Source organism: Borostomias antarcticus (genome assembly GCF_949987555.1).
Source record: "Borostomias antarcticus genome assembly, chromosome: 14".
NCBI classification, from domain to species: domain Eukaryota; kingdom Metazoa; phylum Chordata; class Actinopteri; order Stomiiformes; family Stomiidae; genus Borostomias; species Borostomias antarcticus.
In genome coordinates, this window is record NC_140247.1 from 22243415 (window position 1) to 22310914 (window position 67500).

The window sequence follows — 67500 nt, forward strand, 5'->3', positions numbered from 1 at the left end:
ACCCATTCTCCCCGGACCTCGACCACGGATTGGATTACGTTTTCTGGACATTGTTTGTTGATAGATTGACCCCTACCTGAACTTGACTACCCTTTGCCTTGCCCTCTGTACCTCCGCTTTGTATTAAACCGCCCTCTGGGCTTGGAACTGTCCGTCTGTGTCCGTGCGTTTGGGTCAGCTAGCCAACCAGCCCCCTTACAGATACATCTTAAATGCAGTCAAGACAAATTATTTTGCCTCTTAACTTTTGTCAAACCCCCTGGTTCCAGTCAATTGGATTATATAGGCTACTTTCGTTTACAATGACGTAACCTTATGAACACATAGCTTAACCTATAGGCCTACATAAACACAATAGCCTAAAACCATGTTTATGAAGTAAACTGAACCACCCAACAGAGGGAGGAGCTGCTTACTGGGTTCCTTAGCGAATTACGCTGCCACCACCTTTTTTTAACCGGTGAGGTCCGGCGTCAGGGGTCAGAACACACACCACACAGGCTTTAGAAAAAGGACATGCTTTATTAATTTATTTGCTCCAAAACGCCAACATCAGCATGCCTCGAGACGCTCCCCAACTCCCCTATAGCTGCCCCACCCCCAGGAGCTCCGGGCTTAAATTATGACACTGCACTCTCACTGCAAAATAATATAAACTGTAGCCTACTGCAAAAGAATATAACTGCACTCTCACTGCAAATGAAACAACGTGTCAAACCAAAACTCCAAAACAACCGGCCTGCCACACCGGCCGAACACAACCATATAAGGGACTCTGCCCGGTAACCACGGCTCACACTGCCCACACAGGTGACTAGGACCCCTCGCCCCTGGTAAGCGGCTCCAGACTATAAGGTGGCAGGTTGCGCTGTGCGCCCCTGCTGACGTTTTTATTAAAACCCCTATAACCCTTTCCCCTAACACAAGACAAGACACAACATTAAACAGACTGTGGTTGCATTAAAATAACTTAACTCGCCAGGCGACGAGACCCCCCCCTGGGGTCTGAGCAGAAGCACCGTGCCGACCTGGCCCGTGTAGCGGAGAGCCTGTGGGGGATGTCGACCCGGTGTGCGAACTAGGGGCGCCCCTTGGCTATAGGAGCGCTCCCAACCAGTGGAGAGCGGCCAAATTGCACCTGCTAAAACCCGGCCCTATTGCTGTCTGGCCCTATCAGCCCAATTCTCCCCCTCTCTCGCTGTCTTCACCGCCGGCGGCTCTAAATCACCGCGAACGGCTCCCACCCCCCGATACCGGTGAGGACAATGCGGTTACAATTATCTGGTTCTATACATGTAGCCTATCTGTCCCGTCAGACCGCTAGCCGCTCTCCCAGAGGCCCGCTCAGCTCCCGGCTCTGTCTATTTATGCGTTACCAGAGTCTCGGACAGAGTCCATGCGCGGGCACAGGTGCGGTTCATCAGTCTAATTCGGGGAGCCTGAGCCTCAACCCAACTCCTCCCCGTTTAGGTTTACCACACTTATTTAGGCCTACAATGTATTTTCTTTCATTGACAGCATGCCAAGAGTTAGGGTGAGGAAAACGACGCGCGGTCTCTTTAGCCCTGAGACCATCAGGCAGACAGCTCAGGAGGTCGTTGAAGGCTATATATTATTATGATATGTCTAATAATAGGCCTACATTCGTTTTGTGTTTGTCCCCACGCAGAGCAAATTATTTTGTTTACAACTATTTTGTTACCAAGGTGATTTGCTACCTAAATGATTGGTTTGAAGTGGTTCTCACGCGACTTCCTCGCGACCTAGCGAAACAATCATGATTTTATGACAAATCTGCAATAAACTAAAATGGGCAGGAAGAAATGCACAGCGAAACTAGAGAGAGAGAGAGAGAGAAACGTTCTTATGGAATGAATGAATTTATTTTTTAATGAAAGGATGAAAGAGCCGCAAGCCAACTTTTTTTTTATCAATGAATGGAGGAGCCGCACATTGACGGGCGTGGAGCCGCGGGTTGGCCACCCCTGCTCTACGGGATGCGACTTCCGCCACGGTCTCCTGTCATTTCTCCCTGGCTTGCAGGCACGACTTGCTCGCACGAAACATGAAAGCTATGTTATCATGTAGCCAGTAGATATGCTAAGAAAATTGCATATGTTTGCAAACTAAAACAAGTGAACACAATTTTACAATCAAAAAATGCTTATGAGACCATGATTTTATGGGGCAAAAGTGGTTTTCCATCGATATCTCTGTCAAATATGCTGCGATCGCGCCCAAAATTTGAAGGGAGCTCCTACACGGTAATATGTGCAGGCAAGTATAACCACATATTTGCAGGTCCAGTCATTCTGGAGAAAATGGGAACGCGACTTTTGTCCTGCGCGACTTTTGACCCGGCTCTCCCCCATCTAAACAAAAAAACAAATTGATTTGGCATACGATCTACCCACAAAGCATGGTCTTGTCATCTAACCACGCAGATATTAATATTTTTAGTGCTATATTTACCATAGTCGTCTTCATTCTCTGAAGCGATGTATCGAAGTCCTTCATTAAGCGAGTCGAAACAGACACACACACACACACACACACACAGACATACATACACACACACACACACACACACACACACACACACACACATACATACACACATACACGCTGTTCTCTAAACAGCGGCAGAGCATTCGGTGACGTCACGCGGAAGTGCGGTGGCTGCCGCGCTTGTATGCGCAAGCGGTTTCACATACAGCTGCGCTGGTTGGAACGAACGTGTATGTGTGTGTGTGTGTATGTATGTAGGCTATGTTCGATCTCATACATACACACACACACACACACATACACACATACACGCGCCACTGAGCTCACAACTCACAACGCAAACAGTCATTCGGTCACGTGAGCTCCCCCATTCATTTAAAGCGCGAGCGAACTACCGCGCATGTGCGCATGTTTTGCAGTGAGCTCTGCTTGTTCACACGAACGTGTGTGTATGTCTGTATGTGTGTGTGTATGTATATACATACACACATACACACACACATACATACACGTTGTAAGTAAGCTTGAACACGCAACCAAAGGGCACTTTTCACACCCCATACACTGTCAGCGAGTGATGAGACTGAGGACGCCTGTGTGAGTGTGTCCACGTGTGTGTGTGTGTGTGTGTGTGTCTCCCAGCCGAGGGCAGCAAGGGGGAAAACTACTCTGAATGCCTGAGGAGCCCAACCTGTCATTACAGTAATCAGGGCTGTGGAGCAGCCATGTCATTACCCAGCCTCTGGTCTGCCGCGCACCTAGAAATACCGGGGACCCGACACGCCAAAACAAAGACCAGCGGCGTCTACGAAGCTCATAGGAGGGGAAGGCAGGGCCACATTCATACTTAAACACCACAGCGCCTGGCTAAACAGCAACAACAACAACAACAACGTTAACAACAACAGAGTTCACGGAGGGTGGCCACAGTTTGACCTCACGGACTAGCCAATCAGAGCTGGCCGCAGGTTGTAGGATGAAATTGAGGAGGAGGGGGCTTGTCTTCTACCTGCTGTCCGTAGCAATTCATTTTGCAACTTTGTCAGTTTTTCTGAGGTAGACTTAACCTTCTCATTCTGTGCTGCCTGCTCTCTGTAGCCTACTGGGTCCATTGGGCAGAATCGATTAATACAATTTTTAAAAAGTTAAATTTGTGTTAAAGCAATACATAGCGTTTTCTCCTGGTTTCTCAGAACTGCGCCCCCACAGGCTCTGCGAGTAAGTGCACTGTCGTACTGTCGTAACATTATCAGATTGTCTTTTTCTTTTTCTGGCTTCCTCCGTGATGTTTCGCTTCGGTTTTCTCACCTCCGCCATGATATCATGATATCCATAGACGCCGGAATAGTTAGCTACTACTGTGTTGTTTAACAGGCCCTCCAGAAAAACGCGGGCAAAAAACCTTGATTATGCGTTGAAAATCCAGGGATTTTCTGAAGTTGCGGGAACTTGCGAATATTGCGAGAACATGCGAGAACCTGTCCTGTATTTTTGTGCAAACCCCACTCTAATGCATATAGCCTACACTACTACCTCTTCACATGCTTGGAATGATATGAGAAATAACAAAACCATAGCCTATGCGAGCGTGCCTAGACCAGGTACGGTAATAGACAGGCGTCATGATTGAAGGCAGCCTTAAAACTTACAGTGATGATGAAACTTATAAACAACCATTATGCCAATGTCATGTCTCTGCAGTCATCCAGGTCATTTGCTATTTACAAGTTTATCAGACCAAACATTTTGCCCATGTCTATGATCTGATGTTAATTGATTTGATCTTAATATAATCGATGCAGCTGTGCTTTAGCCTACTCTTATTGGTTATTTATTTCCTTCATTCATGATGAGAATAGCAGAGGACTTTGAACTTAATGCAATAAACATAAATTGGTGCAATTCACTAGAATGCAGGAAATGAGATGTCTGACACTCATACTCTCATGGGGGAGGACCCCCAGACCCCTGCTTGATTTGTGTTCCGTGGGACTGCTGGCAAGGTGTCCATTATTTTCCCCATTGAAGGTGGCAACCCTACAAACGTCATCACTTAAAGCAGAAAAATGCTGGAAGTATGAAATCAAGCGAGCCCTGCATATTCCACGTTTTTTGCGCGGAGTTCAGTGATTATCGCGGTGAAAATGCGCTCTTTCTAAAATGATGTGACCCTTGCATAATCTGCACCTTTTGCCTGATTATGCAATGAATTATGCGATCGCATAATCAAGTTTTTCTGGAGGGACTGGTTTAAGCACAACATTGCGCATGCGCACTTCGACTGAATGCTGCGTCCCGGGGGCGCGAGTTTTAAAAGGTAATAAATGTCAATGTACTATCTTTCTGAGTAGACTGTTTGGACGATTCCGCTTACTTTTAGTAAATCTAATTGGAGAATTATCACCAGACATGTTTGTAAAGTTCCAAATATCGCGATGTATTGCTTTAATTAAAGGTATAATATATTATATGTGGATTAAAATAAACATTTTTTCAAAAATAATACATCCATAGGGCTTTGCGAAGGCTGCAGAGTAATAGTATTGCTTTTCCATAAAAAATTATATTTTATCTGAAATTATTACATTATGAAATTTTGACGCCCCGACAATGACACTCTGTTGATATCATATCAGCCAATAGTATTACAGCGTTGGTACTGCACGCTGAGTTGCCACGTACTATTCTAGCTTCACCACTGTGAGATTAGCAGTAACCAGCTAACATTCTACTTCCATGAATTCAGTCTGACGTAATTGGGGGTGCGGATGCAGAAGTGCCCGTTGACTTCAATGTTAAAAGTTCACTGTAAAAACACCACTTCAAGAACCAAAATAGTCAAAATAACAGGCTGAATACACTATCGGGGTTACAAACTCATCATTACCAGACTCTGATTGTTTTTCACTGCTGTTGTTTTCGCGTTTGGAAATACATGGAGGTGAATGAGCCATAGTTAGCCATCAGCTGCATTCACTCCCATGTATTTCCAAACGCGAAAACAACGGCAGTGAAAAACAATCAGAGTCTGGTAATGATGAGTTTGTAACTCTGATAGTGTATTCAGGCTATTCTTAATCCTTATCTTTCTTGGAATCTGCATAGCCAGACCTAACGTTATCTCCACACTACAGCATCTAACGTAACTTATTACATGGCACTCTGAAATACTTGATTGTGATTACTGATTAGTGTAACGTTGTAACGTGTAACGAACAAAGATCTTATCACAGTCAGTGCATTCTCTGGCATTTTGGCAACCAATACGTTGTGTTGTTGCAGTTCTTATCTTTAGACACTAGATGGGGGAAATAATCCACATACAACATATTATACCTTTAAATTAACATGTTATTTTCTGCATAGCTAATTGATCTAATTAGCACGTTAAATTGATAGGCCTACAAAAAACCTATGCTTGGGGTCTCAGCAAAAGTATAGTCTGTTCTACTCGGTAAGCCATACTTAATAAATCCACAGAGTTCAGAGCTGGAGGTGTTAAGTAGCTCTTCTGGTGCTTGACCCTGTAGAATGCATTGAGCGTAATTCACTATGGCGGCAGGGACCCTACATGGAGAGGGCGCGGCCGGAAAAGACTGTGTTTCAAGAGCGTACTCATGAAAGGAAACAAACTGGACTGCAGATACACTTTAAATGAACAGTAGATTATCTTTCCATCTCACTGCATGGCCGTTCTTTCCTTGGGCCTATATGCCGGCTCTATAGATAAATCTAAGAAAAGCCCGGTCCACTTCCACATGCTGACCACATGCGTCAAGGGTGGGGGAGCACAGGTTCACTGGGCTCTGGTTTCTAGGAGCAAGGGAGAGAGAGAGGAGATGGAGGAGAGAGAGAGGGGGGGGGGGTGGAGGAGAGAGAGAGAGAGGGGAGAGAAAGGGGAGAAGAGAAATGGAGGAGAGAGAAAGAGAGAGAGGGGAGAGATGGAGAGGAGAAATGGCGGGAGAGAGGAAGGCTTGTAGTGTCATTTTAAGTTCTGACAAGAGAAGAAAAGACAGAAGAAAGGAGATGGATCCACCCTGTTGGTAAGCTCTCTGAATCACTATCTATCTATCTCTCTCTCTCTCTCTCTCTCTCTCTCTCTCTCTCTCTCTCTCTCACACACACACACACACACACACACACACACACACACACACTCAGTATTTCCATCATGTCCTGCTCTCTAGCTCAGTCTCCTCTCACGCTCATTAGGCTGAGAGAAGAGTAGGAGCTGTCATCCCCTCTCTCTCTCTCTCCCACTCTCTATCTCTCTCTCCCACTCTCTATCCCTCCCTCTCTCTACCTCTCCCTCCCTCTCTCTCTCCCTCTATCTGTCGCTCACCCTCTCTCTCTCTTCTCTCTCTATCACAGACTCAGGCACGCAGAGCCATGGAGAGGATAGCTGGAGCTGTCATGTGGCGGCCAGGCGTCTCAGGAGCCTGTGACCCGGCTACACCGCCACACGCAGGCCCCTCCCTGCCCTGGCAACCGCTCCCCGCCCCGGCAACCGTTAACACAGATCGCATCAAGATAAGAAGGGGGGAGGGGGGGGGGGATAGACAGAGACATAGCGAGAGAGGAGAGAGAACAGTAGGGAGACGGACAGAGAGGGAGGAGGAAGGGGGAGAGAGAGAGAGATAGAGGGAGAGAGAGAGAGATAGAGGGAGAGAGAGAGAGATATAGAGGGAGAGAGAGAGAGATAGAGGGTGGGAGAGAAAGAGAGAGCGAGAGAGATATAGAGGGAGAGAGAGAGATAGAGGGAGGGAGAGAAAGAGAGCGAGAGAGATATAGAGGGAGAAATAGAGAGAGAGAGAGAGAGAGAGAGAGCGAGAGAAAGATAGTCTGCCTCAGTGCTGTCATGGACAGTACCAGAGACAGCTCACTTGACAGAGACACACCAAGTAGGTGAGCCTAGTGTGTGTGTGTGTGTGTGTGTGTGTGTGTGTACCAGACAATGGCATGCCATCTCGGCCTTGCAACCATCCCTGTCTGACCCAGCCCCATTAAAAAACACACACGCACGCAGGAACACGCGCACGCACGCACACACACACAACCAGCCTGCAGCTTCATTATAGCTCCTCTGATAAATAGTGAAGGCCTTCCCCTGGAGACCTGCTCCCTATTCCATAACCCACAATACACACCATAGTTAACCCCAATGCATGTGTGTGTGTGTGTGTGTGTTTTAGTGAGAGAGAGAGACTAGTATGTGTGTGTGCGTGTGTGTTTTAGAGAGAAAGAGAGAGAGAGAGTATGTGTGTGAGCATCTTATAAAGAAAGAGAGAGAGAGAGAGAGAGAGTGTTTGTGTGTGTGTGTGTGTGTGTGTGTATGTGTGTGTGTGTGTGTGTGTGTATGATGGATGACCAGCTCCTCATCACCCACCTGGCCTCTATCATAGCCGCGTGTCCCGTGTTATTTAATGTCCCGGTGTCTCTCGTGTCTCCTGGTGTGTAATCCCCCGGCTAGACTATCATGCTACTAGTGTAACCCAATGAAACTCACTCCCCGAGGAGCGCTGACAGTTCCTCCAAGAGGGACGTCCCTATTGGCGCAACTGTCAGTGCGTCCGCCTCACAAGCGGACAAACTTTATTTGTATAGCGCATTTCATACACAGAGGCAACACAATACGCTTTACAGAGAGCAATGGGGGGTCATAAGTCCTACCCTTACCTCCAGAGGGAAGCAAAAAAACAGTTTCACCCAGGGGACAGAAAAGAGAGCTGTAAAAATTCTTCCCTGACCTCTCTCAACGAGATGACCGAGCAAGCTCCTGGAAAATGTTCGTATTACACTAGCAGTCACACAGCCAAGCGGTCAGACAGCCATGCCACTAGCAGTCCTAAGCCTGTGGTACCAGCCTTTACACATGTCCAGCACGCACGGACCAGAACCGTCCGGCAGCAGCGGGACCAGGCCTTCCGGCCCGGCTGACCTCATCATCCCGGCTCCCACGACAGGACGGCCACAGCTGAGCCCACCTCTCCGCCCCGACCACAGCTGGGCCCACCTCTCCGCCCCGCCCACAGCTGAGCCCACCTCTCCGTCCCGCCCACAGCTGAGCCCACCTCTCCGCCCCGCCCACAGCGTGGCCCATCTCTCCGCCCCGCCCACAGCTGGGCCCACCTCTCCGCCCCGCCCACAGCTGGGCCCACCTCTCCGCCCCGCCCACAGCTGAGCCCACCTCTCTGCCCCGCCCACAGCGTGGCCCACATCTCCGCCCTGCCCACAGGTGACCGGCTAACTAGTTCCACATGTGGGCCATAGCCACCTGGCCACCCAGAAGTGGCACACACACACACACATGCGCATACACACACACACACACACACACACACACATACATACATACATACACACACACACACACACACACACATATACATACACACGCACGCATGCACACACACACACACACACACACACACACAGCTGCATGGTGCGTAAAGGCCAGCGCCCAGGCAGACGACACCTGAGCACATCAACCTATAAAGCCCTGCTGCTCCACAGGCATAACTCACCAGCCCCCCCCCCCCCCCCCCCTGTAATAAAGGCTGACAGCTGCAGTCAGGATACACACACACACACACGCACGCACGCGTTTTAACAGGAGGCGCCTCACACACACACACGCACGCACGCGTTTTAACAGGAGGCGCCTCACACACATACATACACATGCACGCACGCGCACACACACGCGTTTTATCAGGAGGCACCTCTCACACACTCACACACACACACACACACACACACACACACACACACACACACACACACACACACACACACACACACACCAAGGTTATAATAGTTTTGCTTTTTTCATTAGTTTTTCTTTTTAAATCGTTTTAACTTTTTGTTTTCAATTTCAGTTTAGTTTTGATTAGTTTTAAAGCAGGTTTGCTAGTATAGTTAAAAAAAATTTTTTTTAAATGCTTAGTTTTAGTTTATTTTTTATTAGTTTCAGTATTAGTTTTAGTTTTTCTTCTGCGCTACCCTCGTGAGACCATCCTGATCTCACAAGCTCGTTGTTTCACTCCGTGTGAAACAAGCCATCTGGTGCACGTCAGGTTACTTCTGCGCAGGGGCACAGCTAAGAACAAATGGAGGATAGATTTCATATCCACCCAAAATACTAGGCTTATGTATGAAATGAAAAAGACTAAAACTAAGGACATTTTCTCAATAATTGTATTTTATTTTATTTAGTTTTGTAAACACACAGTTTTAGTTAGTTATCGTTTTTTTGTAAAGTCTAGTTTTTATTTTTATTTCAGTTAACTAAAATGTTTTTTCACACCTAGTTTTCGTTTTTTAGTTAGTTTTCGTTAACTATAATAACCTTCCCACGCACACAATTCACATGTGGTTTACAGGCCAAAAAAATATCAGGTGTCATTCCTCCCACATGCCCTGCTGACCACATGGCAGTGTTGTTAAAACCCACAAAGCTCATTTTTGTTTTTAGTCATTTGTGTCAAAACGGTGTGAAACGGATCTCCGTTTCACAATAGTGACAAATCCCACCATGTAATCTACCACTGATCATTTTTCCCAGATGCTGAGATTTGGATTTCTTAACTCTTTGGCCAGTTGTGTGTCTGGCTGTCAGTCGCGCATAATCACGACTGTTGTTCATGTGCCCTGCTGTTCTACAGCAGAACCTCTGAACTACGCTCCGTTAGTAGGAACTGGCTCTGCATCAGACAAACAGGCGGTTGGCCAGGCCACGCACACGCACACACACACACTCACAATAATACAGGGCATGTTTACAGCTGATCCTTCAGTGAATGGTCATTTACTAAGAATTCCTTTATAAAAAGAGGAGGAAGACGAGTAGGGGCAGGGAGCATGTGTAGGAGGGAGGGAGAGAGAGAGAGAGAGAGAGAGAGAGAGAGAGAGAGGGAGGGAGGGAGGGAGAGAGAGGGAGAGAGAGAGAGAAGACAGGGTCTACATCTGCTAGTGCTTTACAGGCCTCTGAACTCTTGCTGCCACGTCTACACAACACTGATGGACCGACAACTCTGGGTGAACACACACACACACACACACACACACACTCATAAAAGCACATACATTCACATTTACATGCATACACATGCACCCCTACCCACAAATAAACACATATGCGCGCACACACACACACCCACATGCACACACACACACATCCGCTCCAACAACAAATTCCACATTATCTGAAAAACAGGTTCACGACCGAGAGAGAGCGAACAGCTTCTTGGTCTTTGATATGAACTCCTCCAAATGGAATCTGGCCAGGAAGACAGAGACGTCCAAGCTGTCCCTGGGTGTTAATGATGGCTCCTCACATGACTGACTGTTTATAACTGACAGCCCATTTAAACAGGATATCAAGTGAATCTCAGTGATAGTAGTGGATAGGGTTAGCGTCTAGAACTCATCCTGATCTCGCGAGCTCACATTCTCTCGCAAAGCAGTCTGGACACTCTCCATAGAGGTTTGCTTGTGCAAGGTCAGAAAACTATCTCGCCAATCAGCGTTGGTTCTGAGGAATTTAAAATACAAACAGCAACGCTGGGCGGGTTCGGGTGTGACGATGGCAAGGAGCGGTTGAAGTTACCGCGTGATAGACAAATGACAAATGGCTCATCCAATCACCTGCCAAGTATTTTTAAAAGTACCTGCCCTTTTCCAAACAGTTTCCAACAGAGAGTTCCCAGATGGTTATGCATGGCAAATCAGGTTAGGACAGGGTATATACACAGTGACACAGTCACCTCCCTGGTAACGCAGTCGCCTCCCTGCTCAGCTGCCAACCCTGTTAGAACAAGAGACCAATTAACACCTGCAAGGCCTCCTACAGTCTCTAGATTAAACCCTTCTCTCCCTTCCTCTTTAACGTTCCCTGATCCCCACGTGATGGGATTGGTCGCAGCTATACGGCGACACCCAGGTTTGCACCTGTCCTCGTCTTGTCAGATCAGAGTACCGCAGGGAGGTGAAGGAGGAGGGATACTTTTGGGTTGCGTTGCGTTGTGTTATTTATACATACTGCTTCTAAAAGTCTTCATGCCGTTTTAACACGCAGCCGTGGTGTTAGGTACCCTTCTGGTTCTCTGCTTAGACGTGGTGCATCTCACAACTTCTGTTACGAGTGTTGGGGAGAGGGAGAGAGAGAGAGAGGGAGAGAGCAAGATGAAGTGTGTGTGTGAGCTAGCCAATCTCTTAGGCCTCTTCAACCACAGCTCCACCTGTGAGCTCACTGCCACGTGGTCCTCTGAGCTCAGGCAAGCCTTTAGGCTCTGACCACGTCTCTGAGACTCACCAACAGCTTAATGGTACAACTACCCCCGGCCCACACCGACCAATGTTACAATTACCCCTGACTCACCCTTACTAATGTTAGACCTACCCCGCCCACCCTAATGTTACAACTACCCCCAGCACACCCCGATCAATGTTACAACTACCCCTGGTCCACATGTTACAACTGCACCCGACTCACCCTAACTAATGGTACAACTACCCCCGACTTATCCTAACGTTACAACTACACCAGACTCACGTTATAACTACAGTGCCCCCAACTTCCCCAATCTCACCTCAACATGGGAATGTCAGTAGTGGTCAAAACAGGCCTTCCCCCTGGCAGCAGCATGAAATACGGTGTGAAATATCACCCAAACAGGTCTGGGGTGACTACCTCGTTTGTGTAAAGGTGGACCCCATGTTCTGTGTCCATCTGAATCCTACAGCATTGAGCCCATCAGGACGCATTGGAATCTGAGGATGGAATCAATTGCTGTGTTGAAATAAATGTGCTTTGGGTGATCCTATACCACCCTCTTGTGGCTAGAAATAGTATTGCAAGTGTGTCTTGGGAGGGGTTTCAGCTGGCCCTGCTAGAGGCTCTGGACGCAGGCAGGAGTCAGTCCACTCATGGGTTGTTGCGTTATTTGATTGTGACATATTTGGGACGCCTTAGTGGGTACTGGCCGAGAGGTTAGTGGGTGGGTGCTGGGTGAGATCCTAGGGCTAGCTTGGCGTGTCCATGGAGGAGCTGTTGCAATATGGAGTTGGCGATAACGAGCTGGCCTCCCCAGAGAACCCCCCCCCCCCCCCCCCCCAGAGAACACTGGTGTCAGAAGTGGGATGGTGCAGAGCAGCCCGAGGGTAATGGGCCACGCGTGGAACCAAAACAGAACCATAGAGGAACGACTGTGACAAACTAGACAGTGAATACACTGTAGACGAAAACTGAAACAGATATAGAATTTATTTTCAACCGTTAAGTAGGAAAATACACAGGTATAGGTGAAAGGAACAGAGCAGAACAATATGTAACTGTATATCAACAGAAAACAAGAGAACCAAAGAGAACCCAAGAAGAACAGAGCCGAAGGAGAGAAAACAGGAAATATAACATTGTTTACCATTCAGTTTCCTTTAACAGTGTGATATTGATTTGAAAACAGCTGCCTTGATTTCTCACTTCCATGATCAAACGACGTCATTTAACATTCTAGAACATTGTGCAAGTGTTATCTTTTTTTGTTGTTGTTGCTGGTATTCCATGAATGGTAAACAACAGTTGGTCCAGTGTAAATACACAGTGACACAGAGATATTGAGATATAATATATATTATATGTAACTCAGCTGGCTACTGACAATCCTGGTTGTTGAACAACCATCAGCAGAGAGGTGGGCGATTTGTAAATATACAAAGATGGCGGGATGAGGAGGAAAGGTGTAGTAGAAACAGGATGCTCGGTGAGGTGGAGGGAAAGCAGTGAGATTAAAATGGCAACACTGATGGCCTGATAGAACCTGTTCGAAAATTGTTAAAGTTTTAGGGTTATTATTGCCAAGTGTCTGGAGAGTGAACTTTTAAGGTGATATGTCACTCGATATAACATTCTGCTAGGTTGAGGGAGGTGCGAGTACCTCCGAACTAAACTACTAGCTGCTTCGCAGAGCATCATCGCACAGAACACAGCTGGGGGTAAAGGCCTGTGAAAGCCCACTGAGGGACAACACAACGCCAATTAATGTGCTAAAAGTACAGCGAGCACATATGTGTTCTCTCACTGAAGCTTAGGACTTCTGAAGCTCTTGATTCACCCATTTGTGTCCAATCTTGTTGGCAGCTTTGTGTGTGTGTGTGTGTGGGGGGGGGGCGAAAGGAGACCACTAGCAATCACAGCTGTAACCACTGTAGAAACACAGGAACACATTGGGACATGTGACGTGAGATGGACTTCAATAAAAGTACTGTACTCAATATCACCACAGGACCCGCCTAGCTACCAGCAGCTTACATCGTTAGCTTAGCTTGACATATATTTTACACCAGTCAAGAACAGTGCTCTAGTCTCTACGTCCACAAATGAAACAAGACGACACGATTAGCCTAGCCTATGACACCAGATAGCACGCCTCTGCTAACCAAAGCCATGTCCAAAAGCTAAGCAGCAGAAGAGGTTGAATATCCCTCGCTTGGAAAACCAAAAGCTACGTAAGGGAAACGTTCCTTCACCAGGTTCGGTCTTTCAACTTTGAACCAACTTTCTGAAACTTTGAAGGACGAGATCTCACCATCAACGCTGGGCAGAAGTATGTGACATGGTTTGAGGGGTGGGACAGAACAGAAACGATGAGCAAAAGTAAAACAGAAACAAAATACAGGTGAAGCGATCATAATGTTATCAAAAGAATTCATGATTTACACGTCAATTAACACAATCCCACCGTTTAGAAAGAAACATGATACCTCTTTTATTCACACTTTACAAAAAGCTAATATTTAAATCTACTACAACACTATTTAATCAATTCAGTATAGCCAAACTGGACACATTGGTATAGGTTGAAAACAAAAATAAAATAACAAGTATAAGGGGCAAACATGGGACAGGAAAAAACAAATGACTTCAAGGTTGTTCATATCTCCTATTTAATCGTTCCCTTCTTTCTTTGTAAAAATTTCATAAAACGACTTTCTGCCCACAGGCATAAGTAGCCTTAGTTTAAAAAGTGTTCAGATATATTGTCTAATTATAATAATGAGAGAAACGTTGGTAGTGTTTGAGTGGCGGGCTGCAACTGCATTAAGTGCTCGTCATTTCATTTTAAAACATTGACAGTTGCAACAGTCTCAGCAGTGTCATAATATACACTTCATATGTTGGTCTGGGTGGCGGCCAATCAGAGACAGAGGGACAGCGACACATCTAGGTGGTGGGGTTGCTAGGCAGACCCAAGTCTCTGACCCCCAGTTCAGAGGGCCGTGACCTTCCACCTGATGTGACCTTGGGGTAGGGAGCCTCCTGTGGCACTGGCGCTGCAGTAGAGGTAATCGGACCCCTGCGGAGAGGTTTTGCTCTGGGGGATAAAAGACGCCAGTGAGGTTTTCGAGGTGGAAGAGGGGTAGGGAGGCAGGACCAGTGTAGGTACTGAAGGGTGATCATATATTCGGAAGGGGGGTTGCAGACTGACGGGGCAGGTGGGAGATTTAGGGCGGGGGGCATGAAGACTTTGGAGATGTTCTCAAGTACAAGGGGGGTGTGGAACTTTCCAGTAGAGAGGGTTTAGGAACAGAGGACCTAGACATGCCCGAATGGGAACCTTTGAAAAAGGAAGCGTAAGAACGATACCATACCTGATTAATGACTGCTCTAACAGTAGGGGATATACATATCATCAGAACATTGTCACAGCTCATACAAAACAAATACGGAAATCAACAATAGCCCCCCAAAAAAACAAAAAAAAGAACATAAAATCTTCACAAATGTTTTGAACAACAGTATTTAAAAATAAAAGGAGCAGAAGAGACTGTCCAGGCGTTCGCATGTTGTAAATAGTGCAAGACAACAAATGTTACAGTGAGGCACAATGTTTACCTTGTGTTGCCATGACTACAGTCAAATGCGGGATGCTAGAGAGGTGTGTGTGTGTGTGTATATGTGTCTTGCTGTTAAACCAAACCATGGATAGGGAAAGGGGTGGAGGGGGGATCACCCAAACGTTAAGGGCGACCCCTCAACCTTATTGTGCCACACACAGACCAAGCCAAGTCCACAACCAAGGATGTGCTTCCACGGAGAATCTCCATCGGCACGTTTGGTGAGTGCAGGAGAGAGGCTTGGAGTGTGAGCTGTGACCGGACGCGCGGCTGGCTGGCTGGCTGGTGGCCTGGCAGCGGCGGAGGTCCATGGCGTGCTAATGTCAGGCAGCGGACAGTCCCCAACTATTTACAATCCCAGCAATAAGCTCTCGAATCAAAAAGAAGCCGAAAAGTGAAACTGAGTCACCCGTTAAAACATGTTCAGCCTAGTGGGAGTGCAAAATAATGACGGCGAACACCTGGAACACCCTCCTATCCTCTTTTGTACAAGCTGGTTATCAATTCATCTTAACATTTAACTGGATAAAAATTTAGCCATAGTTTACAATACAATCTTTCTAGTTTTTTTTTCTTTTCTTTTTTTACTTCAAATCTGATCATAATTTTCTCTTTAGTACAAAAAACGCCAGGAAACTGGACTTTTTTGTGGTTCATATACAATCATGTAAAGACTGAATCTAGAGTTTCTCTATATTCTGTACAAACACTTGTGAAAAACACACTGTTGCTGAGTATGGAATATATGGCTGGGGGAAGCCACTACTGGCCAGAGACAGTGCTACAGATCTGCCTGTGTGTGTGTGTGTGTGTGTGTGTGTGTGTGTGTGTGTGTGTGTGTGTGAAAGAGACAGAGAGAAGAATGCTGGTTCTGTGTGTACTCCTTTTGAGTGACAGCCGCGACCCGACCTCTGCCGAAAAAGTTAACCGACAATCAAAGAAACGACAAATAAAAGCCGCCCGCCCAGTCCAGAAGGTGGTCGTTATATACACATGGTCCACATTCACTGCTCCCGACTAGGCTCGAGCTACTGCTACTCTGACGTGCCTGCATGCATGGGAGGAGGATGGAGTGGGAGGCAGCTGTCGGATAGTTACGGGGTCGGTCGTCCGATTTGGCTCAATCCAGAGAACACCTCCCGTTTCTCTAGCACTAGTTCTATAATCCCGCATGCAAGGCAAGCAGTGTCTACTACCAACAGCTGGTGGACGTGGATATTTGGTGATTTAATGTCTTCCTTTGCTAGAGGAAGAACAGGGTGAACCACACGTGAGAGAGAAAGCTCAGCAGAGGCTGTGTTCTCTGCGTGTCGCCGGGTCGCTGTTGCGGCTATTGCACCAGTCCGAAGGAGGCAGCACCAGGGTTCAGAATGACCTCAGCACCAGTGACCTTCTGACCTCTACCCTGCGACCTCTAGAAAAAAAGGGGGGGAGGGGGGCTACAGAACCAGAAGATCTAACAGGCGGGTTCTGCGGACGCTACTGCGTTTACTCCCTTCCTTCGACGACTACTACCACCACCAGCTGACTGAGTCTAGCACACAGTCACACCCTGCGTCACAAGGTGTGTGGAGGATGGAGGGAGGGGGTGGGGGTGGGGGGGGTGGAGCCACGCCCCAGGGCTAGGCTGGTACACCTCAGACAAGACAGGGTCTGCTGTTGATGCTGGTTTGAGGTTTGTACAGGACAGACAGACCGTGTCGCTGGGGGAGGGGGGGGGGGGGGGCGTCTGGGGAGTGGTCACTCAAGATGGCCTCCCGATGACCGGAGACCTAATGTCTGCAGGTGGCATATCTGTTAAAAGGTATACAAAACCCTTGTGGGAGAGGGAGGGGAGATACAACCTACACAATGAACAGGATTGACTTTAGCATTACAAAACAAAGAAAATACGGAAAAAAGAAAAATATATATATATCTATAATCACATAGGAAATCCCTGTTAGTCTGGCCTCATTGTATGGTTTCTATATTACAGGTTGTTGTGTGGTCGTTGTGTGTCTTCTCTCTTCAGTGTGAGGAGAGGACGAGCTGGAGGGGGAAGGAGGACGCAGCTCCCCCTGGTGGTGCGGATGAGGAAGGGTCACTACCTGCGTGCCGGCAAATGCAGGCCATTGACCGGCGGGGTCAGGACCAGCTCCAGCTGGGCGTAGAGGGAGAAGTGGTCGGAGGGGATGTGGGGGTGGGGGCAGCCGCTGACATTGTTCTCTAGGAGCCAGTGGGGGTCCAGGGGTCCCAGGATGCCCAAAACGTTCAGCTGCGGCCGGGAGTAGAAGATGTAGTCGATCACGCCCTGGGGAAGGAGGAGAAGAGAGAGAGAGAAAGAGGTGAGTGAATGAGGCAGGCTAGAACTAGTGGGAGTAAAACATGTTGTAAAACAGTGAAGCCTATATATGCCATTTAATGTCTATTTCTCATCTGATATGATTAGATGTGTGCTTTATCGGCTTCCATGATTCTCACACGCTCTAGATATCCAGGGCTGCCGGCGCACCACACTGGGCAGCCTTTCACTTTATTTAGTCACCTTTGCTACTAACTGAACTACGGCTGTAGGCCACTTTAAGATGTTCATTTCAATTAAATGAATCGGATTTGAGGATGTAATTGGTCATTTTAAGTAGGCCTAGTTTATATTTTGATGCATATTTGAACAGACTGCATCGATCAATGCACAGACTCCACATTACGCAAGTCTGTTCACGACAGTAATGTGAGATTTCTATTTTCTCATTCCAGTTTACCCTTTTCATCAATAAAACAATGTCATTTTTATAACCAAGTGTCATTGATTGAGAAGGCATTTAGTTTAGCTGTCTGTCAAAGCATAGTCTACTTATTCAGACTCAGAGTATGAGGTGGACATAACTGTTTATTGAGAAACAATTGATAGGCAGGCTGGACTATATAAAGACCAAAATGCATGTAGTCTAGATTTAGATCATTTTGGCTATACCCGTTATAGTAGCCTGCCCTCTCGCTTGCTTTGGTGGGCTGCTAGGCAGGCTATGTTACGGCTGTTTTGTTCATCGCATAGTTTAGACTTAAACCCACACATAAAAAATAAATGAATAAATATAAAAGTAATTAGAATGTGGAAATTCAATTTTATAATATTTAGATTATATTCGTTGCTCCCTCAGGCCCGATAATATCCTGTAGTGTGTGATGAGCCCTTATTTTTAAATCTTGCAGCGTTTGAGATTCACAAGAAGAACATCTGTTAAGATTCTCCATATGTGCGTGATGCAATACAACTTGAAATTGGTTGGGATTTTAAATGTCCTGTAGTGTGAGTATCGGCATTAATAGGCTAATGGAACATTGCTCACGAGCTGCTAAACGACATTCAATGGTGATCATATTCATTTAGCTGTAGGTAAATTCTAATCTGTTAAATTTTATGACGCATAGATTGTGACTCAAAAATGTGTTTATCTAATTTACATTGTTTAATTAAGCAGAAATAAGGTATTATCAAGCAACTCGGGTTTAAGGCACATGCCATCTGCCTCTCGCTCCAGTTTGCTGTTCTACTTCTTCACCAGGAACACAATATGGGAAATAAATGACAGGGACTAATTCATTGCACAAATATGATACCCAACTGTTCATTTTGACAGCCTAAGTGCCCTGCATTTATAATTTTAACGCGATGTCACAATGTTTTCTCAACCATCGTATTTGGATAGCAATTGTCGGCGATGGACAATGACATCGTTCATCGGCCCAACCCTAGTGTGTGTGAGACATCGGCCTGACCCTAGTGTGTGTGTGAGACATCGGCCTGACCCTAGTGTGTGTGAGACATCGGCCTGACCCTAGTGTGTGTGAGACATCGGCCTGACCCTAGTGTGTGTGTGAGACATCGGCCTGACCCTAGTGTGTGTGTGTGACATCGGCCTGACCCTAGTGTGTGTGTGTGACATCGGCCTGACCCTAGTGTGTGTGTGACATCGGCCTGACCCTAGTGTGTGTGTGTGTGACATCGGCCTGACCCTAGTGTGTGTCTGAGACATCGGCCCGACCCTAGTGTGTGTGTGTGACATCAGCCTGACCCTAGTGTGTGTGTGTGTGACATCGGCCTGACCCTAGTGTGTGTGTGTGTGACATCGGCCTGACCCTAGTGTGTGTGTGAGACATCGGCCTGACCCTAGTGTGTGTGAGACATCGGCCTGACCCTAGTGTGTGTGTGTGTGACATCGGCCTGACCCTAGTGTGTGTCTGAGACATCGCCCGACCCTAGTGTGTGTGTGAGACATCAGCCTGACCCTAGTGTGTGTCTGAGACATCGGCCTGACCCTAGTGTGTGTGTGTGACATCAGCCTGACCCTAGTGTGTGTGTGTGACATCGGCCCGACCCTAGTGTGTGTGTGTGACATCAGCCTGACCCTAGTGTGTGTGTGTGTGACATCGGCCTGACCCTAGTGTGTGTGTGTGTGACATCGGCCTGACCCTAGTGTGTGTGTGAGACATCGGCCTGACCCTAGTGTGTGTGAGACATCGGCCTGACCCTAGTGTGTGTGTGTGTGACATCGGCCTGACCCTAGTGTGTGTCTGAGACATCGCCCGACCCTAGTGTGTGTGTGAGACATCAGCCTGACCCTAGTGTGTGTCTGAGACATCGGCCTGACCCTAGTGTGTGTGTGTGACATCAGCCTGACCCTAGTGTGTGTGTGTGACATCGGCCTGACCCTAGTGTGTGTGTGTGACATCGGCCTGACCCTAGTGTGTGTGTGTGTGACATCGGCCTGACCCTAGTGTGTGTCAGACATCGGCCCGACCCTAGTGTGTGTGTGTGACATCAGCCTGACCCTAGTGTGTGTGTGTGTGTGACATCGGCCTGACCCTAGTGTGTGTGAGACATCGGCCTGACCCTAGTGTGTGTGTGAGACATCGGCCTGACCCTAGTGTGTGTGTGAGACATCGGCCTGACCCTAGTGTGTGTGTGTGAGACATCGGCCTGACCCTAGTGTGTGTGTGACATCAGCCTGACCCTAGTGTGTGTGTGTGTGACATCGGCCTGACCCTAGTGTGTGTGTGACATCGGCCTGACCCTAGTGTGTGTGTGTGTGACATCGGCCCGACCCTAGTGTGTGTGTGACATCGGCCTGACCCTAGTGTGTGTCTGAGACATCGCCCGACCCTAGTGTGTGTGTGAGACATCAGCCTGACCCTAGTGTGTGTGTGTGACATCGGCCTGACCCTAGTGTGTGTGTGTGACATCAGCCTGACCCTAGTGTGTGTGACATCGGCCTGACCCTAGTGTGTGTGTGACATCGGCCTGACCCTAGTGTGTGTGAGACATCGGCCTGACCCTAGTGTGTGTGTGAGACATCGGCCTGACCCTAGTGTGTGTGTGAGACATCGGCCTGACCCTAGTGTGTGTGTGAGACATCGGCCTGACCCTAGTGTGTGTGTGAGACATCGGCCTGACCCTAGTGTGTGTGTGAGACATCGGCCTGACCCTAGTGTGTGTGTGAGACATCGGCCTGACCCTAGTGTGTGTGTGTGACATCGGCCTGACCCTAGTGTGTGTGTGAGACATCGGCCCAACCCTAGTGTGTGTGTGACTCGTCTGACCTTGAAGTCGAAGGTGTAGTTGGTGTACGGCATCATGCCGTTCTCGTAGGCGCTCTTCAGCTTGAAGCCGTGGGTGATCCGGCTGCTGGACGTGCCGTTCTTGCCGTTGCAGTTGAAGTTGGTCAGGCTGTCGATGTAGCGCAGGTCCTTGAAGTCCTTGTGGGTGCCGTCCACCCCGCCCGTGCTCAGGTACTCCACCACGCCTGGGGAGGGACAGAGAAAGAACCGTCAACCCAGTCTTCACCATACCGGTCTACTGAGGCCTTCACTCACCAGTGGCGTTCAGCCCACACAGGTGACCTCAGGACAGTGATGCTGGTAGGCCAGAGGCACCTGGGGCATTCACCTGCCTGGTCCCCCTCAGAGCCAGGCCAAGCCCCCTGGCTGCCGGCCACTCTCTCTGACACACACATTCACACAGAGGCTTGCAAAATTCCAGGCATTTTCAAACAAGGGCCATCGCCCATTACCTCTCGCCCCTCAATGCCAAAGACCCCGGATGACCCCCTCCCTGAGTCCGTTCTCCCTACCTCCCTATCAGGGTCACATACCTGGTTACCCCCGGGGCAAACAAGGTGCAACCCAAGAAATAGGCCAAATCCAAGAAACATTTAAATTATTGGTAAATAGAGTTAAGACTGCATGACTAAGTACAGGGTTCCTACAGGTTTCTTCAAGTTAAATGCAAGTCTTTTAAAGACCTTTTAAAGACCACTTATATCAAAATGTAATACCCATTTCACAGCCTATTTAACAGCCCTACTGGCTAAGAAATATGAAATCCCAGAATTTTAGAATGTTTATTTATTCAAAGAGACACTATAGCAGTCCACAGAACTCTTGTGTGTGTCTCTCTGTGTGTGTAGAGTGTGAGGGGGTGTCACCACCTTGCAGCGTAGGCCTGGGGAGACTGGCAGGCCTGGGCCCTGTACTATGAAACAGGATTACGGGGTTAGAGCGATAACTTCAGGTTCAAGCCTGGTTTATCCGTACTACAAAGGTGGTTCACTTTTCACCGTGCTATATCGCCATGGTAACTTATGCTGCCGAGCTAACCTGCTACGGGGCCGGTTAAGTTCCAGATTATGGATCAAAACGTATGAAGCACTGCCTGCTGACCGATCAATTCACTTGGAAAAAGGCATATGGACGTTAAGATTCTATATGGAACTTCAGTGTGCGAATTAAAAAAAATAATTCTATACTTCACCACATCGTTCAGATCGGCAGTGCTGCATGCATTTTACAACATCATTGTTAGCTTTATTAACATAACCATAGCCTACATTTATCTCTCTAACGTTAGGCTATCCATATTACACCAGTCGGCCATTCGATATCAAGCTAGAAGCGGTCAATGCCAACGTTGACTGAAAACACCCAAATGTAAAATGCTGATCTGAACGATTGATTCATTGTTACCATGGATCGGTATTGGGATTGATCAAGGGCGAATGTGAAATAGCAGCCACGAACTCAGCGGGTTATCCGAGATGCGGTAGCAGCGGCCAAAGCTCCTGATGGCGGGGAGTGAAGCTTTTCAACTCGCCTGTCACTGGCTCCCTGGAGGAATTTAGCCTGGCTGCAATAACGTTATCGCGAACGGAATGAATACCATCTACTAGCAAACAAAACATGTTCAGTTATATTTAACCTGTTAAAACTAAGATGCCTGGATAAAAAAAGAATGTCTCCAATGGATATATTTGACAAAAACAGGTTAATATGCAAGCCGGTTTTCATTGCTAACTCAAAGCGGGGAGAGCCATGGTTCCAACTCAATGACGTGTTCTGAGAATCTTTCACCGGGGCTGCGTTGCGTTGGCGATTATTGGTTCTGGTTGATTTATTTGGTCAAATCATCGAGGTTGACAGGTTAAACTCGTTACGAGAAATGCGATACGGAGAACAAGTTACCTACAGCGCAACTTTTTAAGACCCATCAAATCAAAATTCAAGACTTTTTCAAGTCTTTTTAAGGTATTATATCCATAAATTCAAGACTTTTAAGGCACCATGGGAACCCTGCTGTAATTAAGACAAACCTTAACCTCATCAAAATTAACCCCAATATGTTTTTTTATTATTTATTTTATTTGGTGTCTTGATGGTGGAGAGTGCTGTCAAACAGTGCCGATCTAGAAAAATTACGCAATATATTCCTTAGAATTTGAAGAAAATGCATAGGCCTACCTATTTAGGAAAAGGACATGCAAACAAACATGGTATTATTAATTTATCATTTCACCATTTTCGATTTCGACAGCATTGACAGAGATCCAGGGTGATCGTGCACTTGGCACGTTAAGTCAAGGGCATAAGACTGCTGACTTCAGTGAGTCAATATTGGGAGTTGAAAAACCAATTTTACACCATAAAACATCTCCCCTTTCAAACGGTAGCAATAGCCTGCTATTTATACAGGGCACTGCTTAGTCCCATGCTAATTTACAAGGCCTACAATGCGATACATAGCCAACGTCATGAAACAACAATTCAGAAGCGACACAACATCTCTCTGTAGGCCTACACATGAATTTCATTAAGGTGCCTACTGACAGCTACCGCTGTATCTTTCCCAAAGCAACATTAACATTTCATATCATTATTGGACTCGTAATCATAATTTGCGCTCTTCAGCGTTTGCAACCAATATTCCTTCTTATGGTTGCAAAATTCCGGGAATATTCAAAGATGGAAACTTTCCATGGGAATTAACAGGAATTAATGGGAATTAACAGGGTTATTTATACCAATTTACCTTGTCATAAACATACATAAATATAAATATTTTTGTTTTGGCATAAGTAGACAACCAAGATCATGCTCCAAGATCTAGAATTGCATTTTATGTTTTTTTCCCAACTAGGCTACATTTAAGTTACCCGTTATAGGGGTCTGCGGAGGTGTAGTGGTCTAATGCATCGTTTTCCGGTGCAGCTGCCCACCGGGAACCGGTGGTCTCCAGATCCGAGTATGGCCAGATTCCAGAGGGAGCGGCCTATTGAGCCACCGCTCCCTGAGGGTGGTTAGTTTAATCTCGGCTTGAGAGTTTGTTACACAACAGCAACCCTATCTAGTGTTGGAATTATGGTTGTGAGCTGAGAGAGTGAAGGAGTTGTCTCTCCCTCTCACATTGCCGACCAGCTGGGCTGTGTGACGAATCCTCAACAGTTAGTAGGGGGTAATTGGACACTAGGTCAGGGTCAGGTTTCTTATTGTTATTGAGGTGGTTACATACTGTCTGCCTCAATTCTTCCAAGCTAAAAACTTTTAACAGGCTGCACCTGCCCAACGCAATTAGAGGCTTCATGTGACCAACCCTGGAGCTGCTGCCTCCGCGACCCGACCCCGGATAAGCAGATGACGATGGATGGATGGACGTGACCAACCCGATTTGATTGGCTAAAAATGTTTATTTCCAAACTGCACCCCCAATGATTGGATAAAACAAAAAACTTTAACAAAAAAAACGTCCATGGTGAGGGCGACAGATAGAAAGACAGTTCAGTGATCCCCTCAGAGATCAGAGACAAAGGCGAGACAAAAAGGAAAATATCCCATGGGAATGTTATGGTAATTGTGTGGAAATGTATAATTAGATTATGTTCCATACAAGTAAACTCAGGCGTGTCAAACCTTATCAAAATTATTATATTGAGCTTTATTTGTAAAATTATTTGAACAAAACCCCAAAACACCTGAATAACATAACAGCAAATTAAATTATACATTGATATATGCAATTAGCTGGAGGTATGGATTAAATTAGGCTTTTTACAATAATGAAAAAGTTTTAATTCTATTTAACAGAATCAACCGATTGGCCTATATCATGTTTTCTCTGTTGTAATTGCAAGTGTTGTGAGCTAACTAGCAGAGCAAATTATAAATGTGCACTACGTTTAGCTACAATATCAGCAGCAAGCATAGGCAATTTGATCAAATTATGAATTATGTAATGTATGTAGTAACATTTTGATTATCATTACTGTAATGGAAAATTTAGTGTTATCAGATATTATTTGAATTCATTTGACATACTAGACCTTGGTTAGATCTCTAACAGTGTCTGTTGTTTAGGCCACAGAACTGGCCTCTCATACCTTGGCTAGAGAAAGAATGCTATGTACTTTGTAATCTTGTGTTTTTGTAGAAGTAACTGTCTGCTCGCGCCCCAGCCTTGCCAGTGTCTCTGTGGACAAAACAGGATTCCAGCTGGACTGGGGGGTGGGAAGCGAGGGCTAGGAATCGGCCCAGATACCAAGGTTGTTTTTGACTGTATAAATATTGACTAACAGCAGATCTGGGCCGCCATTTCTCACATTGCAGACTGCTGTGTGCATAAAGCAACTGAGATTTGACGGTCCCCTTCTCGAGACGGGTTATTGGGGGTGTTTGTATGTTATTGGGCTGTTTGTATGTATTGTATGAGGCTACTGTGCTGGTTAGTTGCTTGCATGTAATAAACTTTGTTAAACTTAGAATTTTGCCATTGAATCTCTCCTGAACAATAACCTGTGACAGAAATGTCCACAACAAGTTTTATACCATTATTAATAATGTATCTAATATCACGATGGGATTGAAGCAGTAAGGATGCTCTGTCTCAAAGTCCTGCTATCGTGAACACACAACGCTGCCTCACCAAATAGTACCATAGTACTCATGCAATGGTATTAAAATCATACTAAAATAACTTTGGTATTTAAATCATACTAAAATAACTTTGTATTGTATTTAAATCATACTAAAATAACTTTGGTATTTCAATCATACTAAAATAACTTTGTATTGTATTTAAATCCTAGTAAAATAACTATGGTATTTAAATCATACTAAAATAACTTTGTATGGTATTTAAATCATACTAAAATAACTTTGTATGGTATTTAACGTTGTAATAAAATCAGTGTGAGGTCAGCAGATGGGCCATATCTTCACAATAAAAAAAACTGTAAAAAAATAGACGATTAAATAGTAATCCCTATATGAAAAAGTAAAATGGTGTAAATACTCGTTGTCTTACGTTAGAATAACTAGCCATTACAATACGATCATTACAGCACAGAAACTAGCCATTAGCCAGCCTTTGCGAGGAGCTAGTTAGACTAAACTGAAGCTCAAGTTACTAGACTAGAGTTTTTGAACTGTTCGCTGTGACAATCTAGCTTGTGTTATATTAGACTACCTGATAGGAGTAATCACAGCTAATGTTACCTTCTCTTGTCAGTGTTTAGCCGTCTTCAGGTGTGTAACGTAGCTAGCCTAGGTTAGCTAGCTTGTGGTGGGTCATTTTCCATAGACTTTCCACTTCTTTGCAACCCTACATGCTCAAACACTCTCTCAAGCACACCCCTGGCTGTCTCACCTGAGTCCGGGAGGGAGTTGAGGTCAGCACAGAGCACCAGGGGGACTGCGTTGGTTTCCCCGGACACTGAGGACAGCTTGAGGGAGCGTGTGGCCTTGTCCACGATGTTCTTCACCTCCGACATGAACATCATGGTCTGGACCAGCTTGACGTCGGAGTACTCGGGGTCCCAGTGCATGTGGGCGTTGGCCACCAGGAGCAGCTGTTTCTCCATGCCGTGGAGAGACTTACCAGCTGTGGGTGAACAAAGGCGGATAAAGAAAGAAACAGATGAGCAAAGGAGGGAGACAGGCTGAGAGTGAGAAGACCGAGAGTCTGATAGATTTAAGCATTACTTAAGTGTTAAGGTAGGGCAGCCTGATAACCTGATGCTAACAGACCAACAGGTCTTGTCACGTTTACGTTATCGTGTCACCAGTATGTGCACGCCTACTGCGATGATCTTGTAGCTAGCTAGCTAGTCATAAAAAAAATACTCCGGTCTACTGTCGTTAACATGGTTTCATTGTTACATTGTTCTGTCCTAAGCTCTTTGTGAAACAAGTGACCCAAGCAGAGCATGGGGGAAACGGACCATGGTAGGTAGCCTGGTAAACCAGACTCATCGAGTAAAGAAAAAAAAAAAAGGTTTCACGGTAAGTCTGGACTTACAGCCACCCTGAACGATTTGAGTGGGCGGGAGTACTTGCTAGTTAAAATGCAGTCTCCTGATTGGTGCCCCATTTTGCGGGAAATCTTGAATCGTTCTGGTCGGCTGGAAGTCCAGACTTATTGTGAAAATGTCAATTTTCTTTCGCGATGAGTCTGGTTTAACAGGCTACATGGAAGGGGGCTAGGAAATAGTTGTGTCAGTCATAAGAGGGTCGTGTATGCTAACTGAATTTGGTCAAAACATCGCTGAATAGAAGACATTGGAGCAAGATTACTGGGTGAAAGTATTTCCTTGATTTTGTAGGTACCAGTGTTATACTCTCAGGAACGCTTCACCACCACCACCTCCTACTAGGGGCTAGTTTTAAGGGAAGGAGCTGGGCAGAAAAATGGGACATGGCCTGCGCCATATCAGGAGAGCTCCATCATCTGACAGATGATAGGGGATAGAAAGAGAAATGGGACAGCACTCACAGGAAAGCTCCTCATCTCCTAGGAGCTAGGACTAGGTTCTAAGTTAAGGAGGCTGGGCGGAGAAATGGGACGGGGACTAAGTCGCACTTGTTAAGAGAGTTCCATCACCTCCTAGGCGAGAAACAGGGCTTGAGCTTGAGGACCTCACGTTTTCCCGGGGTCGAGAAAAAGAGGATGGGGAGGAGGTAAATTAATTTAGGGACGAATTTGACTCGAGTTGGTGGGGAGGGGGACTGCTAATTTTATTATGAACGTGGTTGAAAATGTACGTTTTGCGGAGCACAGTTCTTATTAAACCTCCTTGACAGGATACACACATGCACCAATCAAAACAGTTACTAACAGTGCATTCAGACCTAGCTTGTTGTTCCGATACCGGGAGCATTTCCCCTGTAGATCGGGTCGTTTGGGCATATGTAAACACAGCAATCGCTCGCGGTTCCTCTAGGTGGTCTCAGCCCGCTTGCAATCGCCCCGTGGGACGATTTGTTTGCAGTGAGAACGCACGTTACCCACAAACCGATACAACTCATTGTTGTACCCTGCACTGTTTACAAACTGTTTAACAAGCACATGGAGGAATTTGCTTTCAATGTTCTGTTGAGCAGTGCGTCTTCTCCTGATCACATGCAAGCACATTGTTCTCTAGCCGCAGTCGTGATGCCTACTCAAACTGGATATGTTGTCCATATACTGTACCAAACATATGAATCAGAGAAGAAGAATCAACGCAATTATACACGCACGCCGCTGGTGCTCCATTTTCGATTACAGGTGGATCACTGGTGTCAGCGAAGAAAGGATTTCCAGAAATCCAAACGTCCTGCAAAATTTGGACCAATCACTAAACTGTTTACAAGGGTGTGGTGTTGATGGCATATCTAGAACCAGAGCAGACCCGGAGATCGTTTGCTCTGTCCATATTGCCGTGTGAACACGAGTCGAGCTAAAGTCCAAGTGCAACATTGTAACATATTATTCTCTGAATCTGAACAAATTCAGGTATGAAAGTGGCCTAAATAATATTTTCCCACGATAACATATACCCACGAACTGCTAGTTAAACCCACAAACTGTTCGGCAGGCTAACGTTAGTTAGACCCGCAAATTGCTCACGTGCAGCAGGCACGGTGGGGCAGTACTTAGCACTGTCGCCTCATAGGAAGAAGGTCTCCAGGCCTTTCTGTGCAGAGTTTGCTTGTTCTCCCTGTGTTTGCAATGGATTCCTCCCAATAACCCAATACAAAGAACAGATGCTCTTCAGTCCTGTCCCTGACCAGGACCTAGACTGAGCACTTTGACTTGGTCCCTGGGCGCCATGAACGATGGCTGCCCACTGCTCCAGTCTGCCCCTGGAGGAGGTCAGCTTGGACGGTAGAAATGCAGAGGATAAATTCCACCGGCGACCACTGTTAATGTATGTGTTTGTGTGTAACTGTATGGCTAGTAAAGATGACCCTCCAAGGTCCAGTGATATCATATACTGCAATTACGCAACAATTTTCGTAACATCAAGAAAACGCACAGCAGAGCCTGGCTGTCGTTAATTATGAGTCAAAATCTGCACCAGCTTGGGGCACCCCGGTAGCTCACCGGGTAAGGCGCGCACCATATGAAGACTAGTTCTTCGCGCGGCGGACCAGGGTTCGATTCCCAGCTCGGGTCCTGTGCCGCATGTCCTCCCCTCTCTTTCTCCCACATTTCCTGTCTCTCTACACTGTCCTATACCATTAAAGCTGAAAAGCCCTAAAAAATATCTTTAAAAAAAAATCTGCACCAGCTCCACAAATATGTTTTTAATCATCAAATTATTTTACGTTAGACACACCAGCCAGCTAAAGTTAGTTAACGTTACCTTGATACAATGAGCTGCCGATAACATTAACATTAGTGTGACTCATTTACCTCTAGTCTCTAGTCTTTTGAAATTAGTTTAAATAAAAAGGCAGATTGGTCACCTACTCATTTGTCTGATGTTTTCACTTTAAATGATGGTAACTAATGAAAATGTACCCCAAAAAATAGTTTAAATTCTGGACGGTCCACATTCATTGTGGGACGGCTTAGATTGTATTTCGGGACTGTTCCTGGCGGGAGGATGGTGCAAAAGGTTAGTTAAGAGCCCTGGCACTAAGGTTAGAAACTAGGGATCGTACTGGGACAGGCCCTGGGGCATAAGAGTCGGAAAAGGGCTCAATCATGTCCTAGGCTCTAGGGGAAGGGGCTAGGGACAATAATGCGACTGGTTCCTACTCACCGGAGAGCTCCATCATGTCCTAGGCTCCAGGGGAAGGGGCTAGGGACAATAATGGGACTGGGCCTGGGTCCTACTCTCAGGAGAGCTCCATCATGTCCTAGGCTCTAGGGGAAGGGGCTAGGGACAATAATGGGACTGGGCCTGGGTCCTACTCTCAGGAGAGCTCCATCATGTCCTAGGCTCTAGGGGAAGGGGCTATGGACAATAATGGGACTGGGCCTGGGTCCTACTCACAGGAGAGCTCCATCATCTCCTTGCGGACCTCCAGCAGCACAGCCACGCCGATGTTGTCCTTGGTCATCACCCTGTTGAGCATGGCCTCAGAGCCCTCAGAGTTGGCCATGGCCAGCTGGTTAAACTCCACCGTGTGCTTCTGCACCACACTGAACCTGGGGAGGTTAGAGGTGAGCAAGAGGCGGAGAAAAGGAGTTAGGGGACAGAGAGAAAGACAGACGAGATGGAGAAAAGAGGAAAGCGAAAGAGACAGGAAGAGGAAAGCGAAAGAGAGGGAAAGAGACAGGATGGTGGGAGAAAGAGAGGAAGGATAGACAAACAAAGTGATGGAATTCAGTCAGTCATGCAACCATGTTTGAGGCTACAGAGATGAATACCATACTTCTGTGTGTTCACCTCGGAGACATACTTCTCTGTCCTGTAGAATACTGCACATCCGTCCACGTGTTTGCGGTCCAACTCTGACATGGTCCTCGCTCGAGACTTCGGGCTGAAGAACCCATCGTACCCTTGCTCCTTCAGCTCCGGCAGGAAGTAGTTGTAGTACTGCTCCGTCTCCACTTCCTGTCAACACAAAATAGATCAATCAGATGGGATCATTCAAATGAGAGTCATGGGTTTATTCAGGAATTATTTATTCTGGAATCCTACCGAATAAACACAAAACAGGTGGTTTAGGTATGGGTACGTATGTGTGTGTGTGTGTGCGCGCGCGCCTACCTGCAGACTGATGATGTCTGCGTTGCAGCCCAAGATCTCCTGCATAATGGACTTCTTCCTGTACTCCCAGTTGAGGGCCCAGGAGGGGCAGTAGCCGTAGAGCTGCCGCGTGGCGTACTTGTCACACAGCACGTTATAGCACATCACGGAAAACAGCGCTGGGGAAGGGAAGAGGAAGGGGGGGATTGAAAGAAAGAGGATTATACTGAATCATTCTTTATGCTACTGTATTCATGATGTTAGTGTTGGAAGATTAATAATAGGAGGGAGGTCTTCTTCGTCGTGTGGGCATGTTGTTGCGTCCTCTCTCCCCCCAAGGCTTGGGGCTGAGGGGCTATCCTTTTACCACCCCGAGCCTTGGTGAGGGGTCACCAGGGCTATATATCCGGGCACAGGTGTGAGGGAGGTGTGTGTGTGTGTGTGCCTCACCTGAGGGCCGTGTTCTGTCTGGTTCCTGGAGGGAGATCCACGAGCGGGCTGGAGGCTGCTCTGTGGGCACTGGGGAGAGAGAAGAAGACACCAGCTGGGACGGTGGAAACCACATCTCCACCACCTATCAAGAACAGCGGCTATTGTCCAATAATACATCGATAGATAGATAATATCTAATGTTGCTTTTATGACTCTGTGTGCTACTAACTAGGGCTGCACAATTAATCATGAATTAATCGAAATCGCGATTATGACCTCCGCGATTAACTAATCGCAAAAGGCCGCAATTAATGTGATTAATAATTTTGCTTTGAATTGAGTGTGCTAGGACTACACGGACGAATCACAGGTGCTTATGCTGTCTGACCAATCACGTGCGTTCCCGCTGAGTGGTTACGAAAAAGATGATGTCGCTCAAGCCCAGCAGGTCATATGCAAACTGTGCAGAGCTAAAGCTATTACTTTGAAATATTAATCGCAATTATTAATCGCAATTACCATTTTGAAGCAAATAATAGCAATTTTTATCTTTTGTCATAATCGTGCAGCCCTACTACTAACCCTGTTCTGCCTCCCCTCTCCCTAGTGCCTCTCTCTCTCCCTCCTATCTTCTAACCAGGTCCAGTGGATGCCCCACTGTCACCAGCAGACCACCCTGAGTCCGATAGATACCCCTGTTTGCTGTGGATGTCGTAGCATTTAGTTAACACACACACACGTACACACAGACATACACCAGCCCACTTCTGGCTTTAGGCCTGGGCCATGGCAAACACACACCAGTATTTGACATGTCTCTCCCATGATGTTTTTAGCCTCTTACTCTGAAAATGTAATTTATTGCTTTATAAATGTTCTTAGCCGGTAGACAAACATACTCCAGGAGCTTGCTCGATCGCCTTGTTGAGAGGGTTCAGGGACAAATTTTTACAGCTCACTTATCTGGCCCCCGGGTGATACTGTTTTTTTGCTTCACTCTGGAATATGTAGGAGTGGGTCGTATGCCCACCTCCCTTGTTCTCTGTAAAGCGCATTGTGTTGTCTCTGGGTATGAAATGCGCTATACAAATAAAGCTTAGATAAATTAGATAGATAGATTAGATAGATAGATAGATAGATAGATAGATAGATAGATAGATAGATAGATAGATAGATAGATAGATAGATAGATAGATAGATAAACACGTTGCCTTTGTAAGATGTTAGAAAGGTAGCTAGCTAACCTAGCGTAGCAGCTGGCACTTATAAATGCTGGGAAACCTTCAGTTCCAGGCACAGGAGTCGCCAGTGGAATCAGATTATCAGGAGGGCGCATGGTGAGAGAGGCAGGACTTACTGCGCTTGATGGTGCCCGCCAGATTGTCCAGCAGGTAGTTGAGAAGCCGCCGGGTTCCATCGGGCTCCTGGTACAGACTCATGATTTCTTGTGCGAGTGGGTTTCCTGTGAGGAGGGAAGGAGGAAGGGAAGACCGCTGTGAGTGACATCATCAAACCAAGCCAACGCCAACAATGGGGTCTCAAGGACGGAATGGTTACCACAACGATAAGCCACACTCACCTTTCAACCCCAGTGTTTGTAACTGAAACAGTTTCCCCAGTTCGAATGGCAGAACCCGCAACTGGTTGTTATTTAAAAGCAGTTCCCTGGGGAGGACACAGGAAACGGGAGGTGTGAGAGACGGGACCTCCTCACAATCTAGAGCCCTCCGGCCCCTGACAATATATGTTGCGTTGATTTTGTTATTGGAGCTCTGGATTTGGCGCCCAGGGGCACGTCATGTCCCAGTTGAATGCGCCATAAACAAAACGCGGAAAAAAAAACACTTCCGCACCATCTTTGTAGTTCCAGCCATGTAAGCCGTTGTGAGCAATACCAGTTGATACGCACCATGCTATTTTGTGCATACAAACTTTGTAGCAACATTGTCCACTGATAGACGGTGGACAGCACTGTGTGCACGACTGAGACACAAATAAGACAGAAGTGCTAATATACAGTCTTATTACAGCTTTCACTTATTGTTGATGCGCGGAGTAGCCATCTTGATTGACGTCTGCAGCTGATGTTGATGGAGTCAGGGTAGATTTTTTTATCCCGAGTACAAAGGCGGAAATCGCAAGTTAAGGTGACATATTTGATGATGATTTTGACATTGACCTAGGTGATCCCTGACGTTTCTGATGCAAAAGGAACGCAGCAAGTGTTCCCTATTCACCCTCTCAGACATATGAGGTTGAATTCTCCTACAAAGATGAAGCCAAGTCCTCGACTAAAAACATGTCTAGGTAAATGTCTATTGATAGGGCTTCTTAGTCTTAGACTAGGTTTGGTCTGTGTCCAGGGAACTGTCCCATGGATTACAGAATCTGTCGCAAAAGCAAATCCATGGGCTAACGTTTTGGGATAATGTTGTCCCAGCTGCCACAACAGATGACGACTGGGCATATCAAATGGCACATCAAACTGGAAAACTGGGTCAACTTCATGGAAGCTATGTCAATGGCTATTTCCATTCTCAACCTCCTTCAAAAACAAACACCGAGTGAGCAGAATGCATGGTGGGAAACAAAGCTCCGCCCCCCACCCAGCCTCACCTGAGAGACACCATGTTGCCCAGCTCCGACGGCAGGGTCCTGATCTTATTGGACGACAGGTCCAGGTACACCAGGTTGTGTAGTTTGGCGATGTCCGGAGGGATGCGCGAGAGGGAGTTGTCGCCGAGGTGCAGGGCAGTGAGGTGGGTCAGGGACCACAAGGCCGAACTCAGGCTGCGTACTTTACCTGCGACAGGTGGATAGGACACAGAGCAATACAACACGCCGGATGAGCTAAGAAGTCGTTGAGGTCTGTCCTCTAAAAATACGCTCTCAGATGTTGATGCAAACCAGCTCCAGTTGAAATATCCATTCTGGCTCCCTCTGGCTATAATGTCTGCCTATAGTGTTGCCTGCGGAAACCAACTAGCTAATTTAAGTCCAGGCAAGGTACAGCAGAGCTAGGTAGGGGACCCACCTCACCTACACAAGAATAATAGAAATACTGGCATGAGAGCTGAAGCTCCATGCAAAGCAAGCAGAATAATTTGCACTTATTTGAATGTGTTTCAAACACACCAGTAAACCCTTTCTCTAACAATCCCCCTCTTCCATGCGTACTCACCGCTGATTTCCAGCTCGGCCCAGTAAGATTTCTTCCCATTGGCTGCATCCTCGCTGGACATTATTGTGTACATCCGCCTAGGGTCTGGCGGGTCATACTTTTCCTTGGGCATTCCTGTTAACTCTACAGGGAGGAATAGGACAATGTTTAGGAACACTCCATTAACACTTTAATATATCTAAAGGTGATTTCACTTTTTCCAAATCAGCATGATTGATGATGCATCAATTACATTAGTTAGATAAATAGATAGATATAAATAAGATAGACAGATAGATGTGAACTTTATTTATCCCCGAAGAGAAATTCTTTAATCTTTAATATGATAAATTAGCTAGTGAGGAGGAGGAAGGACGATGACTTCTTTAGAGGCATCTGGCAAAAGCTTACGACAAATAAACTGAAGGTTTCCCAGCATTTATAAGTGCCAGCTGCAACGCTGGGTTAGCTAGCTACCTTTCTAACAGCGTACAGAGGCAGTGTGTTAGCTATGCAGTTCGTTAGCTATCTATCTAGAGATGCATTATTGGACGATATGTAATGAGCTACATAGACAGCGAGAACTCAATAGCGATAACTCGCAATTCTAGCTAGTAAGTATGGCAAGCAATACCCACAAGCTAGCTGTGGCTACCTGGTCTAAATAGCCAGCAATTAGCTAGCACTGGTTAGTCTAACTGAATAGCAAGTTAGCATGTGTTGATATATCAAGGCTCGCTGGTTCAACACGAGCCAAACAGAAGGAGCTTCTATCAGATACAGTAAGCTAACTGGCTAGCCTAGTTGTTAGCTATAGCTGACTACCTGTATCACATATAAGACCGGCACAAACCTTACCGTGAGCAATTCACTGGCCAGCAAGCTAGCTAATCATTTGTTATATTATTATATTACGAGTTCACAGGCTTGTTTTAGCGAGATGCTACTAGCTAGCTAGCGCTCAACTAGCCAACCATAGAGATGCTACTAGCTAGCTAGCGCTCAACTAGCCAACCATAGAGATGCTACTAGCTAGCTAGCGCTCAACTAGCCAACCATAGAGATGCTACTAGCTAGCTAGCGCTCAACTAGCCAACCATAGAGATGCTACTAGCTAGCTAGCGCTCAACTAGCCAACCATAGAGATGCTACTAGCTAGCTAGCGCTCAACTAGCCAACCATAGAGATGCTACTAGCTAGCTAGCGCTCAACTAGCCAACCATAGAGATGCTACTAGCTAGCTAGCGCTCAACTAGCCAACCATAGAGATGCTACTAGCTAGCTAGCGCTCAACTAGCCAACCATAGAGATGCTACTAGCTAGCTAGCGCTCAACTAGCCAACCATCATATGAGCCACTCGCTAGCTGGGCTGGCTTCTTCCGACGTTGCTCGAATTTACAGCACAGCCGCACTTTGGAAAACATACATGCAGTATTTTGGTTGGGAATCTATTGCAATCCAAAATAATAATTCACAAACGGGCTGTTTTTTTTGTGTTGTTTTTTTTACCTGCATGCCAAGTACCGAGGACGAGTGCGTTCTTTTGTTTCCGCTGCTGTCTCACACGGAGAAAACAAGCATCATGGCGACTCACAGGGTTTTCTAGCGAGATAACAAGGCCGCATGTCATTGGTCGGTATCGGGACAGACTGAACCAGCTGGGAACAAGGCCGCATGTCATTGGTCGGTATCGGGACAGACGGAACCAGCTGGGCTGGAAATCACCATCTTTTTTACTGACTCGAATTTGTATCTCATTCAGTCAAATGAACCCCCCCCCCCCAAGCACCACTACATCAACTAATGTGATGAGAGAGAAACATGTTAAATGGTTTAAGTCACATTCAAGGATTCAATGTCATGGCATCAGTGGGTTTGACAGATTGCTCAAACATCCCCATGGCCAGTTTGGCCACTTAAACGCGGTTAAGCCTTTCTTAAAATCTCCATGTGTTGAACCAGTCGGGCAGTTGCCAAATTGGCCGATGGGGATGTGAGAGCAATCGGCCATCTATCAACTCCACTGATGTCACGATGACATCGAATCCTTTTAATCAGTGTTGACTTTAACAATTTTTTAACGTATTGTTCTATAATCACGAACGTTGGTTGATGTATTGGTCCCTTCATCGTATGGTTGGGGGAACGAAATGACTGGAAAAAGATTCGTTCTTTTAACTCGACAAGATAATGATTTGAGTCAGTAAAAAGATCCGAACTTCCCACCAGTTGAAAGACCCTCAGATTGAAACTTATAGTGTAAAAATGGAATGGATCTGTATCTGCATGCTTGTAAGTATGTAAAGTATGAATTAAAAACAGACTCAAAAGTGTTTTATAACAATAAATATATATATATTTTAAATACAACTTCACAAAAATAATTCTTTCATATTTAAACAAATACAAATTAACAACTAAAAATAAAACTCAACAAAAATAAATATGTCATTTGTAAACAAATACAAATTAACAAATAAAAATACAACTCTGCAAAATAATTATTTAATTTGTAAACAAATATATATCAAAAAATACAACCCAGCAAAAACAATTATTTAATTTGTAAACAAATACAAATCAACAACCAGTTGAACCAATTCAAACTCAAAGACTTCACAGCTTGGCATCATTGTTGACAGGAGTCCATCAGGTGTTCCTGGAGGTAGGTGAGGGACTCCTGAACATGTTGAGGCAGGGATTGGTCCAGGTCAGCCTGCGAGCGAGACAGGAAGTTCTCCACAGCTTCCTGTACATCAGACTGGGACACTGCGTTAACCGTCTGGATGGGGGCGCGGCTGGAACCTGCTCGCTCTACGACCGGGCAGCGCAGGTGACCTGGAGAGCAGAGAGGTATGGAGAGGGTTGCCAACTCGAGAAACAGATATTTCACGCTGAAATATTATCCTACCAGTGGAGTGGTAGCCACCAGTCCACTACGGTATTGCGTTTGAGCATGCACAGAACTACTTGTGTGTGAACCCAAAATCGTGAGATGATTTGATTAGACTATGTGCAACAACACTATTTTTACAGGTCTCCTCACAAAGAACTACGTCTCACATTATCAACAAAGATCTGCAACTATGTTGCTATGCAGCAACTGATTAAGGCATGTACTGTACCAATGATGTATTTCCACTTGTATATGCAAAACTGTTCAAAGTGACTATTCAGTGTGAATAAAGGGGGGAGTCAAGGAGAGAGCTCCTCTGAAATCACCAAATAGGAAAATTAGGGGAGGTCTCTTTAAAATATTGATATTTTTTAATTTGGAGTATCGGCCGAATTGCAATAAACAGGTGCTTAACAATAACATTACAAACTGAAAGTGGCCTACACGCCAGAGGACGATGTGCTGGTTCTCTATGGAGGAGGAGGTGCTCTCTAACCAAAACACTCGGCATGCCCAGGAGCCATGGAGGAGTTCAGAGAGTGGAACATGTCACACACTCAAGTTATGAAACAATTTATTGCCAATGTTTAGCTTAGTAAAGTAGGCTACAGCAGGAATTAAATTAAATATCTTCATGTTGCCTATTGATGCACTTATTTTATCATACGATGCTACAATCTACTGCTTATATCGCCCGTTTCAAAATGACACATTAAATATGTAAATTAGCCTATTACGCTATGCTGTATGATGCATATTATTTAGAATTCCATGATGGTGCATTTACAATTATATTACGAGGAAATCTATGCAATGTTTTTTTCAATGCTTGTTGCACGCACAACTTGTGTTATCATCCAATCACTGGACTCTATCGTGAATGCTGACGGTGGTAGGGTAGACTACCAGTAGAGTGAGCTCCTAAAGTACTTTGAAAAAGTATTAGCACTAAAATGAATGGCAAAAAGAAAGGGTCTCGCTGACTTCATCGGCTGAACAGGGGTCCCCCAAAAGCCTCAGTATAATTTGCACACTGACTGTATTTGTTCCTTCCTGGTATATGACCCACCTCTGACCACTTCCTCATGGCTAAGCTGCAGCATCCAGAGAAGCTGGACCAGCTCATCCCAGCACCGCCACCTCTCTGCACCATCCTGGAAGACAGAAACCAATGTAAACTAACTGACTCACACCAGGTCTTGAAAACTGTTGTTCTCATTCCATTCTAGGTAGCGGCATGGTTGAGAGAACCCAAGGATATAGGGAGATACCATTTTCCCATGGACTTGTAGCGAGCCTACTTTACCCACTTCCTCAGTCACATCTACACCACCGGGAAGCGTCATCGGAGTTGATACTCACCGTAGGGTCCGGCGTCAGACAGCAGTGTTTCAGGAAGTGCAACATCAGCCCTAAGGACATGGGAGTGGTCGTCTTCTGTGGACAGGCGTGCTCCAACAGCTGCTCTACCAGATTACACCTCAGCAGCCTGCTCTCCAAGGTCTCCAGCAACAGCATCCTGGACAGCAAGGATAGAATAGAAAGTTTATTAGCCATGTGTAACAAGTGCGGATACAGGTATATTGGAATTCTTATAATCGCTTGTCCTTACAGTGTCTTATCAGTGCTAATCAGTTCCTCATTCCAGTTCTAGGTACTTCGCTAGACATTTAAAGGGTCCCCAACTAACAATTTACTATAGTATCCGTAGTCTAGCAGTCTATCACTATCTTCCTCATCTACTTATCCCATCCGATGGATGTCCATGATGCAGGCTGAGAGAAAGGAGGAGAGAGATTGATGATCTCTTTCAGAGTATGTGCAGTGACACATTCCCCCGTGTCAAACCACTCACATTCTCTGCACCCCCCAAACCCCCACCTGTGCTCTCTCAGTGTGACTGTGCTGATGCAGGTATGGAAGAGCCTCTGGGACAGCTTGCTGGAGCTGACAGCAGGGGAACCGTCTACCTCCACAGCCAAGGCAAGCATCTTCTGCAGGACGAACACAATTCTACACAGGCCAGAGTGACAAAGAGGTAGATGACACATCAATGAGTATTATCACTCTCAGGGGGCGGCTGTGGCTCAGGAGGGCGGGTCGTCCAAGAATCGTAGGGTCGGCGGTTCGAATCCTAGCTCCTCCTGTCCACACGTCTTGGGCCTTGGGCAAGACACTGAACCCCAGATTGCTCCCAATGAGCAGGTTAGCACCTTGCATGGCAGCTGCCGCCATTGGTGTGTGAAAGCGTGTGTGAATGGGTGAATGAGAGGCCATTGTAAAGCGCTTTGGATAAAAGCGCTGTATAAGTGCAGTACATTTACCATTACTCTCCAATGAGGTGAATACACCAACAGAAAAGAGGAATCTGATCTCTATCCTATGATTGGGCACCTACTGTATGTCTACGTTCTCATTTGCTGTGTGGGGTGATTGAATGTTCTCTGGACTGGTCCAGTGGAACTCACTTCAGATGTTCACCTTTCTCCTTGCTGTCTTTGTCCCCTGTTGATTTCACAATGACAGCCATCAGCCAGCTGATGACATCACTGGTGGAGCGGAGGCAAACATATACAGACAGTAAGACACTTTCCCTTTCATTATTATACAATACACTGTAGTTAGCATTACACTTACAATGTACTCTCTGATGGATTCCTGCTTCCATACGTATGCAAAACAGTCCGTACCTACTATGAATTTATCCTGGTTTACCTTGGAAGTGTGACACTTTCAAACAGGAAGTAATCCCCTGGACGACATGCTCACCTTACCCATCCTGATTCACAGGACAGGGTTGCCTTGGCGATGCTGTGGTGGAGGTCACACAGGGACAGTTTGACCCGAAAGTCGTCCTCCAGCGTCCGCAGGACGTACTGCATTAGCATGCTCACCTGCTCACTGCTGGGCCTCTTAGCATGGTCCTAGAGATAATGGAGTACAGCCATGACACATTTCTTTTTCCATGCATGTGATATGGAAAACACGATCTGCATTGCCCTGGGTAAGGGGATCTGCTAAAAGCCCCTTGAATGTTGTGAGATTGTAAACAAAGTTTAAATACTAAGGTTGTTTTTATTTCTGAGGCGCTACAATAGCCTCCTACCTGTTCAGCCATGACTGATGTCAGAAGCTCCCAGTCCCATGGAATAGTGCTCCAATCAGCAGGGTGGTGTCTGCAATGAGAGTCTAGTCATCTCACTTGTCAACCCTAGACTTTGCTGAGCTCCCCTAGACTCAAAGTCTCTAGAACCATGTATAGGCCGGCAGATGAGAGAAACCTTCCATGATAATTAGGGCTGGGTATCATTTAAAAAATTACGATACGAGTACCAATACCAGTACCCTTAAAGTGATACCGATACCAATTGAATACGTCAATCGATACTTTAAATTTCTTTTTTGCATTTTTCCCATTCCATAACCATCATGTGAATGGAAGCATTCAGTTGTGTAAAATGCCATCAATCCTCCCACATTCAAATATTTTTTACAAGAATACATTTTGAAAGTGTTTAAAAGAGTATCAAACTGCATTTATGACAATATAACCACTGACAGTGACTACACATTTTTTAGTCATCCGTGACCTTGCAGCTAATGTGAACGGTGTGTCAAGGCTGCTGCTGGGCGTGGCAACATCAGCAGTAGCAGTTGTGGTGGTAGTAGGCCTAGGGGGGTCTTAACATTAAGCATAACATTAGTTAATAACATTAGCCTAAACACATTTCGCTGCTACAGAAGTTAAAACTACCACTAAGTAACCAATGCACTAAGCAATGCATTACAGTAGGGTTGCTAATGCTAACTAGCTAGGTAATGGTAATGCATTTATTTTTACCATACGCCAGGCGAGTAGTATAACCATACCTTTGAGCATTTTGGTGGCATTACCTCAGCGTGCTAAACTGTGTCAACAACTCGCAGTTGCAGTCGATTTTTACCGGACGGATTGTAGCTGTCTGCCGTAATGGGCCAATCACGCGTCGCATTAAACTGAAGAACGCTTGCGGTGATTGGACCACATTACAACGTCTTTTTTTCCTAGATCTCAATACAAAAAGGATCGAATGAGGTACTGGTTTGACTGAAGACGTTTCGATGCTACTTTGTATCAGTTTGTTTCGATCCAGTATTACAAGGTATCAAGTACCGATACCCAGCCCTAATGATAATAGATAATACCGATGTTGAAGGAAGGAAGGAAGGAAGGAAAGATGGGAGGAAATAAGAACTGGCAGGCAGGCTAGCAGGCAGTACGGACTGCGGTCATTTCTGACCACTCATTCAAGGTCGTCTCCCTTACCAGGGTTTTTCCTGGCTCAAAATTAGGTAAAGGTGGCATCTTAAGCAGGAAATTGTGGGCATCAAAAGTTTAATTTCCTGCACTCTGGTGAATTTCCTACAGGATGCACCAATGTGTGCTGGATTAGCCTGTCTGCCTAACTATATTAGCCTACATTATCCAATTTCATTGTGTGTATTTATTTTTAAATAATAAACAGCCTAGAACATTTGTGAGGGCACATCAAGGAACTCACTGTGACTATAATGTAGGTTGTCAGGCCAAACATGTAGGCTACACCGACTCCGGTTTTATGTATGCAATGAATAGAGAAGAGGCTCCACACTCCCATAGAGAAAGCATTGTTTGTTCGATAACCTGAGCTTGATAACCTGATCTCATTCATCATGGTGCTTTGTCCCAGTCCAAACCCTGTTTCTCCTCCTAAGTCAAGATATGGCTGTTTAGGTGCTTAAGTCATTGGAGGAAAACTTTTGTTTTCACCACTACCGCGAACAACACCGCACGTAAGTGTGTAACTAGCAAATCGTCTGAATGGAAAAAAGGTTGCCCCTTAACAATTATGCGCACTCGCACAAATACTCCCATTTATATTTTGAGGTCGCAAAATTTTAAACAACATGGAAACATTGACTGGAAAACAAAACGTTTGTACCTACTATGCAAAATGTGTACAGGTTGGCAGGTCTTATGTGTTTTTGCTTTTTGTCGAGAGCTGGAGGCAGCACAAAATTTGACGGAAGTGGCTGCCTTGTAATTCTTTATGCAGGAAAAACCCTGCTTACCTCTTGTGTTCTCATCAGCAAAGTATAGGCCTCAGGGCAGAGGAAGCATGGGGCATGGTGATCCAACAGGGAGCGGGGGAAGGAGGGAGTCAGGGAGGTAAGGAAGGAAGGGAGGGAGGGAGGGAGGGAGGGAGGGAGGGAGGGAGGGAGGGAGGGAGGGAGGGAGGGAGGGAGGGAGGGAGGGAGGGAGGGAGGGAGGGAGGGAGGGAGGGAGGAAGGAAGGAAGAAAGAAAGGAAGGAAGCTCTACATTTCTGTCACACCCCCCGACTACAGCTCAGTTGACTGTTTGATAAGATGTACTGCTGACATAAGTGTGGATGTCACAGGACTTCCTCCAGTTAAACCAGGACAAAACTGGAGTATTGATCATTGGTGAAAAAGGTGAAAGAGAGAGACTATCGGTGCACTTAAAAACACTGTCACTGAATATGAAATGCCAGGCAAGAAACTTGTCGTGTTGGACTCTGATCTGAGCTTTGAGGCCCATATAACGAATGTGACAAGGACCTCATGTTATCACCTAAGAAACATTGCCAAGGTGAAACCTTTCCTGTCCCAGACTGATACTGAAAGACTAATGCATGCTTTTATTACTAGCAGGCTGGACTATTGTAACGCTCTCCTGTATGGCCTGCCAAAAAAATATTTTTTTATTTTTTTATTTTGCTTTTATTGTTTCTTTTAAATCTGTTCTCACAACTTACATGATTTATGTTTGTATCCATCTCTTTTTACGTAAAGCATTATGTGCTACATTTATTTGTATGAATGGTGCTATAGAAATCAAATGACATTGACATTGATAAGGCAGACAGGCAGGAAAGGTCGTCTCCATGACCTCTGTGTCTTCATCAGAGTGTTATCCTCCAAGCAGAGGAACTGTGAGGGTGAGGTGGTACAGGAAGGAAGGAAGGAAGGAAGGAGGGAAAGAAGGGAAAGAAGGGAAGGAAGGAAGGCAGGGAGTAAGGAAGGAAGGAAGGGAGTAAGGAAGGAAGGAAGGAAGGGAGAGAGGAAGGAAGGAAGGAAGGGAGAGAGGAAGGAAGGAAGGAAGGAAGGAAGGAAGGAAGGAAGGAAGGAAGGAAGGAAGGAAGGAAGGAAGGAAGGAAGGAAGGATTCACACAAGGCGGTATCCCCCCTCACCTCTGTGTTCTCATCAGCAGGGCGTAGGCCTCCAGGCAGAGGAAGCGAGGGGCCTGGTGGTCCAGCAGGATGTCCCTGAGCAGGTGGGCGGTGATGTCCCTGGGCGGGTAGAAGCGCGGGTGCAGCAGGTCGGACAGCAGCTGCAGGGTGCCCTCGGGATAGCTCTCCTCCATGGTGCTGTACACCAGACTCAGGCTCTGTCTGCACAGCTGCTCCGGGGCGCCAAAGCCGTCGTCCTCCTCCTCCACGTCCTCCTGGGAAAAAGGGAGCAGGGGATGGTTCAAGATTGAAGAATCAATCTTTATTCGTCACATCCAAACGTACGGTGTACAATCACAGTAAAATGTTATTGCCGGCTCTGTGATGTGCTCAAAAGTTACAGGTAATTACAATACACAAGTTACGAACTACACAAAAAATTACAATCTATAAAATATAAGGTACAAAGGCGGGGTGTTAAAGGTATATGATGGTTTAAGAGTGTGTTGTGCAGATAGATTTGATCATAGACGGGTTATTTGAATGTACATTTGAGAGAGGGAGGGGAGTGGGGTGACAGACAGAAAACATGTTGTCTCACCAGGCACTGAAGTGGTCCGGCCATCAGCTGTCTCATTTTCCTGAGATGAATTGGGCAGACGTAACGCCTGTCCTCTCGACTGACACCCCTGTGAACCACCCCGGCTTCTCTCTCCTCCTCCTCCTCCTCCTCCTCCTCCGCCTGACTCCCCTCCTTCGACGCCCAAAGCAGAGAGCTCTGGCCTGCCAGCCCGGCCCTGTGATTGGCTCCTGGGGACCTCGGCCCTTGCTCCACGTCCGTCTCCTTTGTACTGTCCGCCACGTCGGATGCGTTGCTGTGGACGCTGCAGCCATAAGAAGCGGGACTGGTGGCCATGGCCAGATCAGGCTCGGCAAACTGGCGCTCTGGAGCCTCCCTGGCTGGTGGAACCATGGAGGCGGGAGAGGGGGTCCGGTTAGGCTGGCTTTCCACGCTGTGGGACTGGGGAGGTGCTCCTAAACTGGGGGTAGGGGACAGGGGGGCTGAGTCTGGGGCTGGCTGCCGGAGAACTAGGGGGGAGGACAGGGGGGGCTGATGACGGTCAGGTCCTGGGGACTGCGAGTAGGGAGAGCAGGGCCGCGACCGAGGACAGGGTGCCGTTTCCTGCCGTCGAGTTCCCGAAAGCATTGCTCCTGTGTCGCTGGTAGGCGAGATGCTGGAGTCGAGGTCCCTGTGGTGTAGACAGCGCGCTAGGTCCTCAGGGGAGCGAGAAGGAGAGAAAGACCACTGAAAGGGGCTGAGCGTAGGCGAGTAAAGGTCAGTCTCATGAGATTCATATGCTGCATAAGAGGCCGGTGGGTCTGCCTCGTCTGGACAGTGAGAGGGGCTATATAGGGCCCGAGGGGTGGGAGAGAGGGCATTATCCTGTGGTGTTTGTGGAGTTCCTGGTTCATCCCTCTTCTCCGACTCCTGTAACCAGCCTACAGTAAATGTAGACTGGGTTCCTGGCTTGTGATATGCATTCCTCAAGGGAGGGCTTTGTGGAGGTTCAGGGTGAGGAAGATCAGAGGTTTGAGTCAGGGAGATTGGACGTTCTGGAACTGTTCTAACGTTACCTTCGAGCGGTTCAAGCTGACCCGGGGGTTCTCGAGGTTCCATAGTGGGATCTGGTGACGCCAAAGCCGTCGACTCCCCGTTTTCAGAATCGGAATCTCCTCTCAGAATGAGAATCTCCTCTGTGTGTTCAGGTTTAGACAGACTTGGTGATTTTACACGGCTGTTCGGAACATCTCTGTCTGCTCCTCTCTCATTTCCCTCAAGGTCTATTGGTGCAGTCAATGAATCCTTGTGCAGCAATGATACCTGACAGGGTTCTAGGATGTCTTTGTTGTGCCCTTCCGGAACCCTGGAGTCCCTCTTGGGAGGTTCCTGTCCCTCGGGAGAGCGGTCTTTTGAATCAATTGTTCGAGGAGAGGGACTCAAGCTTGTTGTCTTGTTAAAAAAATCCTTTATCACTTTACCTCCCATTGACAGAGGACTCAATGGCTCCTTGCCCGACTCGTTTGACAAGCTGTTTTCATCACACAAGTCCACCACTTCCAACACTTCTACAGAGCCAGTGGACTCTCTTCTCCTGCGTCTTTTGGGAGGCGGCAGACACCATGGATGAGCCTTGATGTTTATTACAAACTGGAGGTACAAATAAACAACATAATGTTGTTTAACATTACAACAACGTTCACACACATTCACTGTTAGCTCATCCTCTCACTACTTAACGCTGGCTAACGTTATCTATGCTAGGTAACTGTAGCGTTAGAAGTTAAACTGAGAAACACTGCTGGCCCATTTTCTATCTAACTCAGTTGCATGCAAAATACAATACATAACAAGATAGTCAGGCGACTGTGGTCGGCTAACTTATATTATCATTAATATGATCGCTTGTCTGTTCTTACGTTGTAGCTGAATATCGTATAGAGGGTTTTCACGGACGGCCTACCTCAGGAACCATTAGTATTGGCTAACTACCTCAGGAACCCTTAGTACTGGCTACCTACCTCAGGAGCCGTTAGTACTGGCTACTACCTCAGGAACCGTTAGGACTGGCTACCTACCTCAGGAACCCTTAGTACTGGCTACCTACCTCAGGAGCCGTTAGTACTGGCTACTACCTCAGGAACCGTTAGGACTGGCTACCTACCTCAGGAACCCTTAGTACTGGCTACCTATCTCAGGAGCCGTTGGCTACCTACCTCAGGAACCGTTAGTACTGGCTACTACCTCAGGAACCGTTAGGACTGGCTACCTACCTCAGGAGCCGTTAGTACTGGCTACTACCTCAGGAACCGTTAGGACTGGCTACCTACCTCAGGAACCGTTAGGACTGGCTACCTATCTCAGGAGCCGTTGGCTACCTACCTCAGGAACCGTTAGGACTGGCTACCTACCTCAGGAGCCGTTAGTACTGGCTACTACCTCAGGAACCGTTAGGACTGGCTACCTACCTCAGGAACCGTTAGGACTGGCTACCTATCTCAGGAGCCGTTGGCTACCTACCTCAGGAACCGTTAGGACTGGCTACCTACCTCAGGAGCCGTTAGTACTGGCTACTACCTCAGGAACCGTTAGGACTGGCTACCTATCTCAGGAGCCGTTGGCTACCTACCTCAGGAGCCGTTAGGACTGGCTACCTATCTCAGGAGCCATTAGTACTGGCTACTACCTCAGGAACCGTTAGGACTGGCTACCTACCTCAGGAACCGTTAGGACTGGCTACCTATCTCAGGAGCCGTTGGCTACCTACCTCAGGAACCGTTAGGACTGGCTACCTACCTCAGGAGCCGTTAGTACTGGCTACTACCTCAGGAACCGTTAGGACTGGCTACCTACCTCAGGAACCGTTAGGACTGGCTACCTATCTCAGGAGCCGTTGGCTACCTACCTCAGGAGCCGTTAGTACTGGCTACTACCTCAGGAACCGTTAGGACTGGCTACCTACCTCAGGAACCCTTAGTACTGGCTACCTATCTCAGGAGCCGTTGGCTACCTACCTCAGGAACCGTTAGGACTGGCTACCTACCTCAGGAACCGTTAGGACTGGCTACCTACCTCAGGAGCCGTTAGTACTGGCTACTACCTCAGGAACCGTTAGGACTGGCTACCTATCTCAGGAGCCGTTGGCTACCTACCTCAGGAACCGTTAGGACTGGCTACTACCTCAGGAACCGTTAGGACTGGCTACTACCTCAGGAACCGTTAGGACTGGCTACCTATCTCAGGAGCCGTTGGCTACCTACCTCAGGAACCCTTAGTACTGGCTACCTATCTCAGGAGCCGTTGGCTACCTACCTCAGGAGCCGTTAGGACTGGCTACCTCTGTAACCTATGGAACGTTTGGGTTTGGCGCGTGGATGTAATGGTTTGGAACCACGCCCTCGCGACCAGACCCAAACCACAACAGGCCGCACGTGCACGCATCTCTAGCTGTCAGCATCACATGGATTCTGATTCATGCATGGATGGATGGATGGGACACATATTCATCACATGCATGCACGGATGGATGGATGCATTGGACACATACTCAATACGGTTTTCTAAACTGTCCGTACATAATGTGGTAGCATATTGCTTATAAAACAACTTGTCATGTAGCTACAGTTAGCGAACTTACCGGTGCATAGGCAGCAAGATTCACCCATTCTCCTCTGATGAATGGTATTGTCTCGGCTGTCCTTTCAGTGTCACTGTACATGCCTACAACCTCGACGTCTGAGTCCTGGTCGCTCTCGGAGCTCAGCGAAATTACGTCTGCCATTCCGAACCTCAGTTACGGTCAACTTCTCAAATGATTATCCATCTAAATAATCCAGCTAGCTCTGACAGCTAGCCTAGCTACGGTACGCGGCTCACGTCGTTACATTCGGTATCTACCATGAAATGCATCCCAGTCGAATTGCAGTGCAGTGACTGTACTCACATACTCAAGCAATACGAAAATTAGGAAACAGTCGTTTTGAACAGGGTTTAGTTGTGATAGCACGGCCCTAAACCACCAAAACCGTCACAACTTTGGCTTCTATGCGGCGTCTTCTGTGACATCAGTCAAGTTTGTCCTAGTTTGATCGAATTATTTTCTTTTTGCATGAGTCCGTTCCTGTTCCTCAATTGCGCAGTATCATAATCACAAACCATTATCTTAAAAACGCGTCTAGCCACAATGAACGTGTAAAGTTTCTATTTCCTTGTTTGCTTCTGGGCAACTTTAGATATGTTGCATATTGCAAGTTGACGAAATGGCCGGTAGGGGGAGCTCACGTATCAGTATTTGTTTATAAGACATTGGTACCAGGTGTGTGGCTGCTGGCATACTCTAGTGTAGCCAGGCCTGAGTATAGAGCCAGACAGGCGGTAGGTATGTAGGTAGTGGTTGCAGAAGCCCAAATAAAAAATGAATGCAGACTCTACTTTGTGTACAACTGCTGCTTTGTAACTGCTGTAGGAAGTTAATCTTCCTCAGGAGTCAATGCAAGTCAAAAGTCCCTCTTATGTACCCACTTGCATACATGCACCATTGGTAGACCATATACCTAGATTATCTTACTTTTAGTGTACAAATCACTCACATTTTCTGTTGTTGCATGCACACTGCCTACCACTGTCTCTCTCCCCTTCCCTTCTTCTCAGTCCCATTCTTACCTGACACATGACTGCTCCCGCTGGACACGGTAAAAGCTCAATTATAAGTGACATTCCAACCGCCTGGGCCATAATGGACCGAACCACGCTGAGACGGGCGGTGGGCGGGGCAGGAAACAGCTGTAATTCTGTGCCATCACCAGTCTGGATGGCTGTCAACCAAACGGTGCATATATTCTAGACACAGACACGGTCTCTCCAGCTGCAGTGTTACATGGAGAGAGAGGTGCTTGTGAAGATAGATAGATAGATAGATAGATAGATAGATAGATAGATAGATAGATAGATAGATAGAGATAGATAGATAGATAGATAGCCTACTTTATTAATCCCCTTGGGGAAATTCAATGTATCTAATAGCTCACGGCACAACATAACATAGAACGACACAGCAATACGCAACACAACAAGAGACAGATGGCAAATTCAATCAATCGTCATACAATGTGAGCCTATGATAAAAACGTGAGTAAAGTGCATAACGTGAGTAATAAACCAATTTTCAGAGGAGGGGAAGGGGAGGGGGTCAGGTGAGCTCAGGTCAGAGGCCCCTGCCCTCAACTGAGCTGTTAAACAGCCTGATGGCTGCTGGGACAAAGGACCTCCTGTGGCACTCAGTCCTCGAACGCAGCGCGATGAGCCGCCCACTGCGACTGCTGCTCTGCCCCACCAGGGTGTGGTGAAGAGGGTGGTTGGCATTGTCCATGATGAATGCATGTAAACAGCTGCTTCCTTCTGATGGGGGAAACTGCAGGGCTATCGCTTCTGGTGTGTTGACTTGATAAGACATGTCTATTTTGCAACTGCTGGCCTTCCATACATGTCAGACGTGTAGAATAAGGATATTGTGAAAACGTAGGACATCATGTGCTCTTTTTTGTTGGTGCCGGTGTCAGCATTTGATACAGTGACTGCTGAATATTCAAATTTAGCACTTTTCAATATAAAGTTCATGAATCTTCCAAAAATGGTGAATTAGGCAGTAAAGAAAGTGGTAAAGGTCTAACTCCATATTATTGTGGTAAAGTAATATAGTAGATGAAGATGGCTGTTGACTTCAAATGCATCTCAAATGCTGCCAATCATTATTTCTCATGAAATATCATGGAACGATGAAATATGTGAGTTGTGCACATCCTTACTCACTATATCAGCAAACACACATGTCTGTTCAGCGCTGTGGGCTTTTTATAGAACATGGGACGGGATGTATAGTAGAGAGGATAACAGAAGACTGACTGCCTGTGCTAGATTAACAGAATATGGGGTGTGTGTGTGTGTGTGTGTGTGTGTGTGTGTGTGTGTGTGTGTGTGTGTGTGTGTGTGTGTGTGTGTGTGTGTGCGTGTGTGTGCGTGTGTGTGCGTGTGAGCGCCTGAGGTGCAGGTGGGTGTTACGAAGAGAAAACTGACAGAATTGTCAGTCTAACACAAAAAGCCCCAACTGGTGCAGATTCAGAATCATAGCTCATACTACAGAATAGTTATATTAATAGATTATTTCTGGAGTATACGTTTAATGATTCAAATCATATTAAATTATTAATTTTACCAATTTACTGATGACATGTCTCCCAACATAATTAGCATCACTATGCATTCATATTTTGTGATAATGTGAATTTTGTTCACTGTTATTTTTATATTTTTTTACTAATGGGAAATCAGGGTAAATGCTTAGTCTAACACTGCCATCTCCACAGACCACCGTCTATGAATTACAATTCATATTCATAGTTCTGATCAATATTTCACCCAAATGGTGGACAGAAGCATATCACTCTATTACCTTATCAAGGCTCTGCAATACGAGGTTAAAATTGTAGGATGTATTTGTAATACCTGTAATACTTGCTTTGTTTAGAATGAGGTAGGCTATGACAGATTAAACACAGAACCTTTGGATTGCATAACTTGCTATACTGAAAAAAGTGGCAGATAGTATTACTTCCCAAAATGTTAATGTCCCATGGGGCATGTCTTTTTTGTTAATGTCCCATGGGGCATGTCTTTCTTGTTAATGTCCCATGGGGCATGTCTTTCTTGTTAATGTCCCATGGGGCATGTCTTTCTTTTTAATGTCCCATGGGGCATGTCTTTCTTGTTAATGTCCCATGGGGCATGTCTTTCTTTTTAATGTCCCATGGGGCATGTCTTTCTTTTTAATGTCCCATGGGGCATGTCTTTCTTGTTAATGTCCCATGGGGCATGTCTTTCTTGTTAATGTCCCATGGGGCATGTCTTTCTTGTTAATGTCCCATGGGGCATGTCTTTCTTGTTAATGTCCCATGGGGCATGTCTTTCATGTTAATGTCCCATGGGGCATGTCTGGCTAAATTAACTAAAGAAGAGGTGTAAGCAGACCTGGTTCAAAATACTACTTTAAATCCTTTCAATTATGTTATCAGAATCAGGTTTATTTAGCTATGTAGGTTTTCACACAAACAATGAATTTGCGTTGGACTGTTGGTATATAACACTCAAGTAAACAACAATAGACAGTGTACTAGGACAGTGACAGTACAGTGCAAAACATAATAGGGAGAAAAGCAATAAGGAAAATACAATATGATCCTATGCAATGTAATCCTATATAGTACAATACAATTCATGGGGTAGGAGGAGTCAGCCACGATCTTTCTTGCCCGCTTCAGGGCAAGGAGGCATGCAGGGCCTGGAGGGATGGCAGGTTGCAGCCAATCACCCTTTCAGCAGAGTGGATGATGAGCTGCAGTCTGTCACTGTCTTTGGCTGTAGCGGCGGAGTACCAGGTGGTGATGGAGGAGGTGAGGATGGACTCGATGACGGAGGTGTAGAAGAGCACCATCATTGTCTTTGGCAGGTTGATATTCTTCAGTTGCATCAGGAAGTGATGTTCAGCTCCCATCTGAGGTCCCGGGAGATGGGGGTGCCCAGGAAGCAGAAGGAGTCCACAGAGTCGACTGGGCGGTCAACCAGGGTGATGGGGGTGGGGGGCTCTTCCTGAAGTCCACAACCATCCCCACTTTCTTTGGTTTGTTGTTTTGGCCGCACCAGGACAACAGCTGGTTGATCGCCCACCCGTAGGTGGACTCGTCTCCCTCAGAGATGAACCCAATGAGGGTGGTGTTGTTCAGACACTGCAGGAGCTGGACTGACTGGTGACTGGAGGTGTGGTTGTTTGTGTACAGGGAGAAGAGTAGAGGGGAAAGGATGCAGCCTTGTGGGGGACCGGTGTTGATGGGACCCGGAGTCAGAGACGTGCAGACAGGAAGTCAGTGATCCACCTGCAGGTGGAGTCAGGCACATGTACCTGGGAGAGCTTATTGTTATGTTATGTTATGTTATTTTTATTTATAATGCGCCCCCCAACCAACTGTTACAGCAGCCCGGGGCACAGCCCGGGTACAAAGAGAGACAAACAAAAACAAAGGACTGCAAACGAACAGATTAACAAGTATTATTATTATTGTTTGCTTGTCATTTTGTTTTGCAGTGTTTGCATTTTTTGGGACCAGCCCATGGTTCCATTGTGCCAGACGAGAACAATCAAGCACAGATAAGTACTAGTTTCAAAGATTTTAAATAGTAGGATAGTATTTTGACCTGCTGTACAGCACTACAGTAGGTCTGTTTTTTATTGATTAGTATGATTCAATTGATGGATGACAGCTTACAATCACAGCTTACAATCACAGGTCCGATGATGGTTGACATAAACGGGTCGGCTCATTCCGACCTAATTATCTTCCTCTATCTGAAAGTGTATTTGCGCAGCCAGACTTCAGTCTGAAGAGCCGTGGCTCCATGAAAAGTGTGCCTAATGGTCTAGAAGCTCCTCCGATTAGTCAGCCTTGTGTCTTTTCACTCAGGCCTTGTTCGTGTGACACCTGTCTATGAGGAGCTCAGTCAGATAAAGCCTGCGTGACGCTGTAGACTTCGGTCTCAGCCTTCATAATTAGAAACTGCAGATCAACACATTTGGACGTCAATATCCTTATGCAAGATACTCAACACTTGATTATTTCATTGTCAGGAATGTGGCAAGCCAGCCCCCAGTCTCCATTTCTCTGTACAAAATGACTTATGTCCCTGAAATTATGCACATGAACGATTGTTTATTGCGAATCAGTTTGGATAGCAGCGTTTGCCAGCACATCAGAGTGATAGAGGATTCTGGGACACCTGGAGGGACAGCAAAGTATGAATGAAGTCTGTTGGTGACGGGTGAGCAGGTGAGGGAGCTCTAGACTGTATTCCATTACTGCTACTCTCTCTCTCCCTCTCTCTCTTTCTCTCTCTCTCCCTCTCTGTCTCCCTCTGTCGCTCTCTGTCCCTCTTGGCGTCCTCACGTTACTGTCTACTGCAGTCACATCTCCATTCTAGAGGCATGTACAGTACAATACTTCACAGAGGGTGTGAGACTATTGTCTATTTACCCCCGAGAGAGCAGATGGCCCTGCCAGGGTATCAACCGCACCCACTAGAGTCTTGACCACCACACAGATGGAGATGGCACAGTCTCACATGGCTGCAGACCATGGGTCAATCCTATTTACAGACAAACTATCCTAGTGTAGGGGATGGATGGAAATGTGTTTCTTCAGTTCATTTAATCAACTGAGCTCTATCTTACAATTTCACAGAAATTAACTTGATTAAGTAGTCTTTGCAAAGCCTATTGTACTCCCAGGGCATACCAAAGGTTTTAGATAAACCACCCTGTGAAAGTTTTGTGAGTCTATAGAAGTTTATTGATTAAGGGAGAGCTTGCAGCAGGGAATATTGCCACTATTGATTGCTAGGAGGAGACGTATGAATAAAGTTGAAGACATGGCTGTGCTTAGAACAGCATTCCCCCATCTATTGCGCCACATAGGTCATATCCTCTTCACACCAAATGTTTTTATTTTATTTAATCGAACTCTACATTAACTGAAATGACAAATTGCCCTCTCCTCATTAACAGAGAAGACAGGAGAGCCAATCCACAGCTAATTTAATGATCCAATTTTCTTCCCTTACTCGAATGAGTTCGATGATAAGGTAACTAGGGTCACAGTGACACTTACGGAAATCACAACGGCTGTTCTAATGGTCTGCTAATGACTGTATACCTCAGCATCTGCTCGGCGAGTCTCCGTGGCTCAGATCCGGGAGTCAGACGAGTTGTTTGTGTTTGTGGCCGAGCTCAGACTGATCTTTTTCCGGTGGCCCCGTGGCCCTGTTGTGTTAATGATTGCCATCGGAAGGCGTGACGGTGAGAGATGCTCTATCATTACTGACGGGCGAGTGTGGCGCGGAGGAGAGGAGAGGAGGAGAGGAGAAAAGAGCGGGACAAGCAGGGCCAGATGGCGACGCAGGCTGAGAGAACTCTCAGAGCAGAGCTGTGACACGAGGGACGGGCGTTTCCAGACCTTTTTGACTGGGGTGGCACAAGTGGGGCACAGACGGGGCTGAAAATTAACACCTCCCACTGGCCAAATGCAGGTACAATTTCCAATTGGCGACTAGATTTCGGAAGGCTATCTGAAAAAAATATATACTTGGCCGGTAGATTTTTTCATCTACAGTCCCCTTGGCAGGTGACTCACGGTGAGCCAAAAAGTTAATTTTCACCCCTGGGCACAGAGCTAAGCACAGGGGGCACACTTTTACACGGCACAATTTTGGGGGGGGCGCGTTGGAGCAAATAGCATAGCCTATGCGTGTGAAGCGCAGATCATGCCCACAGCGGTGGTTCTGAAGTTTTCATTAACCATAGCCTACTAATTTCACCATCTCACAGCACAAACGCACACATCCAAAGAAAATGTCTTGCATATCAATCAATTCGCCTTATTCCCCTCAGGTCAGTCTGACGTAATTGGGGGTGCGGATGCGGAAGTGCCCGTTGACTTCAATGTTAAAAGTTCACTGTAAAAATAACACCACTTCAAGAACCAAAATAGTCACAATAACAGGCTGAATACACTATCGGGGTTACAAACTCATCATTACCAGACTCTGGTTGTTTTTCACTGACGTTGTTTTCGCGTTTGGATATACATGGAGGTGAATGAGCCATAGTTAGCCGTCAGCTGCATTCACTCCCATGTATTTCCAAACGCGAAAACAATGATGAGTTTGTAACATCCGTGACATCCCACGGCTTCTCGTTCCATAATGCTTTTATACAACGGTTGCCACATTTATCTGTCAATATATATTTTTTAAAAAGACAATACAAACTTTAAATAAATGTATTTTTAATGGAACTATTTGTTAATAATTTTCAGATACTTCTGCTGAAAAAGGGAACGTTGCCAGGCAACGACAATGCTACAGCACATCTTTGTAAACATTGATCTATAGGCTACTAATAAGAGGTGGATTGATATTAAAAGATGTGACATTCCATTTTAGCGTGGGGCCATCGTGGTTATCGCCACGGCTGGAATGCAAACTGACCAATAGAGACAATGGAGCGGATCTATACCGTTGTATAATAGAGATTAGATGTAACTCTAAACAATCTGAAGCTCAAGGCTCTCAAGACAGTGGAGATGATTGTAGAATTTAGGAAGAAACCAGCCACCCCGCACACACACACACACACACAGACAATCAATCACTTGTGTTGTCTTGTGTGTGTTCTTTGTGTCCTTTAGGTGGAGGCCGGGAGGGTCATCAGCAGTGATTGGGTGCACCTGCGCCCGGGTGTGCCCTGGAGACGCCCAAAGCCCAGTTCCCAGCAGTCTCTCTCTCTCTCTCCCTCTCTCTCTCTCTCTCTCCCTCTCTCTCTCTCTCTCTCCCTCCCTCCCATTATCCCATTCTGGAGCTTCTTTTGTTTGCTTGGTTAGATTAGTTTTATATGAGTTGTATTATTTAGATTCATCCAACACTCACACCCTCCATTACCCTCTCATCCACTCCCTACACTACTGATATCACTGATACTTCACACCCCATCGTTATGTCTTTTATTGATGTTTATTGTGTTATTCTCATAAAATTATTCTTCTTCATCATGTGGGTTCGTTGTTACGTCCTCCTCTCTCCCCCCAGGCTCGGGCCGAGGGGCTGTCCTTTTACCACACCGAGCCTGGGTGAGGGGGTCACCCGCACTATAGATCCAGGCACACCTCCAGGAGCCATGTCACCGTTTCATCATCCATGACCGTCAGGCCACGCATTCCGTTGGATGACTTGGTCTGCGGTTTGTTCCTCGGCGCCACACTCACACGCCGCACAGGATGCCATGCCCCATCTGTGCATCGATGAGCGGAAGCGTACATATTCCATTACTTATGGTTTGGGTGTGACAGTCCATTGACTGGCGTCTTTGTCCTCGTCTGCCCATCGATGCCAGGTTGTGCCGGATATGGGTGGGCACAGAGACGTTCAGGCTGGCCTGGCCCCCCCCCCGGTCAACCAATCGTGCAGCACCCTCCCCCGTCAACAAAACAAAACTGAAGGTGTTCCATCTCACCACATCGGCTCAGCTCGTGGCCTGACTGGCTACATCTCTGGGCGTGAAATATTCACCCAGTCCAGCCCTGCTGAGCAGTAACCCAGAGCCTGCTGAGGGCTCAGGCACATTTAGCAGGGGTAAAGTTTACACATAATTGGTGCTACTTCTGCTCTGTGTTTTCAAATAGTTCTTCTGGAGATGAACCGACTTTCAAATAAAGATCACAAGGGTGAATAAGGCACGCTGCGAAATGAAGCTGAGAGAGTACGGTCTTCCCCTCTGACATTATTCATTCTCTAAATTGGGCTATCAAGAGCATTGCGGCGCGCCGACCTAGCTTGTCGCTCGCAGGAGAACAACTGAGATGTTTTATGTAATAATAAAAGGCCCAATCATCACAGGAAAATAAGTGAGAGGCCAACGTCGAGCGCCAGACGGATGTTCTGTGAACGCTTGGCAGCATCCAGCAGCTTAGAGATGGATGTCTGTCATTTTCGACCAAGTTGTGCATAGAGCCTGCTGGGTAATGTTGTGTATCGAGAATGTTAACGAATCGAAGAGACAAAGCTTTGAAACGAAACGTTTTCATTACAAGGTCTTCAGTCAGCTGAAAATGGACGCCTGACCAAGTCCGTCACTTCTCCTGTCGTTTCTTTATCTGGAACAGAGGGACGTGAGCCGACAGTTGGTCATATTTTGAGTTTTAATCAAGAGACAGGTGATCCGAATGCCGGTCCAGGATGCTTCATCAGAACTCCAAAACATATCACGTGAGCTACTGCAGCCTAACTCGGAGAGTATATTTGTTCAGTGCTGCAGTGCTATAAACCACAAATCTCATTTGATTAAAATACACACCACAAAGGCTGGATCTGTATGCCTTATGAAGGCCAATATTAGCTCTATGCCTGGTGGTATAGACTACAGGGTGGATTTAATAACAAAACACTATCGGTCTACCTTCAAGGTAACCAGACTACTTCATCATCTGACTTTTCAAATAGTTGAAATAGAACCAGCATCCTCATCCATTCTTCATCCATCACCGTGTGTCAGAGGTAGAAACACAAGGTTTCTAACCGACAGACCTTGTTTGGTTTTCATTCTGACAGGAATTTCAGGCTGCCAGATTGTCATTTGGATTAATAGACAAACTTTACAGAGATAAACGACCTGAACCTTTTGCTGAATCCCCATTTGACTGATGTTACAACAGTGAATTAGCCAGCAGACATTTGGCATTTGGAATTGTATTTACCCGGTTGTGCTTTAAAGTCTCACGTTTTGTCTAAAGGTGCACCAGATTTGAGCTGAGTTAATGGTGAAGTAAAGTTATGTGCGATGAAAAGGTCACCGTCCGTGTAGTCAGCTCTGCCGTCTCTCTCTCATACACACACACACGCGCGCACACACACGCGCGCACGCACACACACACACACACACACTCGCGCGCATGCACACACACACACACAGAGGGCTGTTGGTGGAGCAAAGAAACAACAGGCAGCAGAGACTCTCTCCCAATCTCTCTCTCTCTCTCGCTCTCTCTCGCACACATACACACACGCACACACACACAAACACACACTCAAGCATGCGACATACGTACAGTGTATGTACACAAACATGAACCTAGTGTGTACGCAAACACTAACTTCTATACACACTCCTCCAAACACGAACACACACACACACAGATAACCACAAACGAACTCCACACACAGGAGCTATTCCCAGAGGGTGAAAGGAATAAAGCATGTCACATTCTGCCCAGTTACTGAAAATAAGAGAGTACATTCTTTCCACACACACACACACAGACACACACACACACACACACACACACACAGGGAGTTGTGTTACTTCGATTTCTCAGTGGAACAAACACCTCCCCACACACCATGCTGTCCTGCGAGATGCTGGAGATGAGTTGGGTCTGACCACTGGTCTGGTCATGTGTGTCTGTCCTGCTGTCCGACTGGGCCAGCCTCTACTGAATGTCCTTCCCGGGAGGGTGGGTCCAGCCGGGCTGGCCCTGGGGCTGTCCGCTGTCCCCCCTGCCGTCGGACCAGAATGGCCCAGCCTCCCAGAGGAATCTATCACCACCTCTCCAGCTGAACTTGTTTGGACGTATTTTGATTTATAAATACCAGAGAGGTTTTCTACGACCTGACCCCAATAACCAAGAAGTTGTAGTTCTCCATTTTGAAGTCTTTATGGGTTGTTAGTTATAATTACTCTAAGTGCATGACTACATTGACTGTAAATATGACTAAATAAGGCTTTACTCGTGTGGAAGGCAGAAGATCACAACATTGGAGGGTGACTCTGATGTCCTGGCACCCACCACCTCTACCAGTCTGCCCTTACTTGAGAGAGAGACAGAGAGAGAGGCAGGGGGAGAGAGAGAGAGAGAGAGAGAGAGAGAGAGACAGACAGACAGACAGACAGACAGACAGACAGACAGACAGACAGACAGACAGACAGACAGAGACAGACAGACAGACAGACAGACAGACAGACAGACAGACAGACAGACAGACAGACAGACAGAGAAGAAAGCAAGGGAGCAGCAGAGTGATTCGACTGAGAAATCGGTCCAATAGATAGAATCCTTTATTTACACAAGATAATGAGGCAAGGGTGATAATTATCGCTGCCCCCAATGTATCTGGGCAGTAATTATCACTAATGCCACCCAAACAAACACACACACACAGACCCTTTGCTCGACCAAGGGCAAATGTGAAGTGGCGGCAAATCTTTAATGGCCCTAAGGGGTTTTTCTCGGGCGGTTTGGGGGCTTGTTGTTGTATCTGATGATTGCGTGACCCTTCCAGTTAGGCTACATTCCTCAGAACATGCAGAGGACGCTCCCTGTCATGGCAACGAGGGTCGCTGTGGGGTCACGCGTGTCAACAAGAGGTCAAGTGTGTCAGGTTGGGGTCTTATAGGGAGGTCGCCGGGGCTTGTTGTCCTGTTAGGCAACACATGGACCCACGAGTCAGTCTCTAAACGCTGCACTCAACTAGAGCAGGGGTCAGCAACCTTTATGGTAAATGGTAAATGGACTGCACTTATATAGCGCTTTTATCCAAAGCACTTTACAATGGGCTCTCATTCACCCATTCACACATACATTCACACACCAATGGCGGCAGCTGCCATGCAAGGTGCTAACCTGCTCATTGGGAGCAATTTGGGGTTCAGTGTCTTGCCCAAGGACACTTCGACATGTGGACAGGAGGAGGGGGGATTCGAACCGCCAACCCTACAATCATTGGACGACCCGCTGTACCACTGAGCCACAGCCGCCCCATACTTTACTGTTAAAAGAGACATTTTTGGCCTAAAAATAAATAGAAGACTGGAGCCATAAAACATATATGAGCCTTATAATGAAGGCAATGTTTCCCCTTAGATTAGTTTTCAGGCTTGGTGGTAGGCATCCGGGGGGGGCATTAAGGCAGGGGGCTGGGGGGTCCTCTCCCAGTTTCTATGCCCCCGACCTCTGGAACACCTTGCCAGAGTGCCTAAGAAGGGCCGAAATAATGGAAATCTTCAAGCGAGATCTCAAGACGTACCCTTTCAGCCTAGCCTGCAATCACTAGCCAGGACCTAGAGACACAGAAAGGCAGCCTCCAGCCTGCCTGTAAATCCTCTGTATACATTGGTGCATATCTTGTTATGCACTGTATTTATATTTAAATGTATATACAGATGCTGGTAGCCCTGCAACTGTCACATTCCTTTTTAATATCCGTGTTGCTTTTATGGCTCTGTGTGCTACCAACCCTTTTCTGCCTCCCCTCTCCCTAGTGCCTCTCTCTCTCTCAACTTCTATGTAACTATTTGTGCGCTCTCCTGTTAGTCATCTCTCTCTTATGATGTTTCTAGCCCATGTTTACTGCTCTGTACATGTTCTTAGCCAATAGACAAACATTTTCCAGGAGCTTGCTCGATCGTCTCGTTGAGAGAGGTCAGGGAATAATTTTTACAGCTCACTTTTCTGGAATTCTTGTAATCACTTATCCTTACAGTATCTCATCAGTGCTAATCAGTTCCTTATTCCAGTCCTATAGGTACTCAGACATTTAAGGGTTCACAAACTGGCAATTTACTATACTATCCGTCGTCTATCAGTCTATCACTATCATCCTCATCTACGTATCCCATTTGATCATGGGTGACTATGTCTGTGTCCATTCATGATGTAGGCAGTGCAATTAAATAACATTCAGGTATACAGTTGTGCATAGTGATCAATTATTCAAGTGTTGTCAGGTGTTGGTTCAAGTGTTCAATAGTGCAGAGGGGTTCTGATTGGTCGTGTCGGTTTTCGGCACTGTTCTACAGTAGCAATGATCTCCAAAGTCTGGCATCGCGAGACTAGGCAACATAACGCTACCACTGTTATCTGAATGACGACTCCAGTTTGATATCGCTTGCTTTGATCTTTGATCATCTCTTCGGAAGGAGCGTTAACAGTCTCAGCAGAAGTAACCTTTGACCTGTTGTTCATCCTGTTTCTCCCCGGAGAAGGAGACTGGCAGTCAGGAGTGTTCGTCATAGCGAGGGCAGTAGGTGCAGATTTGAGCTGCATCACGTGACTCCTGCTCACTACTCCCCCCCCCCCCTCCCACACACACACACATACACAACGCATACACACACACAGAAACATACATATGGAGAAAACAGGTCTAGTGGACCTCTCAGTATTTAGGTGTGCGTACATCACAACAGGATGCTGGACACAGACCAGCAGGATGCTGGGTATTGTTTCACAACTTGTGTATGTGTGTGTGTTTGAGAGAGAGAGAGAGAGAGAGAGAGAGAGAGAGAGAGAGAGAGAGAGAGAGAGAGAGAGAGAGAGAGAGAGAGAGCAAGTGAATGCAGACGCATGGACTGTGTTTGAGTGTGATGGATGTTCACACTGAATCTGCACCAACACTGACTTTAATTGTGTAAACCAGCTTTCTCTATATGAATAATCTCCATTTCCATCCATGTAATTTAGATGATGCCGTTCAGAGTCAAGCTGGTGGTAGTCGGTCTGGTACTTCTTGTAGAAGTAGTAGAATTGTTCATTCTCCATACAGTTGATGGTTGCAGACCTACTCAGTTCCATTTGGACTTCACTTGATTGTATTTGTTGCCAGTTGCCGCTGCTAGTTTTATTTTTTGTCAGCTCAGCTCATATACCCTTTTTAAATGGAAGGAGCATTGTAATTGCTACTAGTAACACGTTAGACTGTTATTGGATTTAAAATTCAACAGAATGATTCATGTTTTATTTATCTTTTTCTATCGAAAAATACAGATTTGTTTATGTTTTATTTTAGTTCAAGGTGAATACACCTAAAAAAACAGCACAGTAGCCTAATTGGCATGTTCAAAGTATATATAAAAGAAAGTTAATGTTAATAAACCTGTTTGTACTCTTTTGCCCAATGAGAATCGCTAAGAGAATCGATAAGGAATCGGATCGATAAGCAGAATCGAAAATGGAATCGGAATCGCTAAAATCTTATCAATATCCATCCCTATGCCCTAGGCAGTGCAGCATCTATGCCTCCCCCCTCCTCCCCTCACAGCCTCAACCCCCACCCACTGACGTTCTCAGAAACGCTCCCAGATCACTCACTAGGAACATGCACACACACACACACACACACACGCACAAACACACACACGCACATACTATGGGGTGTGATTAGTGCCAGCACACCATACTGAAACGCTTGACTTGCGCCTACTTAAGAAGACGCGATGACATCAAACGTCTAAACGCACGTGTATAATTTCCATTGACAAACAATGGAGAGACAGACGTCTCATAGCTGTAACGTACCTGTCACGCAGACGCAGTGCACATGTTGTTTACACGAATTGCGCATCGTGTGCGTGACGGCAACACTACAGGTTAGATGCGCCTCACATATGCGACACCAACACTACACATGACAGTTTGGTAAAATCATAGATGAACGTACGTACGTTCGCTTGTAATGTGTGCAGAAATTGCATAGCTACGTGTCAAACGTGCCAGTGCCTTGCTTGCGCAGCAGACGTGTTAGCGGCCGCACGTGTAAGGTCAGTTGCCTTTAAATCATAGCTGGTTCTAATCTCGTCCTTGCCAATTGGTAATGCATTCTCAATAAATGGAATTCGCACATGTTAAGCAACTTGTTTTTAATAAAGCCTAATATCTATGGAGGTAGATTTATATCATAAATACACACGTACGAAAGTATAATACGCAACCGTGTTTTGCTATCCATCCGCACACATCTCTCGAGTCGTGTGTCGTAAAAAGAATTCATGCGTGCGTGAACAGATCCACGCGCAAAACCCCCTTTATACGTGCATAAACAGATCCACACGCAAGCGTGTTTTGCTATCGACCCGCAAATATCTCTCCATTCGTGAACCGTGTTTTGCTATACACCCGCAAACATCTTTCGATTCGTGCTCAACACCCCTCTTCGTACATATGCAAAGAGAATCCGCACGCAAACACCCCAAACGCTTTGCTTGCAAACTGGCAAGACACGCTTGCTCTGCTTGGATTTACGTATGTATTTTTGAGATAAACATTTCCCTGTTTGGCCGTCTCGATTCGTAACTCGTAATATTCATTAGCTGATTATAAGTCGCTATCTGATTGGCCGGTGACTGCCAATCATTCTAGGCTGGAAGTGGAGGTCGTTTGAAAAGTTATCAAGGGTACGCCGGTCTGCTGAATAACTTTTGCTAGCCGCTATCTGGTATGAATGACATTACGTTTGCCATTTTAACATCAACCAGATGATCGGTAGCCTACTGTAACTGGGAAAGACATGTATTGATTTGTGAGTAACGTTGTGTTGTGAGCTGGTTCTCTATCTTTACGTTAGGCTAACTAACGTCAGCTAAACCTGTTTAACAGAGCTGTCGGCATTGAATAGGATCATGACGTTGAACTAGCTTTGGGAGTATTTTGAATGGGCAATAGCATGTTCACGTTAGCATATCAGCTGAAAGTCAGCATAACATTCCAGATAATAGTTGATCTTTAAGCTTGATTAGCAATCAGCTCCCCCCTGTGTTAGGGTACATTGTGCTAACGCGGTGCCCTCTCCAGTTCTGACTGCTGTCTGTTGAGATAACGCTGCCGACAGATTTCCACCCGGTCTGTCCATTGATAAGGGGTTGTTTTTCTCTGTCTTTTTCGCCTGGAAATATAATTAAAGAAATCTTCACTCAATGATTGTTTGCTTTTTAATTGTTAGTTGTTTGGGTAGGCCTACATTTGCTGATTACTAGCCTACCATATGCACTGACAACAGGCTACTTGTATAGTGTAGCGTTCCTACCTCATAAGGCCCGTTGGCAGCAGCGCCAGTGGGTAAGGCGGTTCCTTGAGGAGCGGGAGACCGGAGTTCGAATCCCGCTCAGGGCGTTGTTGGTTACACTATCATTCCGCTGCACAGGTGTTCTAATGATCGTCGTAGCCTAATCTAAACATTCAATTAAAGAATTAAAGCGTGTCCTACAACTGAATTGCTTTTGACACAGTTTAATAGAGTACAGTAGCCTAATGCTCACGCCATATCTCGCATATAGCCTACAACCCTATTTCAATTAGGCTAAGACAATTACAATTATCAAGAGTACATTCCTGTAGATTTCACCATACCCTTACATTAATTTAGAGTGACTAGACCATGAAGTGTAATTTCATTTTGCAGGCTATTCCATGCAGATGGTTCCGCAAACATGATGGCCTACTTGACCAGCTCAACCCACAGTGTCAGAACTCATAAGCATAGTATGTGGAAACAAAGTGAAACCATAACCCATAAGGTTTTCACATGTTCTAGTTCCCGCTGGCCACCTGTTCCCCCTGGCCACCTTATTCTATGCTTTTTCTAAAGCATAGAATAATAATGCTTGTTTTCTTTATTCCACTTAGAAAAAACCTTGGTGTCATATAGGCTATAGCATAGCATCATACCATCAGCACATTGAGGGTTGTCAGGTGCTCTGTTGAATATTGAAAGCGGGTTAATGCAACTCACAAACAGACTGAGCAGAGCCAGGAGAGGTGAAGTATCAAGTGTCCCGTTTCAGCATGCCTTTACATTCATTTAGAGTGACTAGATCGTGGAGTTTAATTTAATTTTGCAGACGGCGCAGAAAACATGAAGGCCTACTCTCCCAAATCAGTCCAAACTAGTATCTTGACACCATAACCCATAATTGCCATGTTTTCTTTCTAGAAAGACATGACGTCTACCCAGAATGACCTTATAGATCACGCATACCAATGGCCAAGCCGAGGTATGGACAGAGCAGGCCATTGATTTTGGAATGCTACAGTAGAATACTAGACAGTATGGATTGAGAGCTCGACAGTTGAAACAACTTGAATGAAATGGGGGAAAAAGCCATCTAGTAGCCTATACAACTCGGGGAGACAATTGATGCATTGTAGGCTATAGCAGATCACCAGGCAAGGCCATTGATTCAAATGTCTGACATCAGGAGAAAAACAACTTTTTCACCAGAATCGGTATGGTTTAAAAGAGGTGGACATTTAGGCCCACCTAACGTTAGCTGGTTGTGCTGGACACATAAGTAGGCTATACCAGCGATTTAAATGAGCTGTCACAGAAAGTAGACACAGCTGTTCAATTTGCTTGACTGACTTACCTCACTAGGTTATACAGGACTCCATACAACTCTAATTACAGTAAAGGATTTTACACTGTAATCATTATCTTGTACAGTCATTCGTTTCGTAGACCTTCCAACAATGGACCTTTAAAATAACAGGTCAGCTGGCTCTCAATTAGTAGCCTACTTAGTGTAGGCCTATGTTAATATACAAGTAGCCTGTTGTCAGTGCATATGGTAGGCTAGTAATCAGCAAATGTAGGCCTACCCAAACAACTAACAATTAAAAAGCAAACAATCATTGAGTGAAGATTTCTTTAATTATATTTCCAGGCGAAAGAGACAGAGAAAAACAACCCCTTATCAATGGACAGACCGGGTGGAAATCTGTCGGCAGCGTTATCTCAACAGACAGCAGTCAGAACTGGAGAGGGCACCGCGTTAGCACAATGTACCCTAACACAGGGGGGTGCTGATTGCTAATCAAGCTTAAAGATCAACTATTATCTGGAATGTTATGCTGACTTTCAGCTGATATGCTAACGTGAACATGCTATTGCCCATTCAAAATACTCCCAAAGCTAGTTCAACGTCATGATCCTATTCAATGCCGACAGCTCTGTTAAACAGGTTTAGCTGACGTTAGTTAGCCTAACGTAAAGATAGAGAACCAGCTCACAACACAACGTTACTCACAAATCAATACATGTCTTTCCCAGTTACAGTAGGCTACCGATCATCTGGTTGATGTTAAAATGGCAAACGTAATGTCATTCATACCAGATAGCGGCTAGCAAAAGTTATTCAGCAGACCGGCGTACCCTTGATAACTTTTCAAACGACCTCCACTTCCAGCCTAGAATGATTGGCAGTCACCGGCCAATCAGATAGCGACTTATAATCAGCTAATGAATATTACGAGTTACGAATCGAGACGGCCAAACAGGGAAATGTTTATCTCAAAAATACATACGTAAATCCAAGCAGAGCAAGCGTGTCTTGCCAGTTTGCAAGCAAAGCGTTTGGGGTGTTTGCGTGCGGATTCTCTTTGCATATGTACGAAGAGGGGTGTTGAGCACGAATCGAAAGATGTTTGCGGGTGTATAGCAAAACACGGTTCACGAATGGAGAGATATTTGCGGGTCGATAGCAAAACACGCTTGCGTGTGGATCTGTTTATGCACGTATAAAGGGGTTTTGCGCGTGGATCTGTTCACGCACGCATGAATTCTTTTTACGACACACGACTCGAGAGATGTGTGCGGATGGATAGCAAAACACGGTTGCGTATTATACTTTCGTACGTGTGTATTTATGATATAAATCTACCTCCATAAATATTTGAATGACTCTTTCTTCGCAATTTAAAACAAATGTTCAGATACACGTGTTTCTTGTCAATAGAGGGCGCTGCAGCACCGTCAGCACCAGTTCGAACAGCCACAACCTATTTGAAAATGTAGCGATAGTGGAGATAAAACGACACATATCTAGGAAAAGTTATGCAAGGAGGGTCCTGGAATTTGATTGAGTGCAAGTAAATATTCTTAATTTTTATTCAATATGGACAAATGAGCCCCACTCGCAGCTTCTAGTGCCCGCTGACTTAACACGAGCGTGCAAACGTTACATGCATGTGCGCAAAAATGGCACGGCAGTTTTGACACGTCACCCTCTGAGAATGCGAGCGACTCGTAACGCGTGCGTATATGCACGCCTATTAATCAGCTCGCCAAAGTACCTTTTTACACGCAATGCAGGCGACGAAAGCACTGAGTGTTTGTTACGCTGGCACGAATCACACCCCATACACATACACACACACGCATGCACACACATAGACGCACACACACACACACACACACACACACAAGTGCACACACAAACACACACAAGCACACACATACACATACACGCACACATGCACACACACACACAAACGCAAACACTCACACATACACACGCTCTCTCTTGATTTCTGTCTTTTTCTTGCTTGCTTGCTCCCTCTATCTCTCTCCCTCCCTCTCTCTCCCTCACCCACACTCCCACCATCAAATACATCAACCAAAAAAGCATGACACACCCTGTACAATTCCACCTTGCTAATGGACCGGCCTGGACTTTCCTATTTTACACATCCAAACAGCAGATCTCTCTCTCTCTCTCTCTCTCTCTCTCTCCCTCTCTCTACTTCCCTCCCTTTTCTTCACTCTCCTCCCTTGGTTTCTCTCTCTACTTGTCTGTGCTCCTCTGCATGATAAATAGCTTCAGCCCTAGTGTGTGTGTGTGTGTGTGTGTGTATATATATGTGTGAGTGTAGCAATATATGTTTTAATTAAGCTCCAGACAGATCTCTGCCTATGGCGGCCTAACAACAGGTACATGCTGTTTGTTTCTGTCTCACTATGGAACAGCTGCGGATGTGGAGAGCAGATGATGCAAGCCACACCATGATTCATAAATATTAATAAAGTACCAACTACTACTACTACTACTACTACTAGTAGTAGTAGTAGTAGTAGTAGTAGTAGTAGTAGTAGTAATAGTAGTAGTAGTAGTAGTAGTAAAAGTAGTAGTAGTAGTAGTAGTAGTAGTAGTAGTAAAAGTAGTAGTAGTAGTAGTAATAGTAGTAGTAGTAGTAGTAAAAGTAGAAGTAGTAGTAGTAGTAGTAGTAGTAGTAGTAGTAGTAAAAGTAGTAGTAGTAGTAAAAGTAGTAGTAGTAATAGTAGTAGTAGTAGTAGTAAAAGTAGTAGTAGTAGTAGTAGTAGTAGTAAAAGTAGTAGTAGTAGTAGTAGTAAAAGTAGTAGTAGTAGTAGTA

The 67500-nt window shown here is 46.0% G+C and overlaps 2 protein-coding genes across 2 annotated transcripts; both read right to left on the bottom strand.

Moving 5' to 3' along the window:
- Positions 1–12827: 12827 nt before the first annotated feature.
- On the bottom strand, positions 12828–35811 carry LOC311317776 (CCR4-NOT transcription complex subunit 6). The gene is made up of 12 exons (XM_084448886.1): positions 35774–35811; positions 34285–34407; positions 33720–33906; positions 32683–32768; positions 32461–32565; positions 31122–31190; positions 30693–30850; positions 30382–30536; positions 29973–30127; positions 26357–26590; positions 20986–21188; positions 12828–17695 (listed from the first exon to the last, which is right to left on the bottom strand). Exons 2-12 carry the CDS (start codon positions 34394–34396, stop codon positions 17489–17491), a joined length of 1671 nt encoding a protein of 556 aa, XP_084305012.1. The 5' UTR covers positions 34397–34407; positions 35774–35811; the 3' UTR covers positions 12828–17488.
- Positions 35812–36844: 1033 nt separating this feature from the next.
- Positions 36845–48047, bottom strand: simc1 (SUMO interacting motifs containing 1). The gene is made up of 10 exons (XM_084448630.1): positions 47568–48047; positions 43973–45580; positions 43393–43646; positions 40267–40336; positions 39930–40084; positions 39629–39709; positions 39042–39173; positions 38523–38679; positions 38230–38314; positions 36845–37102 (listed from the first exon to the last, which is right to left on the bottom strand). Exons 1-10 carry the CDS (start codon positions 47709–47711, stop codon positions 36894–36896), a joined length of 2895 nt encoding a protein of 964 aa, XP_084304756.1. The 5' UTR covers positions 47712–48047; the 3' UTR covers positions 36845–36893.
- Between the last annotated feature and the right edge of the window lie 19453 nt (positions 48048–67500).

Coding starts and splice junctions, on each gene's coding strand:
- LOC311317776 (XM_084448886.1), bottom strand. CDS start 34,396: ATGCCCAAGGAAAAGTATGACCCGCCAGACCCTAGGCGGATGTACACA. Junction 31,191..32,460: donor GGCGGGCACCATCAAGCGCA/GTAAGTCCTGCC, acceptor CTCTCTCCCCAG/TGCCCACAGAGCAGCCTCCA. Junction 21,189..26,356: donor CAACTCCCTCCCGGACTCAG/GTGAGACAGCCA, acceptor GTCCCTCCCCAG/GCGTGGTGGAGTACCTGAGC.
- simc1 (XM_084448630.1), bottom strand. CDS start 47,711: ATGGCAGACGTAATTTCGCTGAGCTCCGAGAGCGACCAGGACTCAGAC. Junction 39,174..39,628: donor GAGAAAGGTGAACATCTGAA/GTGAGTTCCACT, acceptor TGGCCTGTGTAG/AATTGTGTTCGTCCTGCAGA. Junction 38,680..39,041: donor GTCACACTGAGAGAGCACAG/GTGGGGGTTTGG, acceptor CTTGCTGTCCAG/GATGCTGTTGCTGGAGACCT.